A 72,089-nucleotide genomic window follows, 5' to 3' on the forward strand; every position below is an offset into this window, starting at 1 on the left:
CTGATTCTTTCTGAAGGCTATGAGGGAGGATTTGTTCTAGGGCTCTCTCCTTGGCTTCAAGATGGTCCTCTTCTCCCTGTGCTTTCATGGAATCTTCGCTTGTACGTGTGTGTGTTCTGTTTTCCCTTCTCATAAGGACATCAGTTATATGGGGTTAGGGTGCACACATAATACCAGATTTTGACTTAATTACCTCTGTAAAGGCCCTATCTCCAAATAGGATCACGTTCTAAAGACTTAAACAAAGGAATTTTAAAGGGATGCAGTTTCACCCATAATGGCTCTCATGTTAAATCCCTCGGTAGCAGACTTCTCCCTCTGACAGATCCTTTTCAACAATGCCACTAGTGCATAAGGTTTATTTTCTTTGAGGTCACTTACAACATGTCACTCTGTTTCAGAAATGATCATTTGAGGTCTTTCAAGATCTGACACAGGTCCTTGCCTTTCAGCCTTTACCACGTGCCCCGATACTCTTGTCCTCTGTACAAATTCTTTATCTTGAAACAAGCACTCCCCCTGCCTATAGAAGTTCAATCCGCCTTTCAAGGACTTGCACACTTTTTGTCTTCTTCCTGAGGTCTTCTCAGAACCATGAGACTGACAGAGCTGTTTCTGAGTGGCTTCTTACGGAATGGAAAGATACACTTTAGGGCCAAAGATGTGAGTTCTTAACCTAGCAGTGTCCATTAGCATTGTCCCTCACAAGACATGGGCTTTTTAGCAAGCCAGTTAACCACTCAAAGACTCAGAGTAGCTATAAAATAGTATAAAGGATTGTGTATCTCATGTAGTTATGGCAAAGGTTAAATAAAATTGCATAGATTAAAGGCCTAACACAGGGTCTAGAATGTACTAGGTGTTCAGTAATCAGTACTTTCCTGCTTTTCCATGCCATTTCCATCTTTTTTCCTACAGTTGCCTTTGTGTGTGTGTGAGTGCCTCTCTTACAGCACTTACTGACTTACCAGTTTGCTTTGCCTTATAATTATTATGTGTGTATATGAAGTTATGGTTAAGGCAACAGCCATGATTTATTTGGCATCCATGCAGACCTCTAAAATGATAACAAGTCAAGAAACTAGGACATAAAAAAAGTGGAAAGGCAAAAGGACTGGATTGAAAGCAAAGATGTGGAGTCGTATTTCATTCCCACTAACCTACATATATTCTCATAAATTGCCAATGTGTGTGAAAAGCATAAAACCCAATCAGTCTATGAGAGATGATTGAAGACCTGGGTTATTTTCAGCCCCAATGATTAGTGTCCACATAATTGTGAACTCATGTAGTTTGATTGTTTTACTTGACAGATTGAATATATTAGGTGTTTTAAATATAGAAAGATGGAGGGATAATGAGGTAAAACTGTGCTTTTATCATTAGGCTTTTGCCATTCAGTACCTATTTCCATTCTCTTTACACTCTCCTCCACTACCAAAAAAAGAACCTTTCTATACTGCCCAGCTATCAATAAAAAGATCCTTAAGATATATATATATAGTGAGACTAATTGTTAAGGCTCTTTATAAACATTGACTAATTAGTTAATCAATACTTTACAAGCTTTTTTTTTTTTTTCCTCACTACAGACCCTCCTATGACTTCATTTTGTGTTCTTTATTGGGCAGGATTTCTCTGCCCACACCACTGCTGCAGTAAGTCTCTTAATGGTAGTCGTAAGTCAGAGAAGGCAAAGGGATTATCTCAGAGCCCCAGAAGCCATTAATACAGTCTTTTATCTGTTAGACTGAAAAATGCACCAGGAACAGCATCTTAGTGAAATGGACTTGCAGGCCTGTGTTAGGATTTAGTTTCGTCCTGAGGCTTAATTATTTTTCAGTGGGAACTGTCTGAAACTCAACATTATCATATGCCAGTGGAACAGAAACATATGGAAAAGTTAAAGCAAAAACAGGTAACCCTTGCTGCATTCTTTGCTTAAATATAAGAGTTAATCATTTCGTGTTAACAGGAACTTCCAGACAAACTACTTTCACTTTGTTCTCTTGGCAGAGATGTTAACTAGAAACTTGGAAAACCCGTCAAGTTTGTCTTTTATAAAGAGAGTTCTGCAGAGAGGCTCTGCAATCACTGAGACCGTGGTTCAAATTTGGACTCCAACACTTAGTAATTACACAACTTAAGACAATTAGCTAACTTAAGACAACTTAAGTTACAAATGTCTGCAAGGCTCAGTTTTCTTGTCTGTAACAGAAGGATGTTACTGTTTACCTTATAGAATTGTATTGTGAGGATTACATCTGGTAGCTTGGAATTTGAATAAATGAATGAGACAGACATAAAAGATTGAACATTATTCCCAATTCCAGACATGGTAAATATCCAGTAAATGTTGGCCATTACTGTATCCAGCAGATAGTTTCCCATTAGTTTATCCATCCTGTTACTCTTCAGCATTCAATATAAATGGGAGGCCTGGGACAAAAAGAGAATTAAAAGCTAAAGTTGCAGGTAAAATGATTATCATGGTCCCTTATAGGACCCTAAATCTTATTCAGGACACTTTAGGTTTGCCAGTTCAATTACTAGTTCACGATACCCTTCACTATTGCCTACCCTTTTCTTTTTTTTTATTAAATTTCAATGTAATTTATTTAAAATTATTAAATTTATAATGTGAATTTGATGAGATAAAAGGGAAAAGAACATTCTTGCTTATTCTTCTGCAGCTGAGCTAATGTGGTTTAGGCTTATTATCTCGACAAAAGGTAGACCAAGTTAAGAACTTGGCTTTTACAATGACTGTCTTCAGTATTTTTCCAACAGTGATGATCAGTGGGTATGATTAATCAGAATGGATGAAAGTGGTCCTGGAAGCCTGCTGCCATGTCAGGTATAAATCTTTTAGGTACTATATCAAGTACAGATCCTGCAGGAGGGTGTTCCAAATCTTGAGGAGGTCTCAAGGGAGAGACTGAGAGGGTCACTTGGGGATATTGTAGCAATGGCCACACGCCAATCACTATGGAAAGCATTTTAATACTTTTAACACCAATATGGTAATGCTATGGTGTACCAGTTGAATATCAGCCTTGCATTTTTTCACATATTTAGTTATGATCTCCATCCCCTAATTCATTGGAGCCCAATTTCTCTGAGCATATATTCAAATGATGAATGAAAGTTGTCAGTTTAAAGCTCCACAGAGAAACAAGGAAGGACAGTGATTAAGAATTTGAGTTCTGGAATTAGGAGGACCTGGATTTGAGTTCTGGAATTAGGAAGTCCTGTGTCACTTAAGAGTTATATGACCTTTGGTAAGTCACCTATAAACCCTGAAGTTTACTCATTCATTCACACCTGTATTTAATCAGTAATATTTATCATACGCCTAAACTAAATACCCCAAGTGAGTGAGTAGAGGGTGATAAACAACACTGAGGTATCTGACTTGGAGAATATGTTAAAATTGGGCAAATGTGATATAAAAATAAATTATTGAACAGATTATTTCATATGGTGATACATGCTATTGAGAAAAAGATAAAAGAAAAGAATAGATGGGGAGAAGTCATTTAGAAAGGTGGTCAGGAAAGGACTCTCCATATGAGCGACATTAGTCCTGAGATGTGAATAATAGGAAGCTGCCAGTTATGAAGATCTGGCCAAAGAGCATTGCAGGCAAAAGAAACAGCCAGAGAAAAGGCTACGGAGCAGGGATATATACTCAGTTCAAGAAATAGAATAAAAGGAATGCATGAGCAAAAGCCTATCCTGAAACAATGTCAAAAGGGTAGGCAGGGGCCAGATTATGCAGGACCTTGCCAGCTACCATAAGTTGAAGTTTTTGTTTTAAACATACGGGGTGGCCATTGGTGTTTTCAGCAGGGAGATTGCAAGGTCACAGTTTCCTCACCTGGAAAATGGGATGCTATTGGGAGTGGTGGAAGGTTAAATGAAGTAAAGCATGCAAAGTGCTCAGCAGTCCCTGAAATATATTGAGCCCTTTGTAACTAGTAGATTAAAAGTTTTGGCTGCTCAAGTTTAGCCAGGGGACGTCCTTGCCTTTCCTACGTGAAGGAAAGAGAACAAAATGTTAAACCAAATGGACATTGGCAAAGAACAACCAAGCATTCTGGACTCTCCAGGCCACAGAGGCTTATGTTGAACAGGCACTGATCCTAATTCAGGATAACAAATGTCTTTTCATTTCATGGAACTGTGGCATGCTGGGACTATATTGTTTATGAGCTTGATGAATCAGATGAAAGGCTTTCCCAGTGTTGTCTCTTACTAATTATCTTTTAATGAAACTGTCTTGATTGCCATAAAAAATACCCCAAACTCTGTTTTCCAGGCAACAAGCCAGTGCCACACAGTCAGCATCAACTAATGCTACTGGTATATTGCCATAGCCTGAGAGCCCTTGCTTACCTTTCCTGAAATATGGAATTTCAGGATTCGTGTTCTCATTTCTTTGATATGTTGTTTGATAATAGTTTTTTGGGGGGAGGAATGGTATGTACTATTTTGGGGATTAAGGGCACAATATACCATATTATGCTCCCCTTTCCCGTGACCAGAGGCCTTCTGATGATACCCATTTCCACTATATTTGCACTCATCTTTCAACAATACTGTGTTTTGGGAAAGACCATCCTTAAGCTTGAATTTACAATCACGTGTTACGTTTCCAAGAGGCATGATCCCCGTATCTTGAATGACCTTTTGCGTGAGAAGATACTCCCTTTTTCAAGGAGTAATAAAAGAGCAGAGGACAACACAACTGAGTGTATCATTCAATGCCCTTAGTTGCTTTGATGTTATTTTGGGGTGTATTCAAGCTGTCAAAACCCCTCTGCCCCAAGACCCAATCCAGCCATTGACTGACCAGACAATGTGGCCCTTGTGTGAATAGAGAGTGAAGATACCTAGTCACCAATGAGAAAAAATCCACATAGGCTGGCAGGCAAGATGAGGCTTAAACTGCTCTAATGTCAAGAGACAGTAAGCAGATTGTCCTGGAAGCTGCCAGAGAAGCCACTGATGCAGCTCTCTTCCCGTTGCTATGACCACAAACTCCAGAAAGTAATTTTGTGTTAACCTTTCCACCTCAGTCCCTGAAGTGTCATTGAGACCTCTAAAAATCAGTAGAGGATGATAAGAGCTTGTAGCTGGCATTGGTGTTCAGTGAGCAATGATGTCTAAAAGTAGGTGACTGGCACTGGCCTTCCATTTTGAGGTTTCAGGGTCTAGCCCTTGTCAGTGACCACCTATCATGAGAAACGTCAGACATCATGCTAACTGTGATGCAGAAGGCTGAGGTGGAAAACAGGATGCCGATTCATTAGCACATAGTAGAAAATATAACTGTCACAGAAAACTGAACCCCCTGCATGATTATTTCATGCTTCCTATGATATAGAAAGCACAATCATTGTTGGAGGAAAACTTTGTTGAATCACTATAAATTGAAAAGAAGTACTAAAGAGTCCAAATCACCAGCACTTTCTCTACTTACAGGTGGACAGCTTCATTGCAGTTTCTTTGCCTGTAAGCAACAGAAATCCACTCTGACCAGCTTATATTAAAAGTGAATTTAATGAAAACATATAGGGAAGCTCAGTTTAAGGAAATAATGAAGAACGGGGTTTCAGAGAGGACAAAAACTAAAGTAGCTCTGGAAATTACTTGCCTGCTAACGTGTTGGTGTGTTGGGGTACAGTTTTCTTGAATGTGTACCAGTGGTTTTCTTGTCTTTACTCACTCCATCCAAAGTTCAACTTTCTGACTGAGAAAGTTGGCTATAGCTTGGGTCAAAAGCTCACCCCTTGTCAGGGAAGGTCAGAGAACTTTGATGAACCTTCAAATACAGCTTGCATCAGAGGTGGGTGTTACATTATGGGAAGACCAAAATAACAAATGCACTGAAAGGAAAATTTGAAAGTTGTTTGATGGGTATCAAAACAGCACAAGAGTACATATGTGTATGCACACATGCATGTGTGTGTGTGTACATAAAATGTTCTTTTATTTTGCATTTTTCATGCTATGACATCTTGGGGACTTGCTGACCCTGGAGGCACAGAACCTCCCAGGGTTAGCTAATGTCTAGAGATAGCAAAGGAGCACACCTTTGATATAAAAATCAACAAATCCAGAGTCCATACTCCCAACCACCTTCTTTATTGGGTTCTCACTCTGGCCCATTTTGTCTACCTGCTTAATCACCCCCAGGACCAGGTATAGACAACTAGGGACAACCCTTAAGCCCCAGAGCCCACTGAGATTATTCAAACTAACCAATACTAAACCTGCTTACCCTGCCTCACCCATTCCTTCTAAAATAAACCACCATAAACCCTCTTGACCACATTTTCCCCTTGTCACTTTACCTTGTGAATGACCCTGGTTCCATCCTATGTGGTCCTGCATGGTTTGCTATGCTTATAATTTCTAGGAAACTGAGTAAATTACTTCATTCATGGCAGTCATTTCTGTCTGTCTGTCTCTCTCTCTCTCTCTACACACACACACATATATACATATATATATGTATGTATATATACACACATATATATATACACACATATATGTGTGTATGCCACACTCCAGTGTGGCATCTTCCCAAGTATTCTCTAAGAGTAGTTTTGACTGGACTTCTGCTGACTTGACAACTTGACCTTGTCATAAGATAGGACCTGGCTATATACCTCATATAACTTCAAAATATTCTTCCTGTGTTCTCACTTCATTATCTAAAACTGACCTCCAATCCCAAAGCAAAAACCTTTCCTTTCAGCTCCTTGAAGAAAGAGAGTTTCTCTTATCGTAAAAAAATAATTTTAGAAGAAAAATAATGGGCTGCATCTCGAATGTCACTGAGACAAACACAAACAGAAATCTTAAATATCCTTGTGACCTTTTGAGATCTCAGCGCTACCCACAAGTCCGGAGATCCGATCAAGCTAATACAGCAGCATGAAAATCAGTGTCCAAGCCTCACCTGAAAGAGTTAATGCAATTTCCAAAGACCCTCAACCTGTTCCCAGGGAGTAGTTAAGGTACTAGTAGTCCCTGTTGTCATTTGGTTTGATTTCTAATGCTTTTAAAGAGACAAAAGCTGGGTATGTGTGTGCCGTAGCTGCCCTTTTCAGGTTTTTTTTTTTTTTACTGTAAAAAATTCCTGCTGAACATTTTAGAGTATGATCATGTTTGGTACCAAATGAAAAATGACATAAGGGGTTTGAGGGGAATCTGCACATTCTGAAGTTTGAGGTTTTTAAATTCCTCCTGAGGGTGATTCTGAAGCAGAAGAAATAGTTAATTAAAACAAAAAGGACCTTGAATTTTGTGAAGGTGTTTCGGGTTGGGGGAGTGGGTAGAGATTTTCAGACGTTCTCTGTCTCTGTCTCTGTCTTTTTTTTTTTCCTCTATATTTCCAGCTTGAGTGCTATTCTGCATATATCCCAGTTCCCTATTCGGCATGTATGTCAGAGGAGGAGGGAAAGAAGCAGGAATAAGAATCACAAAAATGACCCAAATCCAGAGTCTTGATTGCTACTTGGCGCCAATGCTGCTGGACTCTTGAGTTCTTCTACATGAAGACACTAATATGAGAAAGAAAGAGGTTTGTACCCCCAAAGGGTTATTTACTGCTCTGGGAGATTTTCCAGTTTCTGGTCATTGTTGTGCCTCTCCTCAGAATTCTCCTGCAGCTAAAATTGTCAAGTGAAAGCTCTCTGAACACTCCAGGTAAGTGAGAAGGAAGTCTTTGGCCATCCCTCCAGATGCTGATGCTAACGTGGGTCTGCCAGCAGCTATCAGGGTAAATGCTGTCACTTTCTATAGTCACCCTGCGGTCTGACTTAGGAGAATTTTCTTAGAGCTGTTAGGTTTTTTGGTGAATTGAGCACATCTAAATGTTCCATTTGGCCATTAAGTTTTTTTCCCCCAAAATTTAGAATTATACCTTAGCCATGTTAAAAAAGGAATTAATATCTTTGGCCATGGCATAAATCCACAAAAAGAAAAGCTTCTGAAATGTTGAGGATGAAGGAATAAGTGTTGTGAGTAAAAGTCATTCAAGACACATTTATTGAGTGGTAATTAAAGGTAAATACCATGAAAAGTACTAGGGGAAAGTATCTTTGAATAAGGGGCACTTTTAGGTAATTTTGTCTGGATCCTCAATGGGAAGGGGAGTATGGACTAATTGTACATTACATGGAGCTGTAGTGGGGCCTGAGCTAGAGCTTAACCTGGGAACCACACCTATGCGCATGTTTCACAGACTAGTGGTCAGTCTGAAGTCAGGTTGTAGAGGAGCTGGGGAGTATTCTGGCACAAAATTTCTGCTAAGGGCCTGGTATATCTAGGAACTTCATGCATATTTATTCCTTACAAGAACGATGTGCAGTGAATTCTATTACCCACTCCAGGTTTAAATTACAAGGAAAGTGAGATCCAAAGAATTTCAGTGATTTTCATTCATTTCATTCAACAATTTTTTTAATTTTTATTTTTAAAATTTACACCCAAATTAGTTAGCATAGAGTGCAACAATGATTTCAGCAGTAGATTCCTTAGTGCCCCTTACCCATTTAGCCCATCCCCCCTCCCACAATCCCTCCAGTAACCCTCAGTTTGTTCTCCATATTTGAGTCTCTTCCGTTTTGTCCCCCTCCCTGTTTTTATGTTATTTTTGCTTCCCTTCCCTTATGCTCATCTGTTCTGTGTCTTAAAGTCCTCATATGAGTGAAGTCATATGATATTTGTCTTTGTCTGACTGATTAATTTCACTTAGCATAATCCCTTCTAGTTCCATCTATGTAGTTGCAAATGGAAAGATTTCATTCTTTATGATTGCCGAGTAATACTCCATTGTGTGTGTGTGTGTGTGTGTGTGTGTGTGTATATATATATATACACACACATCTTCTTTATCCATTCATTGATAGACACTTGGGCTCTTTCCATACTTTGACTATTGTTGATAGTGCTGCTGTGAACATTGGGGCATATGTGCCTCTTTGAAACAGCATACCTATATCCCTTGGATAAATACCTAGTAGTGCATTTGCTGGATCATAGGGTAGTCCTCGTTCTAATTTTTTGAGGAGCCTCCATACTGTTTTCCAGAGTGGCTGCACCAGCTTGTATTCCCACCAGCAATACAAAAGAGATCCTCTTTCTCCACATCCACATGAACATCTGTTGTTACCTGAGTTGTTAATGTTAGCCATTCTGACAGGTGTAAGGGGTATCTCATTGTGGTTTTAATTTGTATTTCCCTGATGACGAGTGGTGTTCAGCATTTTTTCATGTGTCAGTTGGCCATCTGGATGTCTTCTTTGTAGAAGTGTCTATTCATGCCTTTTGCCCATTTCTTCACTGGATTATTTGTTTTTTGGGTGTTGAGTTTATAAGTTCTTTATAGAGTTTGGATACTAACCCTTTATCTGATATGTCGTTTGCAAATATGTTGCAAATATGTCCCATCTGTTAGTTGCCTTCTAGTTTTGCTGATTGTTTCCTTCCCTGTGCAGAAGCTTTTTATTTTGATGAGGTCCCAATAGTTCATTTTTGCTTTTGTTTCCCTTGCCTCCAGAGACGTGTTGAGTAAGAAGTTGCTGTGGCCAAGATCAAAGAGATTTTTGCCTGTTTTCTCCTCAAAGATTTTGATGGCTTCCTGTCTTACATTTAGGTCTTTCATCCATTTTGAGTTTATTTTTGTGTATGGTGTAAGAAAGTGGTCCAGGTTCATTCTTCTGCATGTCACTGTCCAGTTTTCCCAGCACCACTTGCTGAAGAGGCTGTCTTTATTCCATTGGATATTCTTTCCTGCTTTGTGAAACATTAGCTGGCCATAGGTTTGTGGGTCCATTTCTGCATTCTCTATTCTGTTCCATTGATCTGGGTGTGTATTCTTGTGCCAGTACCATCCTGTCCTGACAATTACAGCTTTGTAGTATAGCTTGAAGTCGGGGTTGTGATGCCTCCTGCTTTGGTTTTCTCTTCAAGATTGCTTTGGCTATTTGGGGTCTTTCTGGTTCCGTACAAATTTTAGGATTCTTTGTTCTAGCTCTGTGAAGAATGCTGGTGTTATTTTGATAGGGACTGCTTTGAATATGTAGATTGCTTTGGGCAGTATCGACATTTTAACAATATTTGTTCGTCCTATCCAGGAGCATGGAATCTTTTTCCATTTTGTGTGTGTGTGTGTGTGTGTGTGTGTGTGTGTGTGTGTGTGTTCTTCAATTTCTTTCATAAGCTTTCTATAGTTTTCAGTGTATCGATTTTTCACCTCTTTGGTTAGATTTATTCCTAGGTATTTTATGGGTTTTTTTGTGCAACTGTAAATGGGATCGATTCCTTGATTTCTCTTTCTGTCGCTTTATTGTTGGTGTGTAGGAGTGCAACCGATTGCTGTGCATTGATTTTATATCCTGCAGCTTTGTGGAATTCATGAATCATTTCTAGCAGTTTTTGGTGGAATCTTTTGGGTTTTCCATATAGACTATCATGTCATCTGCAAAGAGTGAAAGTTTGACTTCCTCCTGGCCGATTTGGGTGCCTTTTTACTTATTTGTGTTGTCTGATTGCAGAGCTAAGACTTCTAATACTATTTTGAATAACAGTGGCGAGAGTGGACATCCCTGTCTTGTTCCTGACCTTAGGGAGAAAGCTCTCAGTTTTTCCCCATTGAGGGTGGGATTAGTGTTGGGTCTTTCATATATGGCCTTTATGACCTTGAGGTATCCTCTTTCTATCCCTACTTTCTTGAGGATTTTTATCAAGAAAGGAAGCTGTATTTTGTCAAATGTTTTCTCTGCATCTATTCAGAGGATCATATGGTTCTTGTCCTTTCTTTTATTGGTGTGATGAATCACATTGATTGTTTTGTGGATATTGAACCAGACCTACATCCCAGGTATAAATCACACTTGGTCGTGGTGAATAATTTTTTTAATGTATTGTTGGATCCGGTTGGCTAATATCTTGTTGAGGATTTTCACATCCATGTTCATCAGGGAAATTGGTCTTTAGTTCTCCTTTTTAGTGGGGTCTCTGTCTGGTTTTGCAATCAAGGTAATGCTAGCTTCATAGAGTTTGGAAGTTTTTCTTCCATTTCTATTTTTTGGAACAGCTTCAAAAGAATAGGTGTTAACTCTTCTTTAAATGTTTGGTGGAATTCCCCTGGAAAGCCATCTGGCCCTGGACTCTTGTTTTCTTGGTTTACTAACTCGATTTCTTTGACTGGTTATGGGTCTGTTCAAATTTTCTATTTCTTCCTGTTTCAGTTTTGGTAGTATACATGTTTCCAGGAATTTGTCCATTTCTTCCAGATTGCCCATTTTACTGGTGTATAGTTGCTGATAATGTTCTCCTATTATTGTTTGTATTTCTCCTGTGTTGGTTGTGATCTCTCCTATTTCATTCTTGATTTTATTTATTTGGATCCTTTCGTTTTTCTTTTTGATCAAACTGGCTAGTAGTTTATCAATTTTGTTAATTCTTTCAAAGAACCAGTTTCTGGAGGTGCCTGGGTGGCTCAGTCGGTTAAGCGTCCGATTTCGGCTCTGGTCATGATCTCACAGTCCGTGAGTTCGAGCCCCGCATCAGGCTCTGTGCTGACAGCTCAGAGCCTGGAGCCTGCTTCAGATTCTGTGTCTCCCTCTCTCTCTGACCCTCCCCCATTCATGCTCTGTCTCTCTCTGTCTCAAAAATAAATAAACATTAAAAAAAGTTTAAAAAAAAAACACAAAGAACCAGCTTCTGGTTTCATTGATCTGTTCCACCATATTTTGGTTTTTGTTTTTTGTTGTTTGGTTTTGATAGCATTAATTTCTGCTCTAATCTTCCTGTCTTCTTCTGGTTTGGGGTTTTATTTGCTGTTCTTTTTCCAGCTCTTTAAGGTGTAACGTTAGGTTGTGTATCTGAGATCTTTCTTCCTTCTTTAGGAAGGCCTGGATTGCTATATACTTTCCTCTTATGACCGCCTTTCCTGCACCCCAGAGGTTTTGGGTTGTGGTGTTATCATTTTCATTGGCTTCCATGAACTTTTAAATTTCCTCTTTAACTTCCTGGTTAGCCCATTCATTCTTTAGTAGGATGTTCGTTAGTCTCCAAGTATTTGTTACCTTTCCACATTTTTTTCTTGTGGTTGATTTCGAGTTTAATAGTGTTGTGGTCTGAAAATATGCACGGTATGATCTCAAAATTTTGTACTTGTTGAGGGCTGATTTGTGTCCCAGTATGTGATCTGTTCTGGAGAACGTTCCCTGTGCAGTGGAGAAGAATATATATTCCTCTGCTTTAAAATGAAATGTTCTGAATATATCTGTTAAGTCCATCTGGTCCAGTGTGTCATTCAAAGCCATTGTTTCCTTGTTGATTTTTAAATTAGATGATCTGTCTGTTGCTGTGAGTGGGGTATTGAAGTCCCCTACTGTTATGGTATTACTATCAATGACTTTATGTTTGTGATTAATTGATTTATATATATGAGTGCTATCATATTTGGTGCATAAATGTTTACAATTGTTATGTCTTCTTGGTGGATAGACCCCTTAATTATGATATAATGCCCTTCTGCATTTCTTGATACAGTCTTTATTTTAAAGTCTAGATTGTATGATATAAGTATGGCTACTCCAGCTTTCTTTTGTTGACCATTAGCATGATAGATGGTTCTCCATCCCCTTATTTTCAATCTGAAGGTGTCTTTAGGTCTAAAGTGGGTCTCTTGAAAACAGCATATAGATGGATGTGGTTTTTTTATCCATTCTGTTACCTTAGGTCTTTTAATTGGAGCATTGAGTCCATTGACATTTAGAGTGACTACTGAAAGATATGAATTTATTGCCATTATGTTGCTTGTAGAGTTGGAGTTTCTGGTGGTGTTCTCTGGTCCTTTCTAGTCTTCGTTGCTTGGTATTCATTCATTCATTCATTCATTCATTTACATGTATTTATTTTCTATCTTTTCTCCCCTCAGAAGTCCCCCTTAAAATTTCTTGTAGGGCTGGTTTAGTGGTCACAAACTCCTTTAATTTTTGTTTGTCTGGGAAACTTTTTATCTCTCCTTCTATTTTGAATGACAGCCTTGCTGGATAAAGAATTCTTGGCTGCATATCTTTCCGATTCAGCACACTGGATATATCCTGCCACTCCTTTCTGGCCTGCCAAGTTTCTGTGGATAGGTCTGCTGCAAACCTGTTCTGTCTTCCCTTGTAGGTTAAGGACTTTTTTTTCCCTTGCTGCTTTCATGATTCTCTCCTTGCCTGAGTATTTTGTGAATTTGACTATGATATGCCTTGTTGATGGTCGGTTTTTGTTGAATCTAATGGGAGTCCTCTGTGCTTCCTAGATTTTGATGTTTTTGTCTTTCCCCAGGTTAGGAAAGTTTTCCGCTGTGACCTGCTCACATAACCCTTCTACCCCTGTTTCTGTCTCTTCCTCTTTTGCGACCCCTATGATTCTGATATTGTTCCTTTTTAATGAGTCACTGATTTCTCTAATTCTCAAATCATGCTCTTTTGCCTTAATCTCCCTCTTTTTTTGTGCTTCATTATTCTCCATAAATTTGTCCTCTATATCGCTGATTCTCTGTTCTGCCTCATCCATCCTTGCCGTGGCGGCATCCATTTGAGATTGTAGCTCAGTTATAGCATTTTTTATTTCATACTGACTAGCTTTTACTTCTTTTATATCCACAGAAAAGGATTGTAATCTATTTTCAACTCCAGCTAGTATTCTTATTATCATGGTTCTAAATTCTGGTTCAGACATCTTGCTTGTATCTGTGTTGGTTAAGTCCCTGGCTGTCGTTTCTTGCTGCTCTTCCTTTTGGGATGAATTCCTTCATTTCATCATTTTGAAGGGAGAAAAGGAATTAATGAGGTAAAAACTTAAAATTAAAAAAATATTAAAATTAAAAAAATATTGAAATTAAAAAATTAAAAACACACACAGAAAAAATCAAATAAATGATGCTAGATTGTCGGTGTGTTTTAGTCTGGGTGTTGAAAGTGTTTCAAAAGATTAGAGAAAAAGGGGAAAGAAAAATAAAAGAAAATCATTCGAAAATCTGAAAAAGATTAATACACTGAAGTAGACTAAAATGAAATTATATAAGTAAAATAGAATTTGAAAAAATTTACACAAATGTAAAAAATATAGTAGAAAAAAATTAAAGAAAAATATTTTTAATAAAAATTGAAAATAAAAATGATTTTTTTCTCTTTCTGTATTCAAGAAAAAGAAAAGAAACAAAAAAGAGGAAAAAAAAGAAAAGAACGAAAATTGCATAGACAGACTGGCAAATGGAATGAAATATGCCTGAAATTACTTTGTTTTCCCCTAAAAGTCAAACTATGAAGCACTTTATAGTTCATAAACTAAGCAGGCAGAGAGACTCGTGTTCCTGAAGAGGAAGGTTGGCCCAGTTGGGCGGGGCCTAGTGTAATGGCTCCATTCTCCACTAGATGGCACTGCTTAGCTTATTGGGGTGGATTATCGCGTCACTCATAGGTGCGTATGCGCATGTGTAGGAGCGGTGAAAATGGCGTCACCCAGCTACCCAGTCTCTAGTATTGCAACTCTTCCTCTGATTAGCAATTGCACACCTGTCCTTTGTTTTCAGCTTCCGTCCACTCCCTGCTTTACACAGTCTGTGACCAAGCCCCAGGCAGCACCTCCCTCCTGAGTTTTGTCACAGATGTGGCTGTTTTTCCCAACCCTTTGACCCCTTCTGCCCCTCTGCAGGAGGGTCTCACTGAAAAATGGCTGGGTGCTTGCTCCATTCAGGTACATTTGTGGGATTGTGCTGCTGCCGAGGCCCAGAGACTGTGGCCCGGTGCCAGCCCGCCCCAGAAAAAGTTTGTGAGATAGCGTAGAAGCAGCGTTTCAGGGACTATGGAAAATCTCAACATGCATCTGGCACCAGGCTTCACCCTTAACGATTTGTTCCAGCACCAGCAAATGTGGTTCTTCTCTCAGGTCCACTGGGGCTCTGCCTTTGGGGGACCCACACAGCCTCTACCTGGTGTCCTCCCAGCAGGGGAACTGCCTCTCCCCATGTGGCCTGAAGAACCTCGGACTCCACTCTGTTCCTGGGGATTAGCCCTTCCCACCAGAGCACCACTAGGTATCAAGCTGTGGAGTTCTAGACTCTGTGCTCCCCCTGTTTATAGTCTTAATGGAATTTAAACCCTCTCCTTTCTCCTTTCTCCCTTTGTAGTTCAGTCCCTGTGGCAGTTTCCACTTTTCCACTTTCTATCAAGCTGCTTTTGGGGGGGAGTTCTTTTCCTGTATTCTTCCTCCCTCCCCTCCCCCCCCCCCCCCCCCACCGAACTCATCTCTATCCTCTTTCTATAAGCAAAAGTGGCTCCCTGCCCTCTGGGGCTTCTCTCTCCCCCAGTTCACCTCTCAACACCACGTACCTGCTTGATTCTGTGGTTCATGTTGTGCAGATTGTTGTGTTAATCCTCAGATCAGTTTTCTAGGTAGGCAGGATGTTTTAGTGTTGGTCTGGCTGTATTTTATGGGCACAAGACACATAAAAAACTTCCATGCTGTTCCACTATCTTGGCTCCTCCCCTCAACAATATGTATTGAACACCTACCAGGCTCCCGCCTTTTTTCCTTGTTCCAGGGATATAGCCAAGAGCAAGAAACCAGGTCTCTGTCTCCTAAGATCTCGCATTCTTAGGAGCAGGTAAGGTGTCAGGCAGTAAATAAGAAAAGCAAAACGATGAATGAAAGCCATCTGTGTTCACTCAGCTTTGTGGATCAGAGCTGTCATTTCACACCAGATTTCCCAAATCTGTTTGTCACAATGCCAGAAATTTCTCATACTCTAAAATCAGACTCATTGGAATATGCCAAAAGAATTTACCAATGAAAACTTAGAAGAATTTGTTGGTGCTTTGGGTTTTCACTTTTCTTATCCTTTAGGGTTGCTTGTGACTTATTTTCATCCATAGGGCAATGCTGGGAAAACTATATGGTGAAACTCAATGTGGCTTTTTCTCCAGGTAGAGTTACATGTTGGGTTTCTGAAAATCTAGACTTTTATTACTTTCATTGCACTCTTTGAAATCCTCAGCTTCCCTTATCTTGAAAATTTTGTTCAGCACAATATGCTTCATTCTGCACATTCTTGAAAATGCATACACACATAGGAACTCAGGGGTGAGGACTAGTGAAGAGAGCCATACCTTTGATGTTTCCTTAATTATCTGATGGAATGTGAAGATAGAGCTGTAGAATATGCCTATAATAAAGAGAAAACATTTATTGCAAAGTCCTCAGGAATGATAGAATATGAATACTCGTACATGTGGTTAAAAGAGAGACCATAATCTTTAGTCATAATGTTGGCCCACTTTCGATATTTTAAATATGCCTTTATGAGTCTGTTTGGGGATATTATCACCCAAGAAGTATTAAAGAATACTTTAATTTTTAAAAATACATTGTTAGGGACAGAATTGTGTACCCCCTTACCACCAATTCATACGTTGAAGTCCTACCCCCTGTGCCTCAGAATGTGACTGTTTTGGAGATGTGGCTTTTGAAGAGATAATTAAGATAAAATGATATTACATGACTGGGCCCTAACCCAGTACCAGTACAGCTGGTGTCATTATAAGAGATTAGGACACAGACAAGCACAAGGGGAAGGCCATGTGAAGAATAAGAGGAGGAGGCCATCTGCCAAGGCAAAGGAAAGGCTTTGGAAGAAAGCAACCTGCCAACACCTTGATCTTGGACTTCAAACTTCCAGATCATGAGAAAACACATTTCTCTGGTGTATATACAGTCTGTGATGCTTTATTATGGCAGACCTGGCAAAGTAATACAGAGGTGTCACTATGACTCTCATTGAAATCTGAAAGAAACACATAACCAGTTTCATGGAAAATCCAAAAGAACAGACACACTTATGGGTTATCAGGAAGGCTGAAATTAATTTACAGGTATATACCAAATTGGTCAATATTCATGGGGCAATAGCCAACTTCTTCAACTGGATACAGTTTGCATTTCTATGAAAAGGAATTATTTGCATTACTGTCAGTATTCCGTAACTTACACAGCGGTAACATAGCTCAAAGATAATATAAGGGACAGATAGCCCAGGAAGATATGCTAGACAGGATACATAGAAGTCTTTTTTTACCCATTCAAAATATTCTTCAACTTTTCCTTATGGAAGCTCAGCTTCTGGACACAGAGGACCCTTGAAGTATTACTGCTTTCTCTTAAAATAGTAAAGGGGACACAGTCTCCTAAGCTAATACATCTTAGAATCACCCAAGGTTTTTCATAGTCACCCCTATTTTGAAATGTGGATTGCCTGATGATGGCCTAGGGAGGGGGATCCTGCTAAAGACAGAGGACAGATTCCATCTTAGGTGTTTTACATCAGAATCTGGATCCTGGGGTTGGAGGAAGCAAGTAAAAGGCTGCTGACCCTTTCTCTCAAGTTCCAGAGACTGGCCTCAAGGCAGAGCTTTTTGAAACACAAATTCTCTAAGCTTTTGAAACCCAACAATCAAGAATTATTATTTTCTATTCTCCGTGTATTTATTCTTTGACATCCCTCCTGGAGATACAGAAGACAGAACTCAGGACAGTAAGGAGGAAGTATTGGAGATGAAGGAATGTCTGGTCCTGTTTCCAAATAGTACCTTAGCTCTCGACCCTGAACTCAGTGTCTGCAAATCACTGTGCTGAGTAACTTCATATCCTCCCCCAGCTGATTTTCATAATGAGTTCCTTCTTTGCAGGCTCTTATTAGCTCTGTGTTTTAGGTGAGAAGACCTAGTCTTGGGGAAAGAAATGTTTAAATGTTGGAACCAGGGGAGGAGCCCAGTTTTATGTCACTTCTAAACTCAACATTTTAATCTGCATGTTTTATGGTCCGGTCCTTTCCTGATGAGAGGAGGGAATGCGAGCATTAATTAAACCCCAGTCTTTTCACCTAGGCCACCTTCTCATTACCCCATGCTAACTTTTCTGAAATACCATTGTAACTGGTTTCCATGCTTCTGACTCAATGAATCTTTCCTGAGTTTGATTATGAGAAAGATACTTAGTGAGATGTTATTCTGTTTTTCTCTTGTTATGCAATAACCCCCCTCTAAACTTAGTGGCTTGAAACAGCAACGATTTGCCAATTCTTGAGATTCTCTTGGTAGACTGAGTGATGCATATGCTGGTCTTGTGGACCTCTTGTGTGGCTGCATTCATTTCGCTGGTGGGCTGGGACTGGGGGTGATGGTGGGGGTGCTATGAAAGATTCTCTCACATGTCTTGGGCCTTAGTATTTCCTGTTGTCTGGGACACTTCATTTCCTCTCCATGGCTTCATCTGCTCATCAGATGGCACCTTTCTCCAGAGCCTCTTCCTGTGCTGGAGGATAGCACTTGCTTCCTTGCCGTATGGCAGCTGGGCTCTGTAAGAGCATAGAGCAACTTCCAGGCCTCTCATGTGGCAGCACTTCTACACTGTCCTGTTGGTCAAAGCAAGTCACATAGCCAACCCAGAGTCAAGTGGAGAGGAAAGAATTTCCATCTCTTGCTGGAAGTAGTTTCTGGAGGTCATATTTACACTGCAAAAGGAAATGCACTTTCTTTTATAAGCCTATCTTGCAGACTCTGGTCAGACAAATCATTCAGGAAAGTCAATTTCACTAAGTTATTCCTCCAGGTAAGAATTCTTGTGGCCTCTTCATTGTACACAGGTAAAGCTGTACACCATTCTCTGATATTTAGGGTCTTTTGAGCTATGTCCCCACTTAACATGACAATTTTTACCATCTTTTTTCTTCTTTCTAGGTAGCCCTTCCCCAACTCCCTAAATACTCCAGACTTGTGTCTGATTCTACCGAAAAGGAGGGGTGGAGGGTTCCTTCTTCTCTTCTAGGTTCTTTGGCTGGTCTAATAATTAAATTAATATGACAGATTAACAGGAGAAAAAATAAATTTGTGTGTGTGGGAGCTCTATATAATTATGAGACCCAAAGGGCAACCAGATAGTTGAGGCTTCTATAACTTCCTGAGGTAAGGAAAGGGGAAAAGTTTCTGGATACAAAGGGAAGAGAGGCCTTTCATAGGAAGTTGGGAAGAGATTATTGGAAAACATAGGTTGCTCTGTTATGCAGGTAAGTTTCTTAGGTAAACAGGTATTTCTGGTAAGAGCTCTCTTCTTGGTAGAGACCCTCTTTCCAATGCAAATTTAGGCAATTGAGAGGGAGGTAAAGAGCTTTTCCTGAATCTTTAGTTTCTTAAAAATAATCAGCCTAAAATAATCTTTATGCCAAATAGACGTATTTAGGAATGACAAATTCTGCTCCCCTCTACTACACACTAGAGAAAGTATTTAGGATAATTTTCCGACAGCCACCATAGAGAAAGATACCTTTCACTGTCTCCTTGCAACCACAATAATTGCAACTTTGCAAAACTAAAACTAGTCATTGAGTGGGAATATCAAACCAACTATTCAGAGCAATGCAGACAAACAGAGGCTTGTCTGAACTCATCCCTTTCAACTGGTTGTGAATTGGCTAATGTATAAATATATTCTATAACAGTTCTATGCCAGATTCTGTTTATTTTAGAATATGCTCTGTACTAGAGACAAATAATCATCAGGCAAATACCCATGAGTAATTGCAACACAACATTTTCCAGCAGGCTTTTCTTTTTTAGTATAAAAGCTGATATAAATATTTATTCATGTGTCAGGTCATTTCAGTCAAAGTTATGAGGCAAGGCAGACAAAGACATTTATCACATTTAAAGTGATATTTTTCAATGTTTTCATTCATGTAATGAACTTTCTCAGAATCCACTATTCATGGACACAGCATCTGGAAAGCTATTTAATGATCCTAAGTTTTATTTGATAAATAAGTCAGCTTTGTCAAAATGATGTATGTTAAACAGTATCCTTAACATAAAAAAAAGGGATGGAGACTATATTTTACTCTTTTCATTCCTGTCTCTACTGCCTTAGTATTTTTAGCAAGTTTTCCCAAAACAGTCATAGAACTTCCAGAAAGGACACTTGAAATTGGGCCATTTTTCTTTTAAACTGTAAGTGTTATCATTCATCATCTCTTTGGGATATTGAATACAGTATCATATATCTGCCTCCATTGTTCTCACACAATAGTTATCAAACACGGGTGAAAAATGATGATGGAAAAGGTTTACATTTTTTAGTTATTATCAAGGGCTAAAAATTATCTATCATATCCATCCCAGGCAGTGTTCACTTAATGTAGAGTTCAAGAAGAATAAAACAATTCCTAATCCAGTTTTGTCCTTATTCTCAAAAAAGTTTAACTCTATGAACCTTGGCATGATTTAATGAAACACTTCCATTTCCTTACCTGAAAAGAACAGAACCTCAAACAGCAGCTGGATGAACCATTTAGGATTGGAATGTGTAATTACCAAGGTTTTTAAATCAGTGACACAAGGTATCATGAGGGTCTAAAAGAACCCAATCATTAATATATGATGTAGCTACCCAATATTTTTATTAAAACTGCATTAGACCAGTTTTTAAACTTTATCAATATTCCATAGACCAGGTCTTAATTCTTAGATTTCCTTGAGTCTCAGACTACTTTGAAAATGCACAGATGCATAAATGAAGAAAATTTTAGTGCAATTAATAAGGGCCTTGTGGATCTTCAGAATCCAGAGATTTGTAGTACTGGAAATGAAGAAACTCTGATACAAATAAATCCTCTTTGATTTCTCTCCTGCTCAGTTTCCACCTTCATCTTGTACCAAATTTAGCAACTTTGTCTCTACTTCCCCCATTTTGGATTTCTTTTGGGTCTTCAGGCATGCCAAACTCGCTCTTGCCCAAGAACTTTGTACTTGTTCTTCCTCTAACCTACAATAATTTCTCCTTGGATCTTTGCAGGGCTGGCTTCTTCTCATGACTTAAATCATACTTCTAATGTCATACCCTCAGAGGCATGACATTAGACATTTTTTGTGATATTACTGTGTCCCCATCACACACATGCACGTGTGCACATGTGTATGCAGGCATGCGAGCACACACAAGTACAGAGGCACATAGTGTATTGTATTAAGTGTGTCAGTTCCTTCATAACTATATTACTCTGATAGCAGGAACCACACCTATCTCGCCCACCACTGAATGCCTAATATCTGGTACCTAAAACGTACTGAATATCTCTTGATGGAATAGATGTTTCGATGAAAGAATAACTGAATAGCTGAATAAATATAGATGGCATTGAATACCAACTGTATTTTCCATTGTATTAATTGAAATTCATTTATGTTACTAAACATGGCATAATATATAAAAACTTCTGTTTGGACAATGTTCACATGCATTTTTAACCTCTTGTCTAACCTATGACAGCCTGGAATAAAAATATGACATGAAAAAATTCCCAAACAGTTGTAATCAACAAAGAGATCAGATGGTTGGGAAGGTCTTAAATAGTTCCTCTTTGTTCTTACCTCTCATAATCTTTCACATGTTTTGGCGGTGATCAAAGGTGCAGTGTTTATAAGGAGGAAATTCTTCAGAGGGAAGCTTTGACAAAGACCATACAGAAAGACAAACAAAGTGAATAGCAAATGAGTCGCTCGGATTAAGGGATGGGAAAGACATGTTTTGTTGGGGAAATTGCTCCACAGTGATGAAATGAATCATTAGAGACTTTCAGCAAGCAAGGCCTATAAATCACAAGATTTATCCTTTCATACCTGCTGTTCTCCACATGTCCATTTTTGGCACTGGAGTTGACATCTGGGAATTTTATGTGCTGGATACAAAATAAATGATTAACATCCCATTATTAAAATTCAATGCCCTAAACTCAACTGTTGTTTTTATCAAATTGTTGTCTGAAGAGTTTGATATCTTATGTGCTTACTGAGAGCCTTCAGTCTCATAAGAACTGCCCTAAAGTCCTACAACTTGGTCCTGATCTGTGGGAGTTGATTTTCTCTCCAAAGATAAACACTCTCTAAGGGCAACATTCTCTAGGCAGACTACACAGCCAGAGAGCCTAGCTTGTGTTTTCTTGAAGCTTACTGGCAATTGGGAGGCAAGGGCACTCACTCAGTGCCTGGAAGGATGCTGTGCAACTGATAAATGATGAATTGAATTGGTTCCTTCAATTATTTCAAGCCTTGTGCTGACAAGGCCACATTAATTTGTCTATTCTCCATTGGGGTAATTCATGTTGCTTTCTTTTGTGCACAAATTAAGTTTCTTGATCCAATCAGTCATTTTTAAAATATATTAATTTAATAACAGTAGCAATTATCTTATTTTTACTCCCAGCCCCTAATCACAATGATCGATTGTGCATAGATTCACGTGTCTTTTTATTTAATATCTGACTCCCGACTAGAATGTTAGCTCCACAGCAGCTGGGATCATGGCTGTTTTGTTCCTTGTATATATGGTGGAGAGAGTACTTGGCCTATAGAAGCCTATCAATATAAATTTGTAAGATAACTGTATAAATATATGAAAGTGAATGGAAAAAGAGACATATACAATTTTTGTTCTTTATTTATTTGTACATCCCACCACTTACCGAACCAGTCCCTACCCATAAGTAGCATTAGACAATCGTCTAATGGGTGACATACCTACTGGTAACTACGGTATGATCTGGAGGAGCAACATTAAAAGTAGAGCAGAATGATGGGGAGACGCAAAGCTAGTGAAATCTAAATCTGCACAAACAAGTTAGGAGTAGATGGGAAGGACAACATAGGGAGTTTGGAATCAGTCATCTTATAATGGGAATCCATGGAGTGGACAGAGGAGTGGTCAGTAAACCTGATGTGTTAGAAGTGTAAATGCCTAGCACTGAAGAACATGGCACCACAGCAGCAGTTATTGTAGCAAAGCTAGTAAGAAGCACAGTCTTTGACTCCAGAGGTACAGATGAGGAAACGTATAGGTCTAAATTTACTGGTGACTATCATGAAGCGGCTCCAAATGAGAGTCAGAATGTTGTTTTAGAGCTACAGCCATTATTTTAAAATATAAAGGAATTAGCCAATACTGAGAAAATAAGGTATGCGATCCTGGTCCCTTGGCTTTGTACTGTGTCAGTTTGGCTAATCCGGAACTCCGTTTCCCAGAATTCCCTCCGCCACGTTGTGAAGTTTAGCCACAAGAGAAATTTTGCATACTATTCGGAAGGCAAATGTGATGCGGCAGACATATCTTTATACTCTGAGGGTTAGGTACGCTACCACATGCTGTGGAGCTTGCATACTTTGTTGCTTGTGTATGTATTTGAGCTGAGGCAAGACCTGGACCACAGCTTCTCTACCAGCTTCTCTGAGCCCAGGGGCAATTGCGGAGGGCACCAGCTCCTTTTGCAGATTGACTGCCATATCAACGTGGGGTGAGGGCGGGGGCATTGGGATGAACATGGGTTCTACTTGCCCGCATGGGGTCCACGTCATTCTTTCACTCATTTGTGTCCCATTCTCCTTCCTGGCTGCCAGTTGTATCACCTCCAGTGATGCTGGACTCAACACTAGACACAAAGAGCACAGCCTGCATAGACTTCCCCATTAGCTCCCACAGCATGCAAGGGCTAGTGCTATAATAAATCCCTTGTTGCATAGCACCCCTAAAAGCTGTGCTTTTCTGACCAAACCGGCACAGTACACAACCTCTTTGCCTTTTGTTTCGTCGATGTTATTAGGGATTTATTGTGCATATCTAGGGTCCCTGTGCCACAGAGCACCTACATGTAACATCCCATTTAAATTTCATAATTACACCATGAGGTGTAGATACTGGTGTTATTCCTAATTTACTGGTAAAAAAAAAATTGAAGGTAAGCTAGGTCAATAAGTGATGAAAGCCATATAGTTCATTGGCAGCACATCTGAGATTTGAACCCTCAGGAGTGTCAAGGTGTTCCCAGTGACTCTCTACACCACTCCCTCCCAGAGAGGTAGTGAACAAGAGCATGAGTCTGACTCTTGAGGTCGATCCCAGGGACACCAGAGGCACTCCTTGGCCCCAATAGCACCACTTCTTGAGGTGATTGTGGGTGTGTTTATAGGTAAAACAGGGATTAAATGTTCACACTGCATAAGTTTGGGGGACTAAATAAGTTGACACATCTGAAGTACTCAAAAGAATGCCCAGCAAATAGTGTTCTTACTACTGCTGCCTTTCCTCATCCCTGCCCAGTTCTCTGGCTGTCAGGATCTCAGGGCTCAGAATTGCCATGCGCCGGCTCTCCTACCGCTAGGTATCATACAGCTGGTCTCACCCATTCTGCTTTTTGGCTCCCAACAAAATGAACTTATTTCATGTGTCATTTCCCTGGCGCTATGTTGTCTGCTAGTTGTCTCAAAGTGCTAAAAGCAAATTAAAAGAACTCCCCTTTGCTAATGTATTCTCTAGTTAACCTGTGTGTTCCTCAAGAAACTGGATGCCTTAATCTTCAACCAGTTTTAAAGTAAATGACATCAAAACAACTACTGGAAGAGCAATGCCAATGGTGAGAATTTCAGATAGAGATGCAGATTGAGATAATTAGTGTGTGTGTGTGTGTGTGTGTGTGTGTGTGTGTGCGCGCGCGCGCGCGCGCTGAGTCATTTGACTGCTCTGTCTGTGGTCCCCAACCAAGCTGAATTGGCTTGTAAAGGGTAGCTGAGTAGCCTACAGTAGCATACAAGTAGCATGACCCTTTGGATTTATCCTTTTTTTTTTTTTAGCAATTAAATCTCTTCCAGGTCTTCAATAAAGCTTTCCTTGTTGGCATTTATCATAAAGCCTCGCACGTAATAGACACTTCCCTTCTCCCTTCTTTCTCTTTGCCTCTCACTCAGTTGATGTGCTTTCATTCATTTCTATTGTAATTATATTTTATGGTCTTTTGTTCCTGCCCTTTTAATATCAATTTGCACTTTGAGTTATACTGGCTATTATTATGTGAGGACCGTTAATCATGAGCCAGTGGATAAAGTGCATTTCTTTTTATGATGTAGACCAAAGATCAATAGTCATTATTCTTGGTTCTTAAACGTGAGAAACCTAGAAAAACATCATCTGTCAAAATTCCAGATTGCAGATTGTTCACTTCTAAATTAACACGGACATAAATCAGTCACCACAAAGAAGGAGGCATGTACATGCATGTGTGTGTACTCAGAGATTTTGCACATACATGGTCTCTGTACGATAATTCCTTTTCATGTTCTTGAACTGGTGCGACAATTCTAAAAGTCTCATAACATTGAAGGGCAATTTGCAATTCACAAGAAAGAGAAATATGGAATTGAATTTCAAATAGAGAAAATTAGAGAGCAAATATAACTGTATCACTTTCTTCTAAAGACCAAAGGTTTCAAATGAGAATTTGAGTTGTACCTCTATTTATACAGACAGGGAAACTCCATCGTTTCTCCTGACCCCCTTAAAAATTATTGTGAAAGGTCGTAATGCGGAGTTTCTCTGTGATCCTCATCACCTCGCTACACATTTACACTTGGAAATGTAATCACTTCCTCTCTCTTTAAGAGTCTATTTTTTTTCAAATCCACTCCAAATGTATTTAAGAGGAAAGGAGGAAAATACATTATAATTTTCATCAGCAACAAGTACTTGCAAAATTCCTCGACTGCTTACATTTGACTTTCTAAGGAATTGGTTAAAATGACTTCAGGGGCAGTGGTGGGTACTACCTAATGGAAGCAGTATATGGACTTTTTTTTTTTTTGCATAATTGTCCTCACAGTTTTTAAGAACGCAGTTAAATGCATCACGATGTCCAGTGAACAATACAAAATTTAAAGTGCAATCATTGGGTGAAATTGTCTGAAAATATTGTAAGACGTGTTGACCTCATATGACTTTTGAAATTCCAGATTATTTTTTGTTGTCACTCCCCTCAGGGGGCTGTTCGTGCCCATGCTGGGTAAAAGCCAGTTCTCTGTGTCCCAGAGTTCTCTGTGGTTTCTCATGGCACTGGGCTCTGCACCTGTCCTGTGGTCCTATTCATGTTCTCAGTTGAGAGCCCTCCTGAGGACAGACACTGAGTCTCTTTGTGGACCTGAGGGCCCAGCATAGTGTAGAGTACATGGTAGGAACTTATTAAAACCAGAGTAGAGTGGATGCAATGTTGATATTGACTTGACCCTTCAAAAAATAAAACCGCACTTGGCGTATTTTTTAGCCTGGAGAGGAGTTGACATGGAGGGAATGCAAACCCTATTTTCCCAAGTGGAGAGTAAGCTTCTGATATTTGGATCAAGTTTCTAATTAAAAAGAAATGTTTATTTATTTTTGAGGGGAGAGGGAGAGGGGCAAAGAGAGAGGGACACAAAGGAGCTGACTTTGTGGGGCTCGAACCCACAAACTGTGAGATCATGACCTGAGCCAAAGTCAGGCGCTCAACCGACTGAGCCACCTAGGCGCCCCTCAAGTTTCTGTTTTTAAAAGAAACTTTTCATTTTATTAATTTTTAAAAATGTTTACTTATTTACTTTTAGAGAGAGAGCAAGCAGGGGAGGGGCAAAGAGAGAGTGATAGAGAGAATCCCAAGCAGGCCCTGCGCTGTCAGCACAGAGTCCGACGTGGGGCTCAGACCCATGAACCATGAGATCATGACATGAGCCAAAATCAGCAGACTCTTAACCAACTGAGCCACCCAGGCGCCCCTGAATTCTCTCATTTTAATTTACTTCTGTATCAGTTTGCCAGCAGTGCATAACAAATGACCACAATTTAGCCGCTTAAAATACCTCCCATTTATAATCTCACAGCTGTGTAGGTGAAAAGCGCAGGTGAGGTAGACTGAGATCTCTACTTAAGGTGTCATAAGACCAAAATCAAGGTGTTGTCTAGTTCATGCTTTTATCTGGAAGCCCTGGGGAGAATCCCCTTCAAAGCTGATTCAAGTCAGGACAGTATCTGGTTCCTGGAGTGTCCCCTCATCATATTCACAGTGCCCCATTCAGTGATGGTGGGATGGGAGTTCCACAATGATGAGGATCTCTGGGTTATTGTTAGAATCTTACCTACCGTATCTTTCTTTTGCACCAGAAAATGTTAGGTACATAGTAGGCACTTGATAAATGCTGAGGAATAAATAAGGGAGATGTGTAACAATAAAAGCCCTTGTTCCCAACTAAATTAGGTGAGGGGACTGTGGTTGGAGAAAAGACCGGAACACCTGCTTCCCAGGTTTGACTTCCCATTTCATTTTCCCCAAGAGTCCTTGGCTGCTGGCCTCTTTCTCCAAGTCTCGGAAACATTCATGGGTTTGACTACAGTGGCTCCACAGGTTAGGTGGTAACACAAGAGCAGCAACGAATAGTTTTTGATTGTAGAACACTTTGGTTATAGTGAAACATAGATACAAATTAGGTGGTTATTTCTTGTTTTCATTTTAGAAGTGTTAGTGCTTAGAATTTTTCCCAGCTGTTGAAATTAAAAAATGCTTGGAAGGATGTTAAAATGTATGTGAATATATATAAACATTAAAATCAATATACTTGTAAAATTTAGAAATTAAATATAAAATAAAAAATCTTTAATGTATTTATGTCATATATACACATGTATTTGTATATATACGCACACACACGTGTGTAAGGCACAATGTATATATTGTGGTCCCCAGGTGATGGAAATGTATGTAAAAGCACTTTACACCTAATATCATGTGCTTTCCAGTGTGTGGCACAGGAACCGAAGCAAATATGACCCCCCATTCCTGACAGAGGCAGACGTGCATGTTCAGACGCTGGCTGAGTTTAATATACAAAGGTCACTCTGGGCCTTGAAACTTTCCTGCTTAAGTTAGAGTTGATGTGAGATGCTTAAGTTGGATGTGAGTGAGAGATTTCAAATCATGGTGACAGTGGCGCCAAATGATTAAAAAAGTGGTTCTTGGTTTTAGGGGCACCTGGGTGGCTCAGTTGGTTGAGCATCCAGTTCTTGTTTTCCACTCAGGTCATGACCTCAGGTGTTGTGGGATGGAGCCCCGAGTAGGGCTCTGTGCTGACAGCTCAGAGCCTGGAGCCTGCTTTGGATTCTGTGTGTCCCTCTCTCTCTCTGCCCCTCCCCTGCTCAAGCTCTCTTGCGCTCTGTCTCTCAAAAATAAATAAATAAATAATTTTTAAAAGTTATAAATAAAAAACAATTTTTTAAATAAAAAACAAAACCTGGTTTTACTGATTCTATAGAGCACAATCAATAATTTAGTTCTGGTTTGTTACAAGCCTTTACGCCCCATCACCAAGCTGGGCACTATGGGAGAGGCTGTTAGTTTTCGTAGGTGATATACTTGAACTGAGACCGGTCCGCTCACAGCTGCTGATAAAAGGCAAATCTGTGATAGGAACTCTGTGTCCAGCCCCAGGACGGAGAGTGGTTACCCCTGGCACTCACAACGGGCTTTAAATATCCACCCCGTCTGGCGGCACCTGGGCTCCGATGGAACCGCCCATCCGGGGGCCACAGGGCTCTGCAGTTCACGTGTTACTTAAATGTTCACTTTTCTTATGACTGTAGTGTGCAGCTGAGTACTAAGTTTCTTCATTTCTGCTCTCTTCGCCCATTTCTGCCTTTGTTGGACACATCATCTCTTGGCCCGATAAATAAATTTAAAGAAGTTAATTCTATTTCAAGCATAATATTAAGCGGCTTGGCTTTCTGAGATCAAAAGAAATCAGGCAACTGAACTGGAAGGAATTCAAGAACATGAATAAAATCTTTCAGGTTTGTCTTTTTTTCAGCTTGATGGGGAAGATCCACTAGTGGTCAAAAATTGGAGGGGTTTGTCCCATGTACTGTAGGAGGTGCTGAGGTGACCCTGGGGAATTAAATAAAGCCCCTGCTTCAAAAAGCTTATAGTCCAGGGAAGAAAATGGATATTCGATTAAAATGTTGCACCTTGAATAACTGCAAGAATGCAAAGTGCTGTGAAAAAGAGACAGGATGCTATGAAACTGTATAATGGGGGTTCTAACAGAGTTTGTGAAAGTCCAGGAATGTTTCCTGAGGAAGTGGTACCTAAGTGAGGATCTGAAGGGAAAGTGGTCAAAGTAAGTCCAGAGGGGAGGGAAGAGCATTTGAGGTGGAGGAAACTTGGATCCTCAAGGCCAAATATACCTGAAGGCCTCAAGTCTGTGAAGAGTGTGGCACACTCCAGGACCAGTGATCAGGTCAGTGCAGCTAGAGAAGCAACATGGAAGTGACACCGAGGGCCAAACAGATGTCTAAACACACAGGTCCCACTAGTGCATGGTAGGAGTCTGAGCTTTACTCTCAGAGCAGGAGAAAGGAATGAGTCAGAATGGCCTAGGCTATGCTCTAATAACAAACGACTCTCCAAATCTTTGTGATTCAACATGGGAACATGTACCCACACTATATGCATGATCCACATGTGCAAACAGGGGATCTGCTCTACGCAGTTATTCAAGGACCCTGGCAGTGGGGGCTCTGCCATCTTGCAACTACACCATCTGGAACACCATCATCCTTAGCAATCACTGAGGCAGGGGAAAAAAGAAACTATGGAATCATATCTGTGGAATTGTCACTATTCAGCCAGAAAGTGACACATGTCACTTCCTTTCATATTTTCTTGCCAGAACAAGTTACCAGGCCCTGCCTAATGACAAGAGATCTCCAAAGTGTAAGGGAACATGTAGAATATTCGATAGTTATTACCATGTCTGCCAGAGAGTGCACTGAATGGTTTCAAACAAAAGACAGACATCATCTGTTGTTGTTTTTTTTTTTAATGGGTGTTTGGTAAACAAGCCTAATCAGCATTTTGTCATTTTCCATTTATATCAGGTGAACATGTGATTAATAAATCATAAAGTGCTATAGATATTTTGTATCTAGATTAGACCAAGGAATTTGAAAAATTACTCACAATACCCTCATGGTCAGAGGGCAGTCAAGACTATATCATATAATCTGTGTGAGTTACAATCAGAATTATCTTACCCTATGGGAGCTATCTAGGGGTACATCACCAGGCTCTGTCTTTAGTCCTGCGATGCCCAATATTTTAATCGATAACTTCAACGAGGATTTAGAAACCATGCCATTGCAATGTTCATAGATAGCAGCTATACCAAAAGATCACGATAAGCTGGAGAAAGACAAATGAAAGCTAATGTAGTTGGTTTTAGCAGGGAAGGCAATAATAAGGTCTTATTTTGGGGTCAAGAGACCAGCTTACGCTACAAATGTCAAGGCAGGCCCATGTGACCCAGAAGCAGTATGTGTGAAGTGAGTTGCGGGAGATGTGTTGGTTGACCTTCAGTTTGAGATGAATTAGGAGGACAGCAAAAACTGGGCTATTAATGTGGTTTAAGATCAGGACAGAGGAAGCCCAATTCCCACCCCCACCCTTCATACTGGTCAAAACCAGAGCTCAGGTGTTTATGGTAAAGAAAGGAATTAAAGCTAACCAGTGGTAGGTGTTGGGGTTAGAGGAGAGCGCGGCATGTGTTATAAACCTGGACATACCACCACAATAACAATGGAATTAATTAAATCAAAAGGCAGGCAAGGAAGAGTGGTTGGGAAGAAGTGTAAATGTAATTGAAGATAGATTTAAGGCAAATGGAGCAAGGTCAAATGCGCAGGCTAGTGTGGTGAGGGGAAAGGAAAACCACTGAGTGAAATGAGGCTTGGCTGAAGGATCCGACAGACTTGAGAGGGATGTTGTGATTACCTTTAATCACTGAAGGACTTTCAGGTGGGAGATGGATGGGATCTATTTGACCTTAAGGGATAGAACCAGGGTTAGTGCTGCAAATTGCAGGCAGGTGGATTTGGGCTCAATAACTTAACAGGCAAACCCACCCCAAGCAGCCAAAGCTGCCTCAGGAGAGAATGAAATCTCATCAGCGCTGCAGGGGTTGGAGCCGAGAACAGGTAGGGTAAGTCATAGTAAGTGCTAACATGTAGGGGTGTCTGGGTGGCTCAGTGGGTCGAGCATCCGACTTCAGGTAGGTCATGATCTCATGGCTGGGTTCGTCAGTACAAGCCCCACACTGGACTCTGTGCTGTGACAGGTCAGCCTGGAGCCGGCTTCTGATTCCGTGTCTCCCTCTCTCTTTGCCCCTCTCCCACTCATGCTCTGTCTCTTACTCTCAAAAGTAAATAAGCATTTAAAAATTATAAAAAAATAACTGCTAACATGTATATAAATTCCTACAGGGTTTGGCTGAGTGCTAACTCACATTAAGTTGTTCAGTGTTCACCCTGTGAGCTGGGCACTGTTACTCTGTTCAGTGCCCATGGGAAAACAGAGGTTCAGGGAGAAAGGCTCTGTGACTGGGAGGAGCTCCGTGGAGTCATCGTCCAGCAGGTCTGACTGTAGAGACCTGTCTCCTCCTCAGGGTGGATGTTTCCTTCTTGGGCAGGAACTCTCTAGAGAGAATTAAGGATCAGAGGCATAGAAAATCAAAAGGTCAAGGGATAGTTAGCTTGGAGACTCCAAATAAATGGGGCAAAGTCTGGCATTTGGAAATGTGGGGAAAGCTAATTAATTTGAGCCAATAAAATATACTAATTTTATAATTATTCTACAGTGTCTTGTTTGACAAAATTAAATGCCCCAAGAGAGTTTGTCCATGGTCGGTTAAATTGTATTTCCTTCCCAATTAGAGTTTTTGATTAAAACAATGTTCTCACTGTGGACACCCAATCTATTCCTTTCCTTCTTTTCATTCTCAGGGGCTTCCTGGCTGTCCCTCAAAACCAGCAGGCTTACTTCTGCCCTGGGCTTTTTGCACTGGCTGTTCTGTTTGCCTTTAATATTGTTCCAGAAGTTATTGCTATAGCTGGGTAATTACCCTTTTCAAGTGTTGGCTTAAATGTTGTCTTCTAAGTGTGTCCTACGTGTTATATATATTTATATACCTTCTCCTGCCACCCCCGCCCCCCACCCCCGGCTCCATCAATAGCCCTTTCTTCTTATGTACGAGGTCCTTCACTTACTTAGTGTTTTCACTGGTTGCTCTCTGTCTCGGCTGCTAGAATGCCCATTTTCAAGGAGTGCTTGTGTTTCTTCAGTGATGTACTACAGAGCCTTGGAAGAGGTTGGCACATTGTAGCTACGCAAGAAAAATTTGTGGAGCGAATCCAGCATTTGCTCAGAAGTTTGCACTTGAGGCCTGCTAAAGGGGTTGAGAATTGACTCTGAGCCATCCACTGTCCGTTCAACTCTGGCAGATCCTCTTGGTCAGTTACAGAAAGATAGCTATGGCCGCCATTGACTATTTTCATCCCTGCCCTTTTAGCCAGGGATCAGGAAATATTTTAGGCTAAACAGGCCATGAAGTCTCTGTTACACCTACTGAGCTCTGACCTTGTAATGTGAAAACAGCTACAGAGAATATGTAAATAAATAAGAAATGAGTGTGTTCCAAAAAATTTTTATTTGCACAGTCTTTGGGCTGGATGTGGCCCATTAGCTGTAGTTGGACAACAGTGTCAGAAGTTAAAAGCTAGATTGACTGAAATGTGAATATCCCTTCAAATTGAGTCAACACAGTTTTATTTGTAGGACTACTGTGTGACTGAGACTATTCTTTGGGCTGAGAAATAAGCCAGGAACAAAAGAGACTGTGCTCATGATGGAACTTAGCATCTAGCAGTGGGAGAGAAACCAAGTGTGTCATTGATCACAAAGGTGAAATTCTGTGTCAGGTGGTGTTGTAGAAATACAACCATGAACAAGTTGTAATGGTAAGAGGATGCTTGCTGTGAATAAACCATGTTAGAGTAAAAGGACAGAGGGACAGGATGGGATGTGCTCTTATTAAATAGGATGACAGAGGATCAGTCTGATAAGGTGATACTTAAACATGGAGATATAAAAGAAGTAAGGGAGTGAGCCGTGGAAATAGTAGAAAAGTTCTACAGGCAGACTAAGAAGTATGAAGCCAGGAAGCTGAAGCATTCTGGGAGTGTTCAAGGTGGACTAAGACTGCAAATAATATCATAGCCCCACGCTGTCTGCCCTCAGACAGAGAGCCCTTTGTTCTCAATCTCTTTTATGTTGTCATAGCAAATTACGTCACATAAGGGTATAAAGAAGGTGTCAAAGGGTCTCCTTCTCAGAATATTTTAACAAGAGTTATATACCAAAAGAAGAAGCATGTAATGGTGGAGAAGTTGAAATCTGCAACGATGGGAAACTAGAATTAATTTAAAAGAATACTCACAGGTTCATCCTGTCTTTATGCCATTATGGTGGATGTGAAGAACTCAGGTCTATAGCTGGTTCTGTTATTAAGTCCTGGATGACCACTGTCTCCATCAGTATAGTTCTACCTCATTTCAGTACCCATGGCAGAGATAGTAGGCCTTATCAAAGCTATTCTGCTGCTGAATACAGACTGAACTTCAGAATCCTACCTAACACAATATTTCAGATGATAAGGCCCAATTAACAAGAGTTAGCACTGGAGATGAAACACGTTGGATGTATTGCCTGATCTCTCAGACTCCTTTTAGTTTTAAAACTAATGATCTAAGTAAGACTCAGGAAAAGGCAATAAGCAACTGGTGAACAGATCTCCAGACCACATAAGCAAAGGAGATTTTGCAAATGTATTGCAGGAGAACTTTCATTCTTTGTAACCTTTCCTGACTTAGGCCTCCTAGCACTGATGTTAATAGCAAGAAACAACTATAATTTTTAAAAAAAATTTTTAATGTTTGTTTATGTTTGGGAGATATAGAGAGACAGAGCATGAGCGGGGGAGGGGCAGAGAGAGAGAGAAAGACACAGAATCTGAAGAGGCTCCAGGCTCCAAGCTGTCAGCACAGAGCCCCCCACAGGGCTTAAACTCACAAGCTGTGAGATCATGACCTGAGCCGAAGTCTGATGCTCAACCGACTGAGCCACCCAGGCTCCCCGAAACAACTGTAATTTTATCTGTCACTTCTTGAACCCATCTTTGGTGAATTGGGGGTGGGGTAAGGTTAAATAATTAAAATGCCTCCCCACAGAGTAGGGAATAACTGCATATATGTTTAAAAAAATGGCAACCATTAAAGAAAAAGTAGGTGAGTGAACAGGAATAATAGAATCTGTTTTTGAAATGATTGATAACACAATTACAATTCAGCACTTGATATTTTCCTTGTTGTCTTTTCAAAAGTGTCCTGTTGGCAGCCTGTATTGCTTTCTTCTCAGTATGAATCTCCAGTCCCAAGGGTCCCTTTTGACCAGTCACACAGTACTCCGAGAGGAAAGCAGGATATCTGAGGCACAGTTTACTGGGCCGTGATGCTCCCAGGGAAAGTTAATCAAGTTTAAGGGCTGTCTGTAATGTTGGTGGCCTTTCAAAGTAATCAGAACCAGGGGAAAAAACAAAATCCTCTGTTTGACCTTAACAAGGTCTAAAATTTTCTTTAACCAAAGTTTCTAACGGTAGAGAGAAACTTTACATGGTTTTGAACTTAGTGTGCCATTGAATCAACAAAGCAGTTCTTAAGAATAAACTCATCCTTTCTTGGAATCTTAGATAGTTGTTACTCTTCAGTATTCTAAGGTATAGTTCATGCCAGAAAGAAAGCTGTGTTACCTCCATGGTACTCACAAATACAATATAGAATGTGGGGCAAATAACGTTATACCTCCACTCAGGTCACATTTCAGTCCCTTGACCATCCATTGCATTTGGCCCCAGGGGGGTCCTTTATCTCTGTTCCTCCCCTCATCCCTTCCTGCTTCATGGTGTTTACATGAGTCTGTCAACCAGAAGCTTCTGTCTGTCAGGTATTTTGTAGTGAAGCAGCTACATAGAATGGTAATGTACTTTACAAATATTGACTGTATTTTTTAGCGTAAATTTAGTTTGTTTCTTGGCTAAAAGATTGCTCAATTTTCCTTTCCTATTTTACCAAAGAATCCCTCAGTTCAGCGATTTCTGGAAGCAATTTTTATTACCCAAGTTCACACCACATTCCCAGCACCAAGCCCCCAAGTACAGGAGGGGAACAAGGCTCAGGGATGACTCCTTTTATTGTGATGGGTCTTATATGTCCAGGGTAACCCTTTTTTCAGAATTGGACACAAGTTAGGAAACATTTCTCTGGAAAGTTAGACAGTTGTCTAGATTCATGTACTTGCTCAGGTTTTTCAAAGAGATGAACAAATTTGAGTTTATGCTGAATGTTTAAGACCTCCTTCTATGTTTTAAGTCCTCATGTAAATCACCCAAAAGCGACTTTGACATTTACCTTCTTTCATGTCCCTTTTACCTGTTCCTTCCTACAAATTAGGCAACGTGACATGGAAGTTAGAAACTTTTAAAATACAAATTCCTGAAACCAAACCCTGACCCTGTCCTTACTTCCTGAGTAATCTTGGGCACAACTTAAACCTGTCTGGGCCTCTGTTCTCCTCTAGTAAAATGGGACAGCAATGTCTTTTCATTCTCCCAAGGTTAAGAGTAGTGTTTAACCTGCCACAACCTAAGTGTTCAGTAAATAGAAACTCATTATATTATTTCCAAGAAATCAGACTTGGTTACTTTTTCCCTGCTACTTAAAAAATCCAATTCTTTATTTTCATATTTATGAATTTTAGTTAACATGATCAGAGCCCTTGTCAGGAACAGGAAGACTAATTTTGCTACTCTGGGTTCTAAAGTACCTTACTGATATTAATACATGGAGCTCTGAGCTTGTACACAGTTTTTATCTCTTAGAATCTTTGGGATTAAGACATAATCATTGACTCTTTTATAGATAGGCTGATGATGGAAGCACAAATGCCTATCCCATGAATATAGAAAGAAAATGAATTTGTTTCACAAGGGCTGGTGCTAGCACTCTGACCCTTGACTTCATGATTTGGGGGTTGGGGGGGCGAGTCCCATTACTTGTCACAGTTTCACTTTGCTCAGCTAATTAAATCAGATATCATTATGAGGATTATGATAAAATATTACATACACATTTATGAATGTTGTTACTATGGCTCCTCCCTTACCAACCAGTGTTTTGGTCTTCCTGGGGAGTTGAGAGGCTAGACTATAGTAATAGTTTTAACCTCATTACATGCTCTAGCATGATTCTACTCAACTCAAATATGATCATATCCTTCCTTTGGAGAGAGTCCTTGAATGGATCCCTTCAGGAAAAGTTTCAATCCCCAAAAAGTGGCTTCCAGGATTTACCATGACCCAGACCCCACTACCTGACCCAACTCCCTCCCACACTGCTCACACACTCTGCCTTTCACACTGGAACCATGCAAGTCATGGGCTTCTCCTCAGCATGCCTAGCCTTTTCTTTATTTCACATATTTTAAGTCATTTATAAACATAAAAAAGAAATGATTTTGTCTGCTTTAAAGTGATAGGAAAGTATGATATTTTGTTAGTCTCATGTAAAGGCAGCATTTTGGTAAAAACGTTAAAATTCAACACCTTGGCCCAAATCCTTGAGTAGTAGAACAATGAGACCCCAGAAAAATGAATATATCTCCCTTGCTCCAGTGAAGAATCCATTCTTCAGTTCTTTGAGGTTGTTGGAAGAGTCAGTTCCTTGGGGTTATAAGACTGAGGTCCCTGTTTGGTTGCTGGCTGTCAACTGAGAACTGCTGCCGGCTTCTAGAAGCAACTCTCATGCCTCAAGTGACAGCCACCTTCCTCTGTCTTCAAAGTCCACAAGGGCCGTGCAGAGTGCCTGTCATGTTTCAAATCTCTCCAGCTTCTTTTTCCATCAACTCAGTCAAAGAAGACTAATCTGCCAGCCTTACTCTTTTACTCTCAAGGAGCAGTGTGATTATTTGGACCTGCTGGTGTAATCTAGGATCATCTCTCTACTTTAATGTCAGGTAATTAGCAATCTTAATTCTATCTGCAACCTTAATTCTCTCTGGCCAAATAAATTAACATATTCACAAGTTCTGGGCATTAGGACATAGATATCTTTGGGAAAGGAGACATTATTCTATTTACAACCTCTCTCAGTTATGTGTTTTTGATCAAAGAACTGTTTTCAAGGTACACATTAACCCCAAACGACCTCAACTGATGCCAGTTGGAAAAAGCGCACAAAGGTCACAAGATAGACTTGTTAACAAGGGAGAGAAGACATAGACAATTAACACAGGTTTAATAATTGTTCTGGCAGGTGTGACCTCATAATTACAAGTGTTGGATGCTTGTTGTAAACAAGCTTTTTTAGATTGCTTAAAAGGCCACCCAGTAATTGGAGAGCATGACTTTATATCTAGAGTATGAACAAGAAACCAATTCTTCTCAGGTTATGTAAATGAAAACCTGTGGCTTGGGATAAAATCTGCAGAGACAGTCTCACACATAGATTTGAAGTCTTGAACAACTTATAGAGAAACAGCATTGTCAGAAAACTGCCTTAGATGACTCAAAAAGTAGCTCTAGTGATGACAGAGATATGCATGTTGAAGGTCACTAGGAGGAGATTGAATAAACTCATTTTATAAAATGTTAGGTTATAAAAGCAATGATTTAGAGTTAATATATGATATTCTAGAATTGATTTAAATATGAATAAGGTATTCATTTAAAAATTATAAATAGAAAGATAGCTCAGAACTTAAAAAAAAAAACACCTGTTGGAAAAAGCAAGTTGACTTTATGCTGAGGATTGCCTTATATCTGGTAACTAGCTGTGACAGGTTTCTAGATTACCTTTATTGTTTATCTTTAGCCTAAAAAAATGACCATAGCATTTTCTTCAGATTGAAGAATTGGCAGTGTGGAATTAGTCTTGTGATTCTGGAGAGGAAGTCTTAAGTCACTTTTCACACAGGATACAATATTGTAAGAAAAATAACACCAGCAGGACTATCAGAACCAGATTTTCTTGTCCTTGTACCTTCTGTTTCCTAAAAGTTCTACAGTTTTTGATAACCAAAGGAACAGAAAATATGCTGGCTATTAATTAGCATCTATAGTCTATAGAATTCTGCTCTTGAACCTTGAAGCCCCAGGTCTGTCATTGTTGCAATCTCTTTCCCAAGCCAAAATTCAGAGGGAAAAAGTGCTTTATACAAATCAGTTGATACCTTATTATCAACTTACTTCTCAGGGTATAACTATGTGTGATTAACGAAAAATAAACTTAGGATATTGGAGGTGGTAGGATGGAGAAATCAAAAAGGACATCCTCAAGTAAGAAGAGTCAGTTGCCAAACTCGAATATAGTACACTTTTGTTTTACTGTATGCTGCATTTTGTAAGGCTCAGAGCTCAGTTGTTTAAAGAAAGAAAAACAAGGCTGAATAACACAGGAAAATAAGGGATGAGAAAAAGCATTTGAACTCTCGAGAAATTAAAACATGAGAACGTTGGAAGCTGCATGGAAGAGTTCTAGGGTCTATCTGTAGGGAGAATCCCACCCTCTTCCCTGCCACATTTGTGGTAAAGGCAACAAAGCATTCATGACATCTTGAATGTGATGAAATTTCTTGAGAAAAATAGAAATGAAGTTAAAATCTGCATGCCTTTGGGTATGGAGCAGACAGAGTACACATAAGATGAGGGGACAATGAGCTTCATCAAATTTGTAGAAAATAAAGTAGTCATAAACTTATAAATCTCACCCCTTATCATAATTCCTCCTGGCAGTTCTGTTAAAAAAAATATATGATCTCACTTGACTATTTATAGCTTGTTGGTACCTTATTTGAAACTGTGGTATTTCAAGAGAAAGAGAAGTCACGCAGAGGTGTTTCATTGCAACCACAGGTTTGAGACCCTTCTCAACAAATCCCAGTACTTAAACGACTTAACATCAAGCGCCCCTATTAAAGAAAGAAAATTGGTCTGCATCTTCCCCAGGGGAGAGGATTTAGATGTCAGGTACCATATTGTTTGTTTCCCTTTGGAAATGACAAGGCAGTTAGAAGATTAATAATTGGTGTGAGTGGTGATCTTTTACCATGCCTGATGCAAAAAATAATAATAAATAAGTGTACCAATTGGAAAATGAAGCTGTAACAAGCTGATCTCTATGGAATAACTAAAATGCAGGGGGAAATATCAAAAGCAGCAAATTAAATTCAAGATAATCAGTCCTGTGGCTTATCCTCTGTGGATTCTCTAATCTAGCTCTGCCTAATTGCATTCTTTGTAGAACATATTTCTGTTTTCCCACTAGTGCTTTCTTTTTTTTTAAGGTTGGAGAGTACATAATTACTATCTCTTTATGTTATAAAATGTCATGATTTTGAAAAGGGAAATTTGATCAAGTATGTAATGTCAATCATCTCTCTTGATGAGAGTGTATGTCATTCACTTTGTTTAAAACAGTCCTGGGGAAAATACGCTTTATTCTGAGAGAAGTTGTTAAGTCATATTTTGACCTGATCTGCCTGAGAGTATAGTTAAAGGATGTTGATACATTTCGGAGTAGAACTATGCCCTGTCCAAATTTGGCTTTCTAATATTTGAATTATATCCTTACAAACATCCAAACACGATTTATAGGAACCAGTCCTCTGCCTTCCACATAAGCTCACAAACTGTCACACATGTTCACACTTGAATACTTGTAGACAATTTGAAACTTGAGAAATGGGCATGGTCTCTACTTACTCCTTTGAACCCCACCTGATAGAATAATTAACACTCCTAGAAAGCTTCCTTTGACCTCAGAGTCTTACAGTTCTGTGTATTTCATGGCATGAGTAGCCTGGCAACTCTGATGACCTCATCCAAAATACAACTGAGAAATTAAAAGCCAGAAATTACCTAAACGAATATGGTCTCCTGGATTGAGAGTAAAAAAATCGAACATTATTCAGCTTTCCCATATATCAGAATTCATGGTAACTTTTGTATGACAACTCCAAGCTGACAGTGTAGCCATAGCAGAGCATAAGGAAATAAAAATAATATGGAGTCAGGTAATGTTAAGCCCTAATTTGAGGATCCATTCTTACAAACCTAAGGAATCTATAAACTCCTTTTTCCCCTTCTCACTTAGTATATAGGAGGGCATCCATGTGTCCAGTGAAATTGACCTTCTTCTTAGTCCCTAAGAATCTTGCTTACATGGACATTGTCACATGCCCCTCCATACTGTGATATGAATTTAGGCTTCCCTTTGTCCTAACCCCAATCCCCCTTGGTAACCTGCATCCATCTGTATAGTTCTGGAGATGATTCTTCTTAGCTATATGTGGACACTGCATTCTAGCCAACTGGACAAACAAAGGTAAGATAAGTTGTTAATGGAAAGGCCTTATGTTTTTCTTCCCTAATAGTGTTTGCATTTTAGATGGAAATTCCTTAGCAGAAATGGATGACTTCCTAATGCAAATCAGTCTATCTCAAGTAGGTTAAATCACTACTCAGCAACTTTTCACTGCTGCCTCCACCATCTTTGTGGGTAGAGTGATCTTTACTTCCTTTGACTTTGAGCTTGTCCCTTTGACTTGTTCTAGCCAATGGAATATTAGCAGACAGGATGGGGCAGAAGCTTGAAATGTCCTTGGATGAGTGAGTTTGCCCTCTGGAGCTCTGGTCCAAGGAGGGCAAGAGACACATAAGAGCGAACCTGGACTCAGCCTGCAGCTTGAGGCTATGTCCAGCTTGGATCTGTCCAATCCCAGCTGACCTGCAGATACATGAATGATAAATACTTTTTATTGTATGCCACTGAATTTTGGGGTTGTTTTGCAACATTTTTTTGTGGCACTAGCTTACTACGATGAGTTGGAGTTCCTAGTACAAGAAACTGACTCTGGATAAGCCTCTTTTTTTTTTTTTTAAGAGAGAAGGATAAGATGTGGACCCTCAAAAGAAGGGTAAAAATAAAGAATCAGGCTTCTGAGAGAATAAAGTAGCCTCAGCTATCTAGATAGTCTAAACTAAACTACTTGTGAGTCTCTAAAATGGGGATGAATACAGGGCAATTGATTCCATTATCTGGATTGTTTTCAAGATTCAGAGAGACAGAGTTTGACCAAGTCCAATCACAAAGACTCCTTCAATTCCTGTATCACTGGAAGGTGGGACACTGTATTGATAACCTGCAGGGCAGCTCTAGATTTCCAAATAGAAGTCAAGCTGCTACTTTGAGAAGAGGCCATGGAATTGAGCACACAGAGATAACAACTACAGTGACCCTACAATATTTTGATGAAGAAATGTCTTTGAACTATTTATATAATACAAGCAACTAATTGTTCCGGCTGTTGGTCAAAGTTCTTGCAACAGGAATTAATCAGGATAAGAGAAGAGGGAATTATGTGAGATGTCAAAAAAATATTAACAAATATTCTGCTATCTTTGTTGAAGTTTTAGGAACATTAAACTAGGTTTAATTAAGTCAAGTTATAGGTATGACTCTTTCATTAATTATCTCTAAGGTCTTGAATAACGCACTTACACCACCTGGGCATCAATGCCCATAGTTAGAGGTAATATTTGTGCTTCTTAGATCAAGTGAAGCAATTACCCCTACCACTACCTAAAATACCTGCACACTTAGTATAGTATGTGCTAAATACTGAGCAAAAGCTTTCAGTATTGTGTCACTTAACCCTCACAACTATTTGAGGTAGTGTATTAATAGCTCCATTTTATAAACGAGGAAGCTGAAATGAAGAAAAGCTAAGTAACTTACCAACAATCAGACTCCTACTGACTGCTGATCCTGGATTCAAACACCAGGTCCACCTTGACCCTGAGCCCAAGGTTCTAACCTCAATTATTGCATGCCAGTGAGGTAATAATTCTGAATGTGCTTGGAAAATTAGGAAGTACTATCCAAAAATAAGAGGTTATTATTTTCCAATAACTAGATTGGGCATTTACCTAATAGTAACTGACCCATCTTAATTCTTACCCTGCTGAATTGAAAATATACACAAAAATGCACCTATTTATTTGGCATGAACATCTTACTTCAAGTTGTAGTTACTCAGGAAGAAAGAGAACGGAGGAGGAGATTCCACATGAAATACAACGAGGCGCAGAGAGGCAGTTGGTGAAACTAACATGCGTTTCAAATAAGCAAGAACCAATCAAGGATTGTAGTAGCTAAAAGTGATCGGATCAAAATTGTATTAAAGAGTTCTATAATATAAAACATGTCTGTGTACAGTGATGTCTTGGGCTCAGCATTAATTAAAATGTTAAAATAGCAAGTCTTGTCTAGTTGGAAAATGAAATACAGAAGTTATGCCAGTGGTTATAAGCACTGATATGTCTCCACTCCACATCCATCCAAGATGTAGTATTTTTAAAGGTCTGAAAGACAAAAGTAATTGATCTGTTTATAAGACCACAAAAATGCCCTGTTCACCACATGATTACTTGTAATGTGTCACTATTTATAAGAGGATGGGCTGATTTCTGGTTTCAGCTACCCTTAGTTGAACTGAGCCAATGAAGTGAGCCAAACACAGTCCTGGGATAAGGCTTGTTGAATGGGAAGAGCCTGGACAAGGTTACCAGTGTCATGATAATATGTAAGGATTAGAACACGTGAAACACTAACATACATGTGTTCCACAGGAAAATGTGTTCTTCATTACAGTGTAAGTATCTCCACTTTTTAATAATTGACCATGCTTATTAGCATTTTCTCTGCATATTGCCATATCAGGCTCTGAGCAAGCTTGCAATTGTACTTATTTAACCATAGGATACTTTGGGTAGGTAGATAAAATCACACACAACCATGATCCCAAAACAGGTTTCATGGGGAAAGGTGTATGAGGAAACAATAATTACACAGAAATAAATGAAGAAAACAAATCCTTTCCAACTGAGAAAATAAAAGCAAAGACCAATTTAACAAAATGTTTCAAGTGTCCAAAAAGCTTATAGCATAAAATATGCTGATTTTTGTCTACTGAGAAGCGAACCAGTGCATTTAAGTTTGAACTGCAACAAAAGAGAAATTATTATGAAGAGAAAAGAAAGAGAAGAGTCGGACATTGAAATGTTTAACATTAAGTATGATGCTGTGGCTGGGAACTACACAAGAAAAACTCAGCTGATTCCAGCTAGTCCAATAATTGCTTAGTTATCGTATACTTAATGTTCTTTGTATTTCGATCCAGAAGCAATCTTCAAAATAAGCATTTTATGAAGCAAAGATAAAGTTAAAAAATACTCGCTGTGGTTCATAAATCTAGCCTGCATCATTATCAAGTGTTTTAAACTTGACTTTTGTGGAAATAAATGAAGGCCACCCCAACAAGGACAAGCAAATCCTCTTTATTTAATCAGAGTTTGTTGTAGAAAGAGAGTCAGCCCCCCATTCTCTTGTGTTTGACAGAGACTCAAAGACAGGCAGTTGTTGGGGGCGAAGCTTCGGGTCTGCCCTAGTTGGAAGCTGTTGGAATGGAGGAGCGGTAGGTGGGCTACAAGGGTGGCCTGGCTGCTGTGAATGGATGCCAGGACAGTTGTCAGGAGGCTCTTGCAGAAATTTAGAGACGCTGGTGACTTGAACAGGATGGTAGCAGCACAGGTGGTGAGTTCTAACTGCATCTGGATATGCTTTGAAGGTGGAGCCAACAGAATTTCCTGGTGCACTGGATTTAGGCTTTGATAGAAAACGTAGAGCCACGGATGGCTGTAACATTTTTGTTCTGAGAAACAAGAAGGTTGGAGCTGAAACCAATGGAAATGGGAAAGACCCTGGGTAGAGAAGAATTGCTGAGGGTGGAGGTAAAGTGTTCATATTTGCACATGTTCAGTTTATGACATCCAACATCCGAGTGTTGAGGTGTGGCAAGTGCCCGCGTTTGTTAGACCCATTAGCTGGAACTGCCAGATCAAAATGCTACAGACTGGGTAGCTTAAACGACAGAAATTTATTTTTCACAGTTCGAGAGGCTGGAAGTTCAAAATCAAAGTGTCCACTTCTGTGTTTTCACCTAAAGCCTCTCCTTTGCATGCAGAAACCACCTTTATGCTCTGTCCTCACGTGGGCTTTCCACTGTGCACCTGTGTCCCTAGTGTCTCTTCCTAGCCTAACAACACCTGTTAGATTGGATTAGACTCCACTCTAATGACCTCATTTTAACTGAACTACTTCTCTAAGGATCCTATCTCCAAATACAATTGCATTGTGAGGTAATAGGGGATTAGGACTTAAAGATAAGAGTTTTGGCAGGGACATAATTCTGTTCATAGCAAGAGCTGAATCCGGGTTTTCTCATCCCAAGTTCATTACTCTTTCCACTGATCCACAGGAAACAGCGAGGCTTACTGGCTCCCAATGTGACCTGCTCATTGAGGTCTTCCCCAACCCCCTTGCTTAAAACGGCAACCCCTCTCCCCTACCACTTCCTTCAGGCACTTGTCATTTCTTTTCCTTGCATAATTGTTTCTCATAGCTGTCACTTTATAAAAACATAGATATTTTCGTTTCGTTTTGCATATTGTCTCACTGCCTCCATCAATACATAATCCATGAGAGCAGGATTTTTTGTTTCATTTACTGTAATATCTCTGGCACATGAGGTATTACAGTACCAGTTACTCAATAAATATTTTTGATTGTATATATGGATATATACATGCATAAGTGAATCATCTGAATAAGATACCAAGCCCGCTTAAATGCTGGGACTAGACTGAGCAAACCGGCATGAAGGTACACACGTTCTGTAAACAGGGCCTCCATCTGCCCCACTACATAAATAATCACCAAAAGAGAATGGGCCATGGCAACATCCCAGCAACATGGCACTTTTGTTCCATTGCCATTTTTTTCCACACAGGACTAAGGCTTTCCAAACTGGAGCCTTCCAGCACAGAATTTATACTTGTTGTATCTCTACAGGGTGGCAATCAAACATGTGATGTCACCAAAGCAGACATCGTCAAGAAACAGTTGGTGAGATAGCAGGAGCTGATCAAATTCTGGAATCCTGCTTCAGGGGCTGACTGCAAAACATGTCTTGAGAATGAGACAACCTTTTGTCGTGTGTGGGAGTGTGCACATTTATAGATCTAGTTCTCTAGTCAGATTGTCTTGTGCTGAGGAGAAGCATTAAAAAAAAAATGGAAATGGCTTCTTCTATCTTCTGGCAATCCATCTTGTAGTGTGGGTTGGGAAAAAAATAGGAAGAGAGAAGAGCAATAAACTAAATGTAGCAAAAGGAAGAAAGAGCGAGGGGCATGTTAAAGCACTTCCTTTTTAGCTGGGTACAGGGAAGCAGAATTACCATATCAGAAAATTACTATTTCCTCTTTCCCTTCTGTGTTAGGTTCCTAGGAACCTATGTGCTATACCAATGGACTACAAACTGGATGGCTTAAAACAACAGAAATCTACTGTTTCGTGGTTCTGGAGGCTGAAAGTCTAACATCCACGTATCAAGGTGTTGGCAGGACCATGCTCCCTCTGACACCTGCAGAGGAATCCTTTCTTGCTCTGCTCAGCTTCTGGGAGTTTGCTGACAGTGTTTTGCATCCCTTGACATACCTCTGCATCCGTTTAATTTCTGCCATTGTCATCACAAGGCATTCTCCTATGTGTTCTTGTGTTCACATGGCTATCTTCCTACAAAGCCAACAGTGTTATTGGGAGCACCCCACTCCAGCATGACTTCATCTTGATTAATCACATCTGCCATGACCCTAATTCCAATCAGGGTCGCATTCCAGGTACCAGGGGTCAGAGTTTTCATAGATCTCTTGGAGGGAGGGTCACAATCCACCCCAGAACATCTTCATAGCTTGTAGAAGGTGAAGAGGACCTTAGAAATCATTAACTCATGTAGTGATTTTTCAGCTTCTTTATATAGAGCTGGAATCAATCCTTGAAGAAAAAAAAAACACAAATCTGGAGCTCCTGGGTGGCTCAGTTGGTTAAGTGTCCAACTTTGGCCTAGGTAATGATATCACCGTTCCTGAGTTCGAGCCCTGTGTCTGGCTCTGTGCTGACTGCTCAGAGCCTGGAGCCTGCTTCAGATTCTGTGTCTCCCTATCTCTCTCTGCCTTCCCCCCTCTCATACTCTCTCTCTCTCTCAAAAATAAATAAACATTAAAAAAAATTTTTTAATGTTACGTAAATTCTCAATGTAAACAGACTAAAAGATGGAGCTTCTGAAAGTATATGAGTCTGTCAGTATTACTGTGCAGAATAGGAGTGCAGAGCAGGGAGAAAGGGAAAAGGTGAAATAGAAAAACATCAGGAATGACCCTATGATGAAAACATGCCATGAAATGAGAACCATGAACTCTGCTCTCAGTATTTTCATTCTGATACATAAAGAAAAAATCAAATCAGATTAAAACCTACCTTCTCCAGTTACAGGCTGCTGCAGGGGAATCTGTTGTTGCTGATTTATTTTATTTATTTATTTATTTATTTATTTATTTATTTATTTATGTTACATTTTATTTAAATCCAAGTTAACCTATACTGTAAAAATGTTTTGGGAGTAAAATTTAGTGATTCATCACCTAGAACACCCAGTGCTCATCCTACCAAGTGCCCTCCTTTGTACCCATCACCCATTTACCACCCACCTCCCCTCCAGCAACACTCAGTTTATTCTCTGTATTTAATAATCTTCTATGATTGCTGCAGGGGAATCTTGAAGGTGGTCCCACAAAGTGACCTTCCTTTACTATTCCAGGAAACCCCTGAGGCCCTTCCACAGGACATTTTCTATCAGCCCAGTTCTCTTGCTCAGCAGATGAGGAACCGAAACTCAGAAAGGTAATACAATTTACCCTACTTCCGTCAGGGGTTAATGGACAAGATGGCTAATTCCTCTCACACACATCACCCTTGAGCCCCGAGCCAGCAGGAAACAGGGATGTGTGCAGGTGTGAATACCCAGTGTGCAGAAACACAGCTTTCCTTATTTTGGTACAACTCAGCTTGGTACTTCTTTCAAGTGCTCACTCTTCCAGGAAGCAGAGAATGAATTCCAATCATTCAAGGGTCATTTCAATCAATATATCGCTCTGAGTTGAGCCTGTATGCCAGAGAGAGGAAGAGGACACAGTACTAAGGTATGGAGTTAAGATGGTATCTTCTGCCCACCCCGGTATGCCCTAAAGTGTCTGCATTTCTGTTAAGTCTTTTCTGCTCATCCTTTTCCATCCTCACCCTGAGGCCTTCTGTGTTGGCTTCCTCTCTGCTATTTGCATGACCGCCCAGAGATGAGAGAAACATTTGGCTTCTCCTGGAAGCCATATGAAACCTAGAGGAAATTTCTGATGACGCCTCAGGCTCACCTGCCTGGATATGCCCTGTAACCATCTCTACATTAAAGCTCCCAAACCGTGCTGAGGGTGAAGATGCTGTACATGATGGGTCATTTCCCCAGGGTGGACCAGGGAAAAAAGCACAGGTCTTATAAGTTCTCAGCCCTCTCCAGGTTAACCTGAGGTTTCCCCCGTACCCTACCCAGGAGTTAAATCCAGGGTTGCTTCTCGAGATCACAGAGATGAAAGCTGTCTGGCTTCCGGCCTGGAGGTGGAAGAGGTGCCTCTTAATTATTCTCCCACATCTATTGTTTATGTTGTCAGATCTGCAGGGCTTTCAAAGCTCAAAAATCCAATGCTTTCCTTGCCTGTTGTACTAACTGTGCTTCAAGGCCTTGAGCACATTGTAATCTTGCTTGCATGGAGGATGGCCAAAGATAAAATGGAATTATGGGAATGAAAAACACATTGGTTGATATATTAAAATATGACCCCACGACATGCATATCACATTGGTAACTAACATCTGTAAACCATAAAATAATTTCCAAATTACTTCTTGTTTGGAAAGCCATTTAAATTGAGTGGAATCCTTTAGAAAGCAGACCACCATGTTGCTCATCCAAATTAAGTGAGATCATGAATATAAGTTGGACTGCAAATTCCTGGAATAGAGTGATATTTAAGAAATGTTTGTACTATTAATAAAATTATTATAATTATCCCACATGCTCAGCATTGGTGACTGTTATTTGTAATTCTGAAGGACAGCCCTATATGAGCCCAGCTTTGAACTTCTTCTCCTTCCCCATATGAAAGGTGACATCCCCTTGATTCTAAAGTCTTTTGAAGTCTTTCTGTTTTATCTTTGTCAAGGGAAAAGCCTCCAAGATAACTGAAAGGTCCCATAGAGAATGCTCAAATTACCACTGGCCAAAAAAATAAATAAATAAATAAAAAATAAAAAATAAAAAAAAAAGGAGGGAGAGAAGTTCAAGTTGAATTGAAATGTGAATGTTAAAACACTTGAAAGAAAATTGTGTTAATGAGCTAAAAATGAACTCAAAATATGTTACTTGCAGAAAACCTTGGGACAGCACAAGCAGGCAGCATTCTCTCCTTCAAACACATGGTAAAGTGACAACATCTTTGATTTATTTTATCCTTTAATTTCCCTTCCATGTCTTGGCCCCAAGCCACAGATGCTTCACGCCTCTTGGTCAGATAATCAGAATTTTTCCTTCTTTGCCCATTATTTTTCCCATTGGCAGCATTCCCGTAATAATGGCCTGATGAAAATGTGCTTTCTCTGGTCTCCCTCACTGCCTCACAAAACTCTCTGAAGGGGTTTGGGCAGCTTTTATCAAAGGAGAGATCTAGAGTAAAGTTGAGATGGGTTTTGGAAATCAGAGTTAGGTGGTTTTCTCCCTAATTGTGTATGCATGCTCACAGTATCCGGGAGAAAGGCACTCTTCAAAGTTGGGTCTCTTCAAAGATTTCACAGTGCTGGAGGGCACTCCCCAAGACTCCCCATCCCTGCTGGGATCTCTCTTCCAACAGGTCATAGAACTGGGAAGCTTGTTTCCTTTCAAGATGCCACCCCAGAGAGAGGTTATTATCACATTAGACTTGTTCCTATTGCTAAGGAGGAGGGGTGCTTAGGAACCCCAACTTAAAAAAGACATTTCTCTTTTGCATGCTTTTTGGGAAGGGTGCCATTTTTTTTTTCTCCTGGTGGGCCCTCACTGTACCAATTTATGCCAGGAGTGCAGTCCAAATTTCTCAGTTGAGATCAACCTGTTCAAATGTCTGCTCTGACTTGGAATAATTAACAGGATCCATATTGCTAGAAACACTAAGAACGTAAGGATAATGTAGTTTCTTTAGTGGTGCGCTGGAATTGTGTCTTTATCCATCCCATTGATTTCATTTCCTGGTGACCCTAAAAGCCTTCCTTTGAATAATCCCCAAGTGCTCAGTCATTCAGCAGCAAGTAATATAAGACAGCATCTACATGGCTGGCACTGTTATAGGCCTTGCAGACAGCACTAATGCTTTGAAGACTGGGAAACATGCTGTACAGAAAGATCAAAGGTGCCATTCCTAAGCCCTGGTTTTCTTGAGTCGGCTTCTTGTGGATATAACTCACTGCTAAGTCCTATCTCCTATACTTAATGATGCCCTTGTATGATTTGTATATTTAAAAATTTTTCCAAGTTAGTATCTGCTTTCATCAATGCTGCACATGATAATAGTGTTTATCAAAACAGTTGCCCTTACCATGATGTACAAGTAAGCATTTTTTTAAATGTTTATTTATTTATTTTGAGAGAGAGTGCACAAACAGGAGACTGGCAGAAAGACAGACAGTCTCTGCGCTGTCAGTGCACAGCCTGACACAGGGCTCGATCTCACGACCATGAGATCCTGACCTGAGCTGAAATCAAGAGTCGGATGCTTGAGCCATCCAGGTGCCCCCTAAAAGTAAGCATTTTAACTACCAAAATAGAAAAGGAGACTGGTGTATACATTGGTGTGAAGCTATTCTTGCAGAGGGTTTGTCTCTTGGATTATCAGGAATGGAGACACGGGTGGAGAAGTGTAGTTTTCCCAACTTTATTTTTGTCAGCCAAGAAATAAATGTAAACATGTGGAGGAAGCATAAAAGATAAAGCAGAGATGCTCTGTTTGAAGCTTCTCTGAACTCCGGGCTTTACTGAGGACAGTGGGAAAACCATCCTTCTACTCAAAAGACACTGGACAGACACTGGGGGATCTGAATTCTAATCGGTTGTCATTTAATAATCTATGCTGCTAGTGCAGTTTTCTTACACCTTTTTGGACTTTGTGATAGATTTGTGTCTCAGTAGGAGGAAGGAAAATATGAGAATAGCTGCTGGCAACATTGTGTTGAAGTAAGAATGTAGGTCTGGTGCCCGTGTCTGGATTCAAATACCAATTACTAGTTAATTTACTAACTTCAGGAATATCTTCTATGCCTTAATTTTTTTCTTCTGTAAAATACTGGGGTAGAGGATAATAATAGTGTCCATTTAAAAAGAATTTGGGGGGGGTCAGTGGTGAGTTGTGAGATGATATACAGAAGGCTTTAGAGCAGCTTGTGATACATAGTAAATCCTTCATGAATATTATCTCTATGGCAGAGATCAACACTGTCAACACTATGGGAAAAGGGGGAGTTGAGTTTTGTGGTTCCACTTGGCGAGAAGAGGACATGTAACTACTTTCAGCCAATGAGTTGTAAGCAGAAGTGACAGAACTTTAAGGCAGAGCCTCTAGCTATTAGATTGAGACCCTCCAGAATTCTCTTCTTCCTTCTTCCAGACAACGGTTCATTCTGTGGCAATTCCAGCAGCCTGGATCCTGGAATGAGGGTGAAAACTGAGCTTCCAGCCAAGTAGTGATGGACATGTGAGTGAAAACAGATCTTTACCATTTTAAGTTTATGAGATTTGAGGTTTGTTTGTTACCACAGCATCAACTACCACATCCTGACTGGTGAAACTATATTTAGGATCATCTCCTCTTAGAGAGACAGAAAGAGGCAGAACCACATTTTATCATGAATATGTTAACATACAAGTCTGCTTATTCTTTTGGAAAATTGCTTTATTAAGATGTAAGGCACATACCATACAATTAACCCCTGTAAGGTGTATAATTCATTTGTTTTTAGTTTTTTTCACAGTATGTGTAACCATCATTATAGTGAATTCTAGAACAATTTATCACCTCACAAAGAAAGGCTGTACCCCTTAGCTATCACTACCCAATCCCCATGACACTTAGGTTGCCCTAAGTAGCCACGAATCTATTTTCTCTATACATTTCCGTGTTCAGAACATTTTACACAGATAGACTCATATAGTATGTAGTTTTTTGTGAATGGCTTTTTTCATTTAGTATGAAGTTTCCAAGATTCATCTGTTGTAACATAGATCAATGCTACCTTACTTTTTGTGGCTGCATAATATTATGTAATATTACATTTTATTTATCCATTCATTCATTCATGGATATTTGTGTTGTTTCTGCCTTTTGGCTATTACGAACAAAGCTTATATAAACATTCACATATGAATTTTTGTGCGGACATGTTTTCATTTCTAGGAGTAGAATTGCTGGGTCAAAAGATAACTCTCTGTTTCATTAATGGAGGAATTGCTAGAGCGTTTTCCAAAGTGACTGCACCATTTTACATTCCCACCACTATTTTTCATACACTTTACATCCATAACAATATTTATTGTTATCTGACTTGTTGATTTCAGCCACCCTAATCTGTGGAAGTGGTGTCTTACTCTGGTTTGGATGTGCATCTCCCTGATGACTGATGATGTCCAATACCTTTTCATTTGTTTGTAAGCCACTTAGATGTTTCAGAGAAATGTCAACTCAGGTCATTTGCCCAGTTTTTAATTGGGTTAGTTATCTTTTTATTATTGGATTATGAGGATTCTTTATATTGTGGACATGAGTCTCTTACTGATTGTGTAATCTGCAAATATATTCTCCCATTCACTGGGCTGTCTTTTTACTTGATGGTCTCCTTTGAAGTGAAAAGTTTTGAGTTTTGATGATGTTTAATTACCTCTTTTTTAATTCATTGATCATTTTGATGTCATATCTAAGAATCCTTTGCCAAGGCCAAAGTCATAAAAAATTATCTCTATGTATTCTAGGAGTTTTATACTTTTAGCCCTTACATTTATATCTGTGATTCAAAGTCAACTTATTCTTAATCAATTTAACTGGTCTATTGGAGTGTGGTTGATACATAGTATGCTTCATACGTGTAAGGTTTGCAGTTGTATAAGTTTGGATATGTATACATCCGTGAAAGTGTCACCACTACCAAGTAAAGAAACATACTCATCATCCACAGAGGAGCCCCTTTTATAGTCCCTCTCTTCCCTAATTCCCCATCCCACATTCCTAGCCTACCAATGATCTGCTTTCTACCAATGTATAGATTGGTTTGAGTCATAGAGTATGTCCTTCTTTAAAAAAATTGTAAAAGATAACAAAATTACTTATACCATTTTAAGTGTAGTTTTTGTGCATTAAATGCATTCACATGGATGTGCAACCATCACTACCATCCATCTCCAGAGCTTTCTTCCTCTTCACTAACAGAAACTCTGCTCTTTCTCCTCACTCCTTAACCATCATTCTATTTTTTGTTTCTATGCATTGGACTACTTCTAGATAACTCATATAAGTGGCCCACACAATATTTGGCCTTTTGTGACTGGCTTATTTAATTGATCAGAATGTGTTCTGGGTTTATCCATGTTGTAACATGTTTCAGAATTTCATTCTAAGACTGAACAATATTTTGTTGTTGGATTCAATGGATATATCACATTCTGTTGATCTGTTCATCTGCTGATGGATACTTGGGTTCTTCCATCTTTTGGCTATTATGAATAATGCTGCTATGAACCTAAGTGGACAGATACCTGTTCGAGTTTCTGCTTTCAGGGTTTTTTTGGTATATATCCAGAAGTTCAGTTGCTGGATCTTATGATAATTGTGCTTAATTTTTTGAGGAATCTTCATACTATTTTCCATAGCATCTGCACCATTTTATATTCACATCAACAGTACACAAGGGTTCCACTTTTTCCACATCCTCTCCAACATATTTTATTTTCTATTTGTATTTGGTTTTATAATAGCGAACCCAATGGGTATGATATGGTATCTTATTGTGGTTTCAGTATGCATTTACTTAATGATTAGGGATATCAAACATTTTTTCATGAGCTTTTTGGCCATGCCATTTTTAAATGTTCTTTGCATATTCACATAAATGTTCATGTCCATTGCTCAGTTTTAAATCAGGTTATTTGTTTTTTATTGTAGAGTTGTAGAAGTTCATTATATATTCAGGACATTGGGGCCCCTGGGTGGCTCAGTCTGTTGAGCATCTGATTCTTGATTTTGCCTCAGGTCATGATGTCAGGGTGGTAACATCAGGCCCCACATCGGGCTCCATGATGAGTGTGGAGCCTGCTTAAGATTCTCTCTCTCTCTTCTTCTGCCCCTCTCCCTTGCTTGTGTACTGTCTCAAATTAAAAAAAAAATCTATATATATCTATACATACATACATATACACAGTAAAACCTTGGATTGTGAGTAATTTGTTCTGCAAGTGTTCTGCAAGATGAGAAAACATTTCTAATAAATTTTAACTTACTTGGTAAATGAACCATGTCTTCCAATACATGTAGTATGTGATGCTGAATGTCACATGATCACAACTTAGCCAATGGATTATAAGAATGTTTCTGGAAGAAATTATTGCTCACAAGGTTTTACTGTATATATTTAAGATATTAATCCCTTATCAGATATATGATCTGCCAGTACTTTCTCTCACTCATGGGTCATTTTTTCACTATGTTGATAGTGTCTTTTGATGCAAAAAGGTTTTTATTTTTTATAACATCCAATATATCTATTTCTTTCTTTTGCCTGTGCTTTTGGTGTCAGATCCAGGAAATCACTGCCAAATGCAATATCATGGAACCTTTCCCCTATGTTTTCTTCTATGAGTTTTATAGTTTTTGCTCTCATGTTTAGGTCTTTGATGCATTTGAGTTACTTTTTGCATGTGGTGTAAGATAACGGTTTGATTTCATTCTTTTGCACATACATATTGTTTTCCAAACATCATTTGTAGTAAAGAATGTAAATGCTTTTTATTTGTCTTTGACTCAGCATTAATTATTTGAGATTCATCCATGTTGCTGCATTTATCAATAGTTCATTTCTTGTTATTGCTGAGTTGTATTCCACTGTATGAATATATAACAATTTATTAGTTCATCCATGGATGGGCATTTAGATTATTTACAGTTTTGGACTATTGCAAAGAAAGCTGTTATGAATGTAGATGTATTAACATATGCTAGGATATCTCTTAAGTAAATACCCTGAGTGGAATGGCTGGATTAGCTGGAAGGGGTATGTATAAATTTTTCACGCAAAAAAAAAAAATTCTTTAAAAAATTTTTTTTAATTTAAAAAGAAATTTAAGATCTTGCCAAACTATTTTCCAAGGAGGTTGGTTAATTTTACATTCTCACCAGCAGTGGGTGAGAATTCCACTTGCTTCACTTTGACTTATGATGGAAAGACTTTTTAATTGCAGCCATTCTAAACGGTGTGTATTGGTACATCACTGTGGCTTTAATTTGCATTTTTCTAATGACTGATGATGTTGCATATCATGTCATGTGCCTGCTTGCAATTTGTATATTTTATTTGCTGAAGTTTGTTTATATTTTTTATTGATATTTCAAATCAGGTTGTTTTCTCATTGTTGAGAATCATTTATGTATTTTGCATACAAATCCTTAATGAGATATGCCGTTTGCAAATATGTTTTCCCAGCCTGTGGCTAGTCTTTTCATCCCCTTAACACTTCTTTTGAAAACATATTTAAATTTAGAATGATCATTTTTTTAATTTTCCAATCATGCTTTTGGTGTTATATCTAAGAAATGTCTGTCTAACCCAAAGACATAAAGATTTTCTATCATGTATTCATTGAGAGATTTTATTGTTTTAGGTTTAGCATTTAGTTCTTTGAGTTAATATTTGCCTATGGTTCAACATAAGACATTGTCATAGATATCCAAGTGTTCCAGCATGATTTGATGAAAAAACCATTCTTCCGTCAGTGAACGCACTGTACCTTTGACAAAAATCAATTGTCTTTATATGCATGGATGTATTTCTGAAATCTCTACTCTTTTACCATTGACCCATTTCTCTCACTTAATGCTACTACAACAATGTCTTAATCGCTGTAGCTTTTTAATGTGTTTAAATCAGGTGTTGTTAGCCACCTTAACTTTGTTCTTTTTCAAAGTTGTTTTGGCTATTCTAGGTTCTTTACATTTCCATACACATTTTAGAATAATTTTGCCAATTTCCAAAAAAGCCTGCTGGCATTTTGATTGCAATTTTCAATTATCAGGCAGTCGTATTAAATCTCCCATTATAGTTATGGATTTGTCTATTTCTCTTTGCAGTTCTATAATTTTTGCTTCATTTGCTTTGAAGCTCTATTATTAGGTACATAAATGTTTTGGATTATTTTGTGGCTGCTTGATGAGTTGACCCCTTTATCATTATGAAACGACCTTCTTTATCCTTGGAATATTTTTTGCTCTGAAACCTAATTGTCTGATTTTAGTACATACACTTCAGCTTTCCTTTGATTAATGTTAGCATGGTATATCTTTGACCATCCTTTTAATGTTAACTTATGTATCTCTATATATTTAAAGTGCATTCCCTGCCAGCAGCTCATAGTTGGCTCTGATTCCTTTCACCAATTTGACAATCTCTGCATTATAATTGGAGATTAGAGGCATTTCTACATTCATCTGATTACATTGAGATGTTTCATCTTGCTCATTATTTTCCATTTGAAATACCTGCTTTGTGCTTTCTTTCCTATATTTTCTTCCTTCTTTTTGATCAATTGCTTACTCTTTTAAAACATGCTTTGTCTCTTTTATCAGTTTATTAGGTGAAAATTTGAGGGAGAGGATATTTTATTGGTTGCTTTAGGATTTCTACTACATATTTAATTCACTGCTGTTTAACTTCAAGTGATTATGCTCCATTTCACATGTTAAAAACCTTATATACTTCATTTTCTCTCCTTTTAGCCTTTGTGTTACTGTTGTCACACATTTTACTTTTATAAATGGTATAAACCCAACACCCCATTGTGATTATTTTGTTGAACCAGTTAATTATCATTTAAATAGATTTAAAGAGGGGCGCCTGGGTGGCTCAGTCTGTTGAGCCTCCGACTTCGGCTCAGGTCATGATTTCACGGTTCGTGAGTTCAAGCCCACATCAGGCTCTGTACTGATATCTCAGAGCCTGGAGCCTGCTTCTGCTTCTGTGTCTCCCTCTCTCTCTGCCCCTAATCCACTTGCATTCTGTCTCTGTATCTCTCAAAAATAAATAAAAGTTAAAAAAAATTTTAAGAGGTTTAAAGAGTAAGAAAAATAACTTGCATATTTACCCATGTAGCGGGCATATCCTGTACCCTTTATTCCTTTGTACCCATTCATATTTCCATCTGCTCTCATTTTCCTTCTGCCTAGTGGACTTCCTTTAACATTTCTTGTAGTGCAGTTCTGCTGATAGTGTATTTATTGTTTCAGCTTTTGTATGTCTTCAACATCTCTATTGGACTTTCATTTTTAAAAGATAATTTTACTGGATATAGTTCTATAGTCTAGGTTGACAGTTGTGTTTTTTCCCTTCTTTTCTTTCATTACTTTGCAAATGTTGCTCTGTTTTTTCACGTGTAATACTTTCAAAGAAAAATATGCTGTTTCCTCATTTTATTTCTCTGTATATAATACATCTTTTTTCCTCTGGCTGCTTTTAAGACTTTTTGTTTTATTTGCTACTTTTAAGCAACAGGATTATGGTGTGCCTTGGTATAATTCTCTCCATGTTTCTCGTGTTGGAGGTTCATAGAATTTCTTGGATCTATGGTTTTACCATTTTCATCACATTTGGAAATATTTAGACATTATATATTCAATTTTTTCCCTCTTCTACCTTTTGCTTTTACAAGAACTCCAATAACACATATATTGGGCTGCTGAAAATTGCCCCACAGCTGAATAATGCTCTGTTCATTTTTTAAAAATTATTTTTCTCTGTGTATTTTATCTTGGTACTTTCCATTGCTATGTCTTCAAGTTCAGTTTTGTCCTGCAATGTTGAACCATCCACTAATACCATTCATTTTATTTTTCATCTCAGACATTACAGTTTGCGTTTCTAGAAGTTAAATTTGAGTCTTAAAAAAAAAAAAAAAACGACAGACCTTCCATGTCCTATCTAACTTTCAAATGCCAAAAATAGACTTGAACTAACTGTTGAATGTCTGTGTCTGCTAATTTCAACACTTCTGTCAGTTCCGGTTCAATTTTGATCATTTGATTTTTCTCCTCATAATTGTCTTTTTTTTTTTCCTGCATCTTTGGATTCCTGATAATTTTTGAGAAGACACCAGGCACTGTTGCCATTATCTTATTGGGTGTTGGATATTTTCTATTTATATAAATATTATTGAAATATGTTTTGTGATGAAGTTTAGTTATTTGGAAACAGTTTTTTTTTTCTTTCAGTTTCCTTTTTAAGATTTGTGAGACAGGACAAGAGCGGTGTTTAGTGAAGTCTGATTATTACACATTACTAAGCCAAGACCCTTCTGAGGACTCCACCCAATGCACTATGAATTATGAGTTTTTCCAATATGGCTAGAGAGAACAGACCCTATTCATAACCCTGACTTGGTGCTCTGCTCACTATTTTTTCTAGTCCTTTTGTGTGGTTTTTACCAGGTTTCTAGTAACATACTCCATAGATCGGTCCTCTACTCAGTATTTGAGATCTTCTCCAGTTCTTGAAAACAGTCTCTGTGTAGCCCTTTACTCCTTAGGGCTAATTCTAATTCTAGCTAATTCTAGCAGCTTTGATGTTCCTAGGCTCTCTGTTCTGTTTCTTCACCTAGGAGTCCACCAGATTCTGCCCCAGTTTACCTGCCTTGTGTTGTGGCCTGAAAACTTTCTCAAGTCAATCAGCTGTTTTACCAGCTGGTAGAACTCATCTTATTATTTTTTTCCCCCTCTGTTTCTGCAAGCACTTTCCTTCACTGCCTGATGTTTAATATCTTGAAAAACATCGACTCATATATTTTGTCTGGTTTTTCCATTGTTTCAGGTGAGAAAATAAATCCAGTCCTCATTACTTCCCATAAGCTGGAAGCAGAATCCCCTCTCTTAATTCATTCTTGGTTAACTAAAACACACTGATTTCTAGTTGCAGACCACAATAACATTTGTGCACTCTCAGTAAGCAGGAAGATTTGCCAAAAGCAACCAATATAATTTCCCCTTAACACACAAAATGGCAAAGAAATCTCTCGATCGCCAAGATACCCAAGTGTTTTTAATTTTTAATATTGCTTTGAAAAAAGAAATAGATTATCAAAAAAGATAATAAGCACAATACCTTCATGTTCATCTCCCGCAGTATTTTGCCATCCTGGGGAAAGTTTCAATACTCTGCTCCCTTCATGCACGCCCAACCTCCTGATCTACCCCTGTGGATTCCTAATAGGCCACTGCCCTTGAAACTTTATAAGCAGGTTTGTTGACAGGAAGCCCCTACCCTTCTCTACCCAGATGGTAGTGTTAGTTTGAGGACCATTGAATACAGGGACTGTCTCCAATTTATCACAATTAAACACCTGTGCTAAATAAGTTCCACAGCTCCAGTGTGGGTTTAAAGGCACAAAATGGTAACCGTCAAAATCTCCTTTTTATTTAATGGGATAAATGGCGTGAGGGCCCTCCAGATGTTGTTTAAAGATAATGTATGATATTTTGAGCACTGAGGTCCTCTGGAGGCTTTTCAGACTTTGGTTAATCCTTCTACTTGTATCCCCCATGCTGTTTCTCTGACAGAAGTGACACTGCACTTAAAGTGAAATGTTGAGATTCTGCATACCTGCTTATCATATCTCTATTTTCATATTGTGACAAAGGTACCCTGTATTGTTCCAGAAAGCTCATAGAAATTGCACACAGTGTTAAATGAGGATTAAGATAATGGGTTTGGACACCTAACAGGGCCAGATTTAAGTCCTAGCTTCATCCCTTACAAGCTGTGTGGTCTTTGGGCATGTTACTAAGCTTTCTGGCCCACAATTTTCATCTACCACCGTGTAAAAGAAAAGAGAAGAACCCAAAACTTGTCGAGCTTCACATGAGATCACAAGTGTAAAAAGGGCTGAGTACAGAGCTGCCAATGGGAAGACGCTCAATAAAGGTAGCATTCTGATACTTGATTAATCCGTAGCTACAAGTCTTGCATCATTTTCACTACCCTTTCTAATAATTTTCAATACAATGGTTACTTTCAGAGTCTGATGGGCCATCCATTTTTTAGAGCTGATAGATTATCTTACTGTTTTCAAGCAGATGTCCCAAATAGGCGGTCCACAGGCAAGGTGCAAATAGTTTTTAAACATGGAAACCCAAATTGAGAAAGAAGAGATTTCCAGTACAATTCACATTTCAATAAGATATTGATGTCTGGCTTGTTTTAAATATTGGAAATGTCTTGTAAGTTTGAACTTAAAATTCCAATGTTGCACTAGCTGCAGGCTGAGAACCAGTTGTCCCGATAAGCAGGGCAAATGAAGGTCATTTTGCCACAATCCGCACCATTCCACTTCCCTTCCCTGGACAAACCCGAGTGTCACCAAGCACATTCACTCTTCGTTTTTCTACCTGTTACCTGTTGTATTTGTGACCTTGCCTTAGGCTGGTCAGTCTTCATAAATGAAATGTACTAGCATTCATGAAGTATTTAGAATAGAATCTCATAGAGAGAGAGTAGGAATCCTACATGTTCTTTTCCTTGGGACGTAGTAAAAAGGCATTCTGCCTTTTGGTTGTCATTAAACATGGATTCTCTCTTGTTTCTCTAGAATTAAAAAAAAAGTGAGCTGGGCTCATTGCAAAGTCAAATAAAGACCCCAAGTGTCCCTTTCAGTTTGGCATGGTGATGTGAATAAGTCGAATAGTTTTGTGTAGCTTTTGGGTAACATCATCATAAAAGGAGGTATGCCTCTGTCCTGCCCATTCTTGCTTCATCGGGGCTAGAATGTGGGTATAATGGCTGGCATCGGAGCAGCCATCTTGTAGCATAAGGTAGAAGGCAGGAGTTGACACTGATGGGACAACAAATAAAAGTCACCTGGAGTACCTGGGTGGCTCAATTGGTGAAGCCTCTGACTCTTGATCTCAGCTCAGGTCTTGATCTCAGAATAGTGAGTTCAAGCCCTGCATTAGACTCTGTGTTGGACTCAGCACTGGGCATGAAGGCTATTAAAAAAAAAAAGGCCCCTGGAATCCTGATGCTCTTTTTGCCAACTTACCTGTCCTGGACTACCTACCAAATAAGTATATACTATATTTCAATAATGTTTATGCCATCAACATTTGGGAATTTCTGTTACTTGTAGATGAAGTTCATCCAAACCAATACTATTATGTTGCTAATCAATGTAAAAGTAATTATATAGCTTATGGAAGTTAGAATGAGCATCTCATAAAATTCACACTTGATAAGTCTTCTTCTCATTGAAATATTTCACTGTTTTTACACTCTCAAATATTAATCATCTCCTCTCAATTGCTTTTTATGTACTTTAAATTGTATTTTAGTATTTTACGTTTGTTGTATTTTTGTAACAGATTGAGATGCAATTCACATACTATAAAATCCACTCACCTAATGTGCAGAATTCAAAGTTTTCAGTATATTCACAAAACTGCAACCATCACCAGAATCAGTAGTACATACTGCTTCCATTTACATTCCATTGGTTCAAGCAAGTCATATGTCCTTGGATGGAAAAGCATCCCTTCATACTGAGAGGCAAATATTTTCAAGAATAATGCAGTGTAATACATATTATCCTCACTAAATGTATACCATGAGCCATAGTAATCAGAAGATCTGCGGTAAAAGATGTGGGACTGGAGTAGGTTTTATTACAAATTTCTGGGTTGGATTTGCTGATAGAAGGAAATGGTGTTCAAGAAAAAAGTTCTTTGTGAGGTAAAGCACAGATGAAGAAAATTAATAAGTCAGGTTAAATAAAAAATAAAGAAAGTATTCTCCTAAGAGAGGAAAATAACCTCTTGAGAGTGGTAAGTTAGGATGTAATATAAGTCAAGGTATAATAAAGAGTTTTGAATGATAGGCTACAATTGATTTTGAAAACCAATCATAACAATAATTAAATTATAAAAATAATAGCACATATGTGTTTTACCTCCTTTTCCTGTAAGAGGTGCTGTTACATACTTTATATGCCTTTAGATCTTAGAATAACCAGTGCAGTAGATCCTAATATTATCTCCATTTATCCAATGAGTAAAGTGAAACTCAGAGAGGTAGTAACTTGCCAAATGACTCCCAGGAAGACAGTTTCTCTTGCTTCTAACCGAGAACCATAATTGATAATGAATAGAAAAAAAAGTCCAGAATAATATATATTGAATCGATAGCAGTAAAACTGTGTGAAGAGTGAAATTTCATGGAAGTTTTCATTTATTTGTGTCTTGTTTAATTTCCTTCAGCAATCTTTTGTAGTGTTTAGTGAATAAGTCCTGTACTTCCTTGGCTAAATTTATTCCTAAGTATTTTACTGTTGTGATGCTATTGTAATTAAATAGTTTTCTTAATTTCCTTTTCAGGTTGTTAATTGCCAGTGTATAGAAATACAACTTATTTTTACATAATGATCTCATACTCTACAACTTTGCTGAATTTGTTTATTGTCTCTAATAGTTTTTGTGTGCGGATGGGCAATACTTAAGGATTTTCTCTATTTAAAATCATGTAATCTGTGAGTAAGATAGTTTTACTTCTTTCTTTCTAATTTGGATGCCTTCTGTGTTTTTTATTGCCTGATTGCTCTCAACTTCTAGTAGGGAGCTGAGCAGCAGTGGTGAAGTGGATTCCTTGTCTACTTTCTGACCTTAAAGGGAGAACTTTCAGTCTTTCACCACTGAAACACCATATGGTTTTTCTAATTTATTTATTTTAATTGAAGTATAATTAATATGTGATGTTATATTAGGTTCAGGCGTACAACATATTGATTCTGAAACAGCATATTATGTTTAAACACAGAAGAAAGGCACATGATTTTTTTTATTTTAGGCAGCTGCTGAAAAATAGAGCAAAATCCATTTTAGAGATTCTTAGAACACAAAGCGACCATTGACTTCTTAGTAGTCCATCGTGGAAGATGACAGATCATTAGTGAAAGGAAAGTTGGAAGAAAACACACAGGACTACAGAGAGATGAGTAGATATATCTTTCCTAAGGGGATGAGGAGGACTGAACAATCAGTGGAAGAATGAGAGCTTCAAGATCTTGAAGTTAGGTAAGCACCTTGGGATATGATAGGAAGGAGCTTTGCCTCCCGTCTCCATAAACAGAAGCAAAAACTTAAGATTGGGGAAGCCTCCATCAACACAAAAGAATAGCAGAGTTCCTGTTTACCACTGCCTATAGTTAACGAATCATGAGAATCAATATGACCAAAGCAACAACAGCTTAGTAGAAGCCACCACAATTAAAAGCTTGGAGTTTCAGAAGAAAGCAACAAAATTGAGGAAAATAGCAGGAAATAGGACTTGCCAATCTGAACTACTTTAGTGATGGGCAGTAGCTTTTTGCACCGGGTGTGGATGCTTTGTTTACAGCTTTCTTTTTTTATAATATGTTTTAAAAAAATTTTTCATGTTAATTCATGTTTTGAATTTTTTTGAGACAGATGGAACATGCGTGAGGGAGGGGTAGAGAGTGAGGAAGACACAGATTCCCACGCAGGTTCCAGGCTCTGAGCTGTCAGCACAGAGCCCGATGCAGGGCTCAAACCCATGAACTGCAAGACCATGACCTGAATGGAAATCAGACACTTAACCGACTGAGTCACCCAGTTGCCCCTAAAGCTTTCATTTAATACATTCTTAATAGATGTCAGGCACTGGGCAGAGTTTTCTATTAACTCTTACAACCATGTGAGATATGCATTATTAATTTCATTATATAGACTTGAAAGTGGAGATTGAGACAAGTTCTATACTTTAGCTACACCATGGGTAGGTCCTAGAAATAGAATCAGGGACTCGAATTTTTATTAAATTTTATTTATATCATCTATGGAAGTTATAGTTTTTATATAGGTAACTATATATCAGGATAGGTGAGGCTTTGCTGCAGTAACAGAAGCCCCAAATCTCAGTGGCTTGAAACACGTTTTCACACCCTTCCTGCCATGCAACCCAGAATAATGGTTATCTAGCTTTTATGCCCAAACTCCAGGAGTCCCTGATGCCACCATTACTCTCTCAGTCTCTGTCTCTCTCCTCCTCTCCTTTTTTTGACAAATTAATACTTCTGTGTGATCAGTTTAAACATTTTTTGAGCATGACAGAATGTAATATAAGAGCCAACATCTACCTATTTCACTGACATTTTGAAAAATAAAAGACTGTATGCAAAAGCATTTTAAGCTCCTTAAAGAAAAGAATCATATCAAACTCATGATATTACAATGAGAGTGGTTCCTGTCATTTCAAATTGTATAGTTTCAATATAAAGCATCCAAATCAAAACTAAAAATAAGACTTGACCACATGAAATTTGCCAGGAAGAGTTTTTATTACAGTTTTTATTAAAGGCCAGAAGTTCAGCTTAATCTTCCATAGAATAAAGGATTGCAATCCATTACAATGTCTAAAAAGATATTGAATTTGGTTTTGACACATCGGCAAAGTGAATTTTCGCTGCATGTGTCTGTGGAAGAGACCACTGAAAGGAGAGAATTAAAAAGACTGTCATTAGTTGTCATACTGTGTGCATAATGATCCACCATACTCCTGAAGCCATCACCATGATAAATCTGTAGTTTTCCCCATCTGCCAGGACTCATAATGTGCAATGCATTTCACAACTACATTTGCATATAGAAAGTATCATTGACCTTTGAATTTCAAAGGACAAAGATTTACAAGGACACTCCTTGCAAAATAAACCATTTAATTTGTGCCCCTGTGTTCTCTTGCAGCAGCAAAAGCAAATGCAACATACTGCCATTTCACACTAACAAAAAAGAGAGGATATACCTTCCCAAGTGGGAGACATACCAATATGATTTGGAAACCAGTAGAGATAAAAATCCAGTGTCTCTTGATTCTTAGTATAAGTTATTGATTTTGGTTCAGTAATTAGAAGTGTTAAAATAGTATGTAATCATAGTGAAATGGTTCTTTAAAATAATAGAATTTCAGAAGCATGGATTTTTGGTTTCTCCTTCAACCATATATTCAGCTGGGGTATGTGGGATCCATGCTCTTGCGCCACTCCTCTCCCTTCAGTGTCCAATATCAAGAACGAAAAATCTGTATTTGCTTTCTTTCAACGCTGGCCACTGCTTAACTCCTGAGCTATTTGGTATCTGAGCTTACCTTAACATTATATCATGGCATTCATTTGTTTGCTCTGTTTTTTGTTCATTTATGCATACGTTGATTACTATTGCATGCCCATTTGTATGTATCAGGCAATGTCTTAGTTAATGGAATGTTAATGGGAATGTAAGAATAAAGACCATACCCATGGTCCCTGGCCTCTTAGTCTTTGTTTCTTCTGGAAGGTAGGAGGTAGGAAAGACACCAGTAAACATGGAAACAAGTAAGTGAAGAGGCTAAATTCAGACACTGTAAGTGCTAAAAAGAAAATAAAACAGACTGATATGATAGAATGACTGGTTGGCAGTGGGTTAGTGTCATAATTTAGGAACTTCAAGAAGCTGCTCTGGGTATATACATTCTGTTCAGAGGCAAATGGTGAGAAAGAGTGGATTCAGAAGAGAATTATATGCAAATTAAAGAGTAAAAACAAGACCTGGATGTGAGTGCAAGCTTGGCTTGCTCACAAACTGGAAAGTTCCTCTGTGATGGCTGGCCTTGCTCTCTCTGCTTCTCGATTTTATCTTCTTCACCTAACACAGGGAGGCATTGCTGTAAGAACTCGTGTTCTGGAGTCTGATGGATTGGGGTTGAGTGTGGGTTTTGCTACATCCTCTTTTGTCAGCCTCAGTATCTTCATCTGCAAAATGGGATTGCATTAGTCAGAGTTCTAATAGGAAACCGAAGACTTTCTCAAATTAAGTTAATTTGAGGAAGATTATGTGCACAGGGGCTAATTACAAAAGTGTGGGTAGGGTGTAGGAGAAGCATGAACTTGAGCTAAGTAACAGAAGGATTATTTCCACCTCTAGACCCCAAGGGACAAGGTAGGGAGAGATAACTGGAACCTGCCAAGAGAGAGAGTTCAAGCTATTTGGGGGAGAAACTGTGGCCTTCTGGCCATGCAGGGGCACCATCAACCTAAGATGACTTCAGAGTGAGGGAACAAGCTTCTGAATTGCTCTCCCCACTCCCTCCATTCTCCTACTGGTGGTCCCCCTTGGTGGAACTCACCTGGAAGCCAGACAACAAGACACTTAGTATAGTCCCTAGAGGTAGGTCTTTTGGAATACAGAGTAGCATGGAGAATGCCTCTTCTCTGAAGGGACAAATTGAAGACAGGAAATAATATATGTACCTACCACATCAAGTAGTCTTGAGGATATGAGATAGTACATATAAAATGCTTGGCCTCAGTGTTACTCTTTACAATCATCTGAAACAAGAATGACATGTGAATATCATGTTAAATCCACATTGGAGTAATGATATCTTCTGTAGTTTCTGACGTACACAATATTTTCTAATATTAAAAAGTGCTTGGCGTTGTGTTCTGAACATACTAAGTGTGCCATAAATGTTACTTACAAGTAGGATGACAACAATAATATAACTTAAGATTTTCACCACTATCTGCTACTGAAGATTTTTCTTCTTTCATTTTAATATTTTGCTTTGAAAAGTCTCATCCACATTAATAGTTTAACCCTTTCTCTACAAATGTACTTGATTTTCTGAGACTCAGTTCCAGTCTCTTTAGGCAAAGTTCCAAACTTTTCTTTTAAACTTCCCGAGGGATCTGTTTATGTAATGATTTTAGGGGCACTCAAAGCTCAACTCATCCTCTCCCTCAACTTGCTTCTTCTCCATTTCCCTTATGTTTTTATCAGAATAACTACTGAATCTTCCCACTTGTTGCCATAGGCCCTGCCACCCCCTTAATCCAAACCAGGGTCACATACTTCCTATGTACAGCTGTCTACTAGCTGCTTCCAGAGTGATCTTTAGGAAAAAAAAAAAAAAAAGTACATCGAATCGGGTCATCTCCTGCTTAAAACTCATCCCTAGGATGGGGCGCCTGGGTGGCGGAGTCGGTTAGGCGTCCGACTTCAGCCAGGTCACAATCTCGCGGCCCCTGAGTTCGAGCCCCGCGTCGGGCTCTGGGCTGATGGCTCAGAGCCTGGAGCCTGTTTCCGATTCTGTGTCTCCCTCTCTCTCTGCCCCTCCCCTGTTCATGTTCTGTCTCTCTCTGTCCCAAAAATAAATAAACGTCGAAAAAAAAAATTAAAAAAAAAAATTCATCCCTAGGATACAGGAGTACTGATGCATAGGGGCACTTGTACCCCAATGTGTATAGCAGCACTCTCAACAATAGCCAAATTATGGAAAGAGCCTAAATGTCCATCAACTGATGAATGGATATAGAAATTGTGGTTTATATACACAATGGAGTACCACAGGGCAATGAGAAAGAACGAAATATGGCCCTTTGTAGCAACGTGGATGGAACTGGAGAGTGTGATGCTAAGTGAAATAAGCCATACAGAGAAAGACAGATACCATATGTTTTCACTCTTATGTGGATCCTGAGAAACTTAACAGAAACCCATGGGGGAGGGGAAGGAAAAAAAAAAAAAAGAGGTTAGAGTGGGAGAGAGCCAAAGCATAAGAGACTCTTAAAAACTGAGAACAAACTGAGGGTTGATGGGGGGTGGGAGGGAGGGGAGGATGGGTGATGGGTATTGAGGAGGGCAGCTTTTGGGATGAGCACTGGGTGTTGTATGAAAACCAATTTGACAATAAATTTCATATATTGAAAAAAAAAACCTCATCCCTAGGGACAGTTTGAGGATCTTCATTTTAAGGGGCATCTTAATGGCTTGGTTGCTTAAGCATCCGAGTTCAGCTCAGGTCATGATCTTGTGGTTTGTGAGTTCGAGCCCGCATCAGGCTCTGGGCTGACAGTCAGAGCCTCAAGCCTGCTTCAGGTTCTGTGTCTCCCTCTCTATCTGCCCCTTCCCCACTCGCATTCTGTTTCTCGCTCTCTCTCTCTCAAAAATAAATAAACATTAATTTTTTTTAAAATAGAGACCTGCATTCTAAATAAACTGCCCAAATGATTCTGCACATTAAGCTTTAAAAGCCACTGATACAGGAAATATTCCCTCAGCCAGACCACTGGAGTGGTCACCTATTGAATTTCTCCATCCTTTCTCTTCCAAGTAATCTTTCCCTCTCCCTCTCTCCCTTCCCCTCTTCCTTCTCTTCTGTTTTTTAGTATAAGCTATGGTGCCAAACATACCCTAGTTCAAATTCCCAACTTTGTGTCTTACTGTTATGGACTAATACATGTACCCTTTCTCTATCTAAAAAGTAAGAATAACATACCTACCTCATAGAGTTGAGGTGAGCATTAAAAAGAAAAATATCAACATGATAACTTGTATGGTGCCTGGTACATAATAAGAGCTTAATAAGTGCTTGTCATTGGTGCCATATTATGATTATCTACTTTTGTGGTTATTGTTTAGCTCTTTAATTTTCATTAACGTGATTCAAAACTTTAAGCCTGGCATTAAAGACCTTATTCTTATCTAACTGCCCCCTTCTAAATCTTATTTCCTACTTCCCACCTGTGGCAAAATTTTCCCCACATACATTGCCATATTCCCCTGGCTACTTGTCAACTTCTTGTTTATTTTCTCTGCCCTTTACAGAATTCTGCTCATTCCTCAACCAGTTCAAAGTCCAGCTTCTCCACCCAAACTTTATAGATGTCCCAGCTGGACATAATCACTCTTTCCTCTGATTTTCTATAAAATGGTATTCCCTCATATTTATTATATTATATTTTATCTAGGAGTCTTGTTTTTCCTAGTAGACAAAGTGTTATTTAAGGATACAAATTATATTTCAGTCATAACATAGTAATCAAATTCTTAACACAAATGCTTATAACTCAATATATATTTATTTATTAAGAGGTTAAAAATTAATCTTTTTCTACTTTTTAAGTAATATCTTGAAGTTATAAAAAGTTATGAAAAGAGTTATAAAAAGATACAGATTGGAAACCAAACCACAGTGGGGGAGTACAAAAAGTATATTTCTTTTATGTATTTAACGCAAGGATTTAAAAAACACTTTTCAAAGCTGGAACAGAAAAATGAATGTGAATCCACCAATGAACAACTAGAATAACTTTTGTGGAATAAAATTTGGTATATGGGGATTTGATGTCATTATGGTAACACAGGCTGTTCCTAATTTCATTTCCCCTCACAAGAGAAACTAACAGCTATTCACCATTGAGAGAATCCTAGGACATGTGAGTGATGCTGAAGTAACCCCCGCACCACACAGAACAAGTCAGAATGCATTAGAAGAGTAACAAATGGCTGTACCTTAACCATATTGCACCTTTCCTAAACCAGCGCAGCACCATGTGGAGAGGTCTCACCTGAGCCTCCATTTCCTCCAGTGGGACAAGAAAGCCCAAGGGGGACAACCAGAATACCTAGCACTGTGAGTTGCTTTGTTGAACCCCCTATTCTGATCTTGCATCACAGGTACTGTAGGGGAATCTGTGGGGCTCAACCACAAGGAATTTATGATGCAGAAGAGTGGAAGGGCTTGCAACAACCAGCACAGAGATCTTGGCCAACTGAGTTCATATCTATAGTGCCTAAGTAGTATTCCCAACTAGTGGTTTTGCTCATTTGCAGAATGAAGTCTGGAGTGTCTTCTAACCAGGGAACTTGAGAGCTGCTGGTCAGCCTGATTTGGATCCCCAAACGAAGGGTTTTGGTAGCTCTAGATCCTGGTTTGAACCACACACAGGCAAAACACAGAATCACAGCCTCATCCACAGTGCGTGTCTTTTGGCCCCATCTGACCAAAAAAGATGGTGACAACTCCTGGAAGCTGTTTGGCTGAGGGGCACTTGAGCTAGAGGCAGGAGAGCAGAGCCAGAAATTTTCAGAGTAAAGTTACTGGCCCTATTCAATAAGGGAACTTGGGGAATGGGTCAGCTTGAGTTAAAATAACAAACAAGGAGGTTCACAGGCTTTAGAGCCGCATCTCCCGATGTGTTGGACAAAGAATCTAATGTGTAGCCTTGTTCATAGCTGAATATGGCCCTTAGGTTCTCTGACCAGGGAACCTAACTAGAGCACATGAGAAGCCCATCCAACAGCCTGTTTACAGTGGTACTCAAGCATAGATCACTGCCAGTTGTATCCTTCATTTGCAGAACAAAACTGGTGGCCTCATCTGTCAAGGGAATTCAGTGTGCACTGTAGCCTGATTCAGGTTCTCCCCAAAATAAGTGGTATAGACCCTGGGTTCTGTCCTGCTTCCCTGACAGGGCAGGGAAGCTTATCCATAGCTTACTTACTATTAAATATAATACCTGGTCCCAACCATCTAGTAAGCCTTACCACAGATCTAGGCAACCACAGAGCTCATCCTATAGCTTCACTTGGGAAGGGAGGCAAACCAGCAGTCCTATCCACTTGTTCCCAGCCGATAGCAAATCTCCCTATCCCTATTCTCAGATCTCAGTTGCCTTACCAAAAATAGACATAAGAGCAGGCTCCACCTACCCAAAGATATTACCAAATTTTGCTGACTGGTGAAGAACTATATCAGCCAAAGCCAACCTGTAAAGTTTGGAAGGAAAGCCCAATTACTCACATGGACAGATGTTCATGTAAGGCATCAAGTATAAAAGAAAAAATCAGGTAAATATAACACTACCAGAGGAAACTAATACAGCTCCAGTAATTGACCCTAAGGAAATGGAGATCTATGAACAGTCAGACAGAATTCAAAATAATCTTCTCAAGGAAGTTTATTAAGCTACAGGAAAATATAGAACACTAAATGAAATTAGGAAAACAATGCATAAACAAAATGAGAGTTTCACCAAGGAAATAGCAATTAGTGAAACCAAATAGGAATCTTAGAGTGGAAAAATACAGTAACTGAACTAAAGAATTCAGTAGAGAATTTCCACAGTGGACTCAACCCCACCGAAGAATCAGTGACTCAGAGGATAGGACATTGGAAAACAGTCAGAGGAATAAAAAGGAAAAAAAAAAGATGAATGAAAAAGAGGAAAGAAAGCCTACTAAAATTATAAGCCACAATGAATAGAAACCTTATTTGCATTATAAGAATTCCATATGAAGAAAAAGAGACAGAAAGTATACTTAAAATAATAATAGTTAAATGTTTCTTAAACACAAAGACAGAGATGGACATCTAGGAAAATGAAGCCTGAAAGGTCCCAAATAAGCTGGACCCAAACAGGGCTATCCTAAAATAATCATAGCTACATTATCAAAAGTCACAGATAAAGAATTTTAAGAGCAAGAAGAAAAAAAGTTCATACAAGGGAACCCTCCACCCCGTAACACTATCTGGCTGATGTGAAACGGATCGTCTTGAAAATGGGAAGTCGGGATTGATCAATACTAGTAAAGAGATTGAATAGTAATCAAAACTCTGGCAATGGAGAAAAGGCCAGATGGCTTCACTGGTTAGTTTTATCAAACATTTAAAGAAGAATTAATATCAGTTGTTCTCAAACTCTTTCAAAAATTGGAAAGGAAGGAACACCTCACACTCATTTTATGAAGCCAGCATTATCCTGATACTGAAATGAGAAAAAGACACTACTAGAAAATTACAGGCCAATATCCCTAATTATTACAAATGCAAAAATGTTCAGTAAAATACTAGCCAGCTAACCTCAGTAGCACATTAAGAGGATCATTCACCACGATCAAGTGGGATTTATCCTTGGGATGCAAAGATGTTTCAACATATGCAGTACAATGACACATCACATTAATAGAGAAAGAAGAGAATCATAAGATCATCTCAATGGGCACAGAAAAGGCATTTGACAAAATTCAACATCCATTCATGATAAAAACTATTAACAAATTCGGCATAGAAGAATACATCTCCATGCAATAGAGGCCATATATGACAAACCCACAGCTAACATTATACTCAATGGTGAAAGGGGAAAAGCTTTTTCTCTAAGATCAGGAAGAAGAAAATGGTCCCTACTCTCACCATTCCTTTTCAACATAGTACCAGAAGTCCCAGTTAGAACCGTCAGGCAAGAAAAAGAAATACAAGGTATCAGAATTGGAAAGGAAGAAGTAAAATGGTCTCTATTTGAAGATAACATGATGTTATATATATAAAACTCTAAAGACCCAAACAAAAAACTTAGATTTTAATTAGTAAAATTAGTGAAGTGGCAGGTTACAAAATACAAAAATTGGTAGTGTTTTATATACTGACAACAAACATCTGAAAGCAATAAATTGATCCCATTTGTAATTGCATCAAAACACAAAAATATTTAGGAATAAATAGAAGGAGGTGAAAGATAGCTCTTCTGAAAACTACAAGACATGTATGAAAAAAATTGAAGAAGATACAAATAAACGGGAAAGGATCCCAAGTCTGTGGAGTGGAAAAATTAATATTGCTAAAATGTCAATACTACCAAAAGCCTCTATAGATTTAATGCAATCCCTATTGAGATCCCAATGTCATTTTTTTTTACAAAAGTAGTCAAAACATTCCTAATATTTGTATGATCCTAAAGATATCCTGAGAAAGAATGAAGAAGGAAGCATCACGCTTCCTGATTTCAAGCTATACTATAAACCTATAGTCACCAAAAAAACAGTATAGGACTGGCATAAATATAGACAAATAAACAGAATCAAGGGCCAGAAATAAACCTAAGCACATATGGTCAACTATCTGATAAAGGAGCCAACAGCACTCACTGGAGAAAAGACAGTCTCTTCAATAAATGATGCTGGGATAATTGAATATTCACATGTAAAAGAATGAAACTGGACACATATGTTTTACCACTCACAAAGACTAAATGGATTAAAGATTTAAATGTGAGACCTGAAATCATGAAACTCCTAGAAGAAAACATG

At 39.0% G+C, this 72,089-nt stretch overlaps 1 long non-coding RNA gene across 1 annotated transcript; it reads right to left on the bottom strand.

Annotated features, from left to right (window-relative positions):
* Positions 1–2,241: 2,241 nt before the first annotated feature.
* Positions 2,242–41,705, bottom strand: LOC113594665 (uncharacterized). Its single transcript, XR_003415088.2, has 3 exons — positions 41,641–41,705; positions 16,188–16,243; positions 2,242–2,439 (listed from the first exon to the last, which is right to left on the bottom strand). It is a non-coding gene; the product is annotated as an uncharacterized LOC113594665 (long non-coding RNA).
* Between the last annotated feature and the right edge of the window lie 30,384 nt (positions 41,706–72,089).

Source organism: Acinonyx jubatus, chromosome A2 (assembly GCF_027475565.1).
Source record: "Acinonyx jubatus isolate Ajub_Pintada_27869175 chromosome A2, VMU_Ajub_asm_v1.0, whole genome shotgun sequence".
NCBI classification, from domain to species: Eukaryota; Metazoa; Chordata; class Mammalia; order Carnivora; family Felidae; genus Acinonyx; species Acinonyx jubatus.